This window comes from Amphiura filiformis, chromosome 2 (genome assembly GCF_039555335.1).
Source record: "Amphiura filiformis chromosome 2, Afil_fr2py, whole genome shotgun sequence".
Taxonomy (NCBI): domain Eukaryota; kingdom Metazoa; phylum Echinodermata; class Ophiuroidea; order Amphilepidida; family Amphiuridae; genus Amphiura; species Amphiura filiformis.
Genome location: NC_092629.1, coordinates 35,095,521 through 35,167,609, shown reverse-complemented (window position 1 = coordinate 35,167,609; position 72,089 = coordinate 35,095,521). Strand labels below are relative to the sequence as shown.

Here is a 72,089-nt window from a genome sequence, read left to right as displayed (position 1 = left end):
AAACTTCCTTCACCCAATGGAATTTGGGGAGCTGAATACTATAGATCATTGGTGGATGTTACAATCTAATTGCGGATTGCGCCAAGTTCGGCTGCAACCAGCCTAGTTGATGCGATCTGATTGCGATGATTCACCATCATGACCATGGCAGCGAAATTACAGCGCTTTGATCATCTGAGATCTGGAAAAGGGCGCTATTATAAAACACCGAAATTTATTTATTATTTATTTGTTTGTTTTGGTCTTGTCGTTTTTATTGAAAGGAACCGCCCAGACACGCAGATAACCTTGATTGATGATCATAACAACGTGATCCGCTGTAATTACGTGGAGAATATGCACGAATAACGTCAAATAGGTGACAACATTTTCTGTCGCAAAATTAATTTTCACGGACACTAGACATGAAAACAGCAACTAAAGTGACATGATAATATCCGGTAAATTAATGCTCTGCGTGCAAGCTATATGCTTCAACATAAAAAGTCAAAGTTTTGAGATATTTTCTCAAAATATCAAGAGCTATCTTAAGAACCACTGAACCAATACTAGGCTTGTTTGCACTCATTTTAATATATTTTTTTACCTGCTGATTCTAGGTATGGTCATGAAAATGTACAATTCTTAATTTTGTTTTATTTTCAAAAATATGAACTTGTCGTCTGCAGTCTACACCCGAGTGGAGAGAATCAACAACAACTAATGAAAGTAAGAGAAGGTCAGACAAATAAAATAAGATAATTATTATTTATTTTAAATACTAGTATAGCGAATGTTCTACTTGTTTTATATGCGATTTGCCGGGCGATTTGTTTCCAAGTTTTCGTAGACCTAGTACCAAGTACCAAGCTCTATTAAAACAAAAACTAATCCACCCTCGCGAGCCTCCAGTTTAAACTTCTGCAAGGAGATTTTTGGAGGTTACCAATACCAAGTACCAAGACCATATTCTGAAAGTCGCATAGGCGAAGTGCAGTATGAATCAGGCATTTAGGGTGACACTGAACGTGTTTCTCCGGCTCACTTTTGGTCACATTTTGTTTTTAAAAATCAGTTCTAACATTTGTAAAACTCTCAAGATTGGTCATATTTTTAATGATTTATCCCTCACTTTTATACAATTTACAACATATTTTTAACACTTTCGCTGTGATCACGGAATAGGCCTTTAATGTAAATGCACAAATTAGTTTTCTGGCTCTTAGTCCTCAACTCAATATTATGCTCTTTATTGCTGCTTATACTTGCAACGTGATTACTATTTGCTTGGTGACTTAATTGTTTACATTACTGTTGTGCTTCTCAGTCAAACTTTATTACTATTATTAATTCTATCATATTATTTTGTTCATATATTGTAGTCATGTAAAGATGTGATTATGTGAATAAATCTACACTCTAAATTTAAAGGATTTAAAATAAATTCTAAAGGGTCGTGATTAGGGACCAAATCAAGTATTAGATTTAAAATTATTAAATCTTACAGATTTAAAATTAAATCTTTAAAATTTAAAATTAAATCTATAAGATTAATTTTAAATCTTTAAATGAGTTTTTGTACACAGAATTTCAAAGGTCATTCAATGAATGTACAAATGTATTGGGGTTAAAGAACTGTGTCCTGATAGATGCACATCATGTTGTGGATCCTAGTGATACGAAAATTAGTCATTTTGGTCCCCGCTTGTCATATTCCTAATCTGCCGTATGTCAATAATATAGGGCCTAATACCTACCAATTAGCATAATTACCTTATGAATGCAATCTGTTTTAACTCCTTGTACGTGCCAATTAGCGTTTAATCATCTATGATTAGGGCCTAAATGACGGGTCGGAGGGGAACAGCTGGGAGCATGAGCTATAGCAGTATAGGCCTACAGTTCAAATATTGAGACAAATAAAGCTGACACACAAGAGGAATGGTATGGGTTCTATAAAGGAACTCCCAATGCTGATATAAGGCGTGTTTCTGCATCATGTGCATTATTTTTCCGGGGAGTGGGGAAATGGCCAAAACCTTTGTATTTGATAGAATTGTTATTGGGCTTAACTCAAGAACTACACGACCTATTGCAATATAAATGTTATTATTGCATTTCTTGACTTATTTCCTGCATGTAAGATCACTGTATATTGATAAGTAGGGGCCCTATATAGGCCTACGCTACATTTTTTTAAGTTAAATGACTAAAACTGAACAAAAACGGCCCCTGCTCTAGCTGCCATCCCAACTTGCCTTGAAATATCCATGTTATCAGGGATTAATATTGTGCTTCAATGGAAAAAGTTCAAGTTTTGAAATATTTTCTCAAAATATCAAGAGCTATCTTAAGAACTACTGAATCAATACTAGGCTTATTTGTACTCATTTTAATGCATTTTTCATGCTGATTCCAAATATGGTCATGAAAATTTACATTACTGAAATTTCTGAATTTCTTAAATTTTTTTTTTTTTTTTCGTCTGCAGTCGACACCCGCGTGAAGAGAGTTAAGATATCCCTGTAAAATTAATGCAAACTTTCATGTGACATGGGCATGTGAAAGTATCGTAATTTTTTTATTAGTCTCATAAAATGTAGGTATTGAAAAAGATTCGTTCCAAAACTTAATAAGCAAGAATGCCGCGAATAAAATAAGCTAAAACAGTATGCAAAGCCAAGTCACGATTTTGGAAAAAAGTTTTTACTAAAAGAATACCGATCCTAATTTCTGAAAATCCAGAAACACTTTGGTTTCAGTCCCTTTTTTCAAACGATATGAGGCCAAACAAACACTTTTTTGCCCTAATAAAATCTAACAGATCTAGGTGATAAAAAACAAAAAAGACATACAAAATATTTTGGAACCTTAAAGTTACATGTCTTCACTTGTGAGCGATGGGAAAATGGTTTAGGTTCATGTCATAGGTTTAATTTCCTTATAATTTCTGCTCTCCCAAATAAAAATGATATATCTGCACACAAAAAATCACAAAATAATGGGTCTGCTGTGTTTTTACCTGGAAGACAAATGGTTTGGAATCGGTATGTCGTATCTACTATAATGTAGGCCCCTATACATATAATATGTCATGAGCCCCCGCAGGAAAAGATCCTGGACACGCCGGTACATGCAGCAAAAGTATACAAAAAGTCCCCAAATATAAGAATTTGTGAGCGTAGCGAGCAAATAAATCAGGGATTTTACGTTTTTTGGTCAAAAAGGTCCACATTTTTGGGAAAAAGTCCGCTTTTCACAAAATCGGCCCCCCCCCGGAAAAAAAGTCCACACATGATTATCAAAATCAGCACCCTCCAAAAAAAAAAAATCCTGCGTACATGTACGGGCCTGCATAGCAGTTATACATGTTATAGGGACGCACCATTGGACTATAGGGGGGGGGGGGCTGGAACTTGAGATCAGGGATTTATTCCAAAAACTTCCAGTTTCCTCGATCCCCCAAGTCAAAATTTATGGTGCGGCTTGAAATGTGGGGGGAAATCCTGCCAAAATGGTTAACAAGTGACTGAAATGAACAAAAAATTTGTCATTTTGCCGAAAGGTAGGGGGGGGGGTGACACGTTCCCCTGGGATTGACGTCCATGCGTCCCTTACAGCATTTTGTATTAGGAGGCAGATGTTTTTATTCCGTCCATCCCAAAGTAATATGCTGTATCCACAAGTAAACAACATATCAGATACTACATTATGAAGGAGATATCCGCCACCCCTCTTTTTGTTTTTGCCGCCCCTTCTTCTTCTGCCGCCCCTTCGTTTTTGCCGGCCCCTACTTTGACCCCGGGGGCGCCCCCAAAGCCCCCCAAAAATACGCGCATGGATAGGCCTATACCAAAGAAAGAAAGAACGACAGAACAGAATTACATGCAATAAAAACAACCCAGAATAATCCCTCCTCGCAAGAAAAATAATGTTGCTTAAAAATGTTTTGGACTTATATCAATTTCAAGAATAATCTTTAACATGTTTATATATATTTGTAACAATTTATTGGATTAAAAAGGTAAAAAGAAATTAAAGCCTATGAGCTCATAAGCATAAGTAAAAGATAAAATATATTTAAAAATATTTAAAACAAAACAGACCAAAAAGAAACTCCAAGAATGAAAGCACGATTAACTTGTATATACATTGCATATAGACCTATATGAGACGAAATTAAATGAAACGATATTGAATTTCAATGACAAATGACGAATTTGCTTTGGCGGTAGGGATCGCTACGTATTTTCAGACGAATTTGACCTGCAATTTGATGAAAATCAATGACACAAACACGAAATATAATGCTACAAAGTTGAAATCTAATGGCACAATAGTGAAATTGAACTGGAGTTTCTGGTTCGAAGATTTTTCGGGACGAAATTGAAATGTCTTTTGTACGAAAATCAATGACACAAGTGCGAAATACTCTGGGAAAACCTATATCATGATCAGTATTAAGTCTCTCCACGCGGGTGTCGACTGCAGACCACAAGTTTAATAGTTTAGTTTAATTTTTTTAATTCAAAAATTTCAGAACTATACATTTTCATTACCATATTTGGAATCAGCATGAAAATTGCATCAAAATGAGTACACACAAGCCTACTGTCTGTTCAATTAGCTTAGATTCTCGTATTTTTAAGATATTTGAGAAAATAAAGAATTTTGGTCAAAGTCATCAAAGAAAAGTATTAGCACAGCCTTAGACCCAATGTGATTTTAACTTTTCAAATTCCAAAGTTCAATTTAAACCCCCATTTCTTTTCAATTTTGCCTCATTTTAGGCAGTTACTTGGGTCCACCAAAAGGGTTCGCGACCTTTTCACAAATCGAGTGGGACGGTCCATTCTCAACTTAGGGCATAGACCCTATCCAATTTAGCAAAACAATCTGTCTACCAATCTGTCCATCATTTCCATAACATAGTAATACCGTTCCGGTTATTGGGTAGGCGACAATGGTTCACCGGTTTTTGTTGCACGAAATTATATGCGCGATTACGTTTTATGCATAACATTATGCTGAGCATTATTTTTTTCCTAAATAATGACATTAAAATTATGGATTTCGTTCTTATTTCAACTGGTTTACAATGTAAATTGAGTTTTGTTTAACATGTTTAATACCATCATTCCTTTCCAAGAATATCAGCATTCGCTTGACATTTACATATACAGTGACTTTACAAGAACTGTTTTCTGTAACCTCATTGTTTTAAATAATATTTTCTTGTACAACAGTTCTTTTGTTTCCAAATGTCCTTCACATAGTTTGTATTCAACAAACAAAACGAAATAAAAAAATAAATTGTAGTTTTATAATAGGCCTAGCCTACACCTTCACAGACCCATTCACACAATAAATAAATAAATAAATAAATAAATAAATAAATAAATAAATAAATAAATAAATAAATAAATAAATAAACAAACAGTAAGGAATGTATTTATATAAGCTGGGCCTATTCCGGAAACCCTTAGTTCATCTTCACATTTTTATAATAACGTAATGTTTCAACAGTGGGGTTTCAACACAAATTAGGCCTACTGACAAATATAGCTATTTAGCTGGACAATACTTCCTGATGCGGATGGTCGAATAAATACTATCTCAGCGCATCTAATTATTATGACTTTCGTCCCCATTGCACTAAATGGATTGATTCAAAAAAGTTTATGGCACCCGATGTTCTACGGCTTTTTATAAAAATATCGCGGGAAAAGACCAAAATTGAAAAGAAATGGGGTTTCAAATTGAACTTTAGAATTTGAAAAGTATAAATCACGTTGGGTCTAAGGCTGTGCTAACACTTTTCTTTGATGACTTTGACCACAATGTTTTATTTTTTCAAATATCTTAAAAATACAAGAATCTAAGCTAATTGAACAGACAGTAGTATTGACTGAGAGGCTCTTAAAGGGCAGGTCTATTGCAAAAACAAGTTTATCTCTATTCATAGAGAATAATTATTACATTACAAGTTGACACTCGTTGCAATTTTTTATGCGTATTTCTCCTGAAAAAGGAGAAATTGTGTGGGTAAAGTTCAGCCTCGTACGTGTTCTTCCCCCGTTTGAAGCGTACGTGTTCTTCCCCCGTTTGGCTGATGACGTAAGTAAATGAAGCGGACACTATATCATGCTCTCATCATACAATCACAATCACTTTGACAAGTTTGACATTAGCAACAATGAGTTGTACTAATTTATTATTTACCATAACAATGCTGCATAACAATATGCAGACTATTGTTCTCATTTGGGGAACAAAGCGTCACACAGTATTGTTACTATGTGTTTGCTTTGTAATATTTCATCCAACTGAAACTGTAATAACTACCGGTATAGCATTGCAATATAATTGCACAGGGAAATCAGATACATGAGTTTGTGGACTTAACACGGTTTATATGCTAGTCTCAGATTGATCACGCTGAAATTCTAAGCTCAAATTATTTTGATTTTTTAGCCCAAATATTTCTCATGATATTGATATACATATGAATTGTAATATCACAATTTACTAATGTATAAGCGACTGATTTTATCCATATGTTTAAAAACCATTAAATTTGTAATACTTAATTCAGAGTTTTTTCTGTGAACAACAACAGTAGGTCCTATACGTTCTGTGCATTGAGAATGTTTATAGTCCCTTCTCGCAGAGCAGGCACATCTCATTTCATGACGTCAATTTTTTTCTAGGTCAAATCTGTCTCGTTCGAAGGAACTTATCGCTTAAGTTGGTTTTTGCGGAATATCAATTTTAAACGTCTTATTTTCTCAAAAAAAAAGTCATTTTCATTGTCCTCATAATATTACCTTGCCAATGATATGATGTTATCCGAGCAATACCTGACCTTTAAGAAAGCTCTTAATATTTTGAGAAAATATCTCAAAACTTGGGACTTTTTATGCTGACATGGTTGAAGCGTAAGGCTAGCACACAGAGCATTAAACCAAGGTAGCGGACAGTATCTGCCAGCAAAATTATAGCAGATACGGTGTCTCTACTTGGAGGCAAGTTTCGTATACAGAATGATGGAGAGTATCGACCATTGTCGACCTTATCACAAAATTCACTTCCAAATCGGAAATTAGACAATCAATGCTGTGAATGATGAGGTACCAATCGCTGGAGTGATTGCAGGTTGAGTGATTAGGCCTACGGTCTTTATGCATGCTCTTAGAAAAAATAGATTCTAAGTAGGTCTAGAACCTTTTTAAGTTCTATATTAAGCTGTCCTGTCTTTAAATAGTTCTGTAAAGAACTAAAACGGTTCTGCAATGAACAGAAAAAAAAAGACATGAAAAACATATCGAAAGGTTTGGCTTCAAAACGATGCTCTTATAAATGCGTCTTTGCACAGTTTCCACCTCGATAGGCCTACACCTGAGTACACAAATTTGTCCAAGCACGGTGAGTCGAGCAATGTATTGTCTCTACACAGTCTGTTGAGTGCATAGCATCATAAGAGCTGTGTGAGCTTCTAGCTGGTGACTAGTGCAAAATACAGTGGCCTACCGTATATTATATATACGTATATGCCTATAGACAATGATAGAGCATTTAACCGCAACTTGAGTTACTTTATGGAAGACTCAATGTCCAATAATTCGAAAACCAAACTTTTTCGATTGAAAATCCAATGTACCTTTTGCCGGCGAAAAACTTGGTTTTTCAATATCGAAAATTCAAGTTTTTCACTGAAATTGCTCAGTCAATAAACCAAGTTTTCAATTGAAAATCTTGGTTTTTCGATACAGATTGTAAAAACTTTGATTTTCGAATGAAAAACTTGGATTATCGACGCGCAATGCATCCCAGTAATTCGAAAAGCTTGGTTTTACAGATTACAAACTAAATTACAAGGATTTAAAAATAAATCCTTAATGTTGTGATTATAGGGACAATCAATTTTAGATTTAAAATAATATTAATCTTATAGATTTTTATTCTAATCTTAAGAATTAAATTTTAAATCTGTATTAATTTTAAATCTCATAGGGGCCTACTTGATTGGTCCCTAATCACAATCCTTAGGATTTATTTTAAATCCTTGAAATTTAGGATACAATTACCCATTTAGGGTAGGCCTACAATTACCGAATAGGGTGCAACTTGTTAGACTTGAGTCCAGTCCTCAGTTACGGAGTTTAGGGTTAGGGTCTAGGGTTGGGGTACGGCAGTCTTGTAATAAGAATAGCAGAATTGCACCCTATTCGGCAATAATAAGAGTGTAAACTTGGATTTTCAATTGAAAAATTTGGTCGGCGAAAAACTTGGATTTTAGAATTATTGGACATTGAGCTTTCCATAAGCATTTTGACAAAACCAACAAACGTTTTAATAACATTCTGAGATGTGTGTGCTGGGCTAATGCCCCGGATGGATAATCCCCCGGGGGGGGGGCACTCAACACAAATGACCATACGGGTATGCTCCCCCGGAAAGACCCCCTTTTTGGGTCTCGCAGCTCCGAAAGACCCCCTATATTTGACCAAAATAAAGCTCCGAAAGACCCTTGATTTTGATAATTTCAGCTCTAAAATACCCAAAAATTGCTCATTCCTCATATTTCTTGTTTTTTCAGGCGATTTTCAACCAAAAAGCCAAGAAAGACCCTTGATTTTGACTTTTCGCAGCTCCAAAAGACCCCATTTTACTTGTTCACAGCTCGGTTCGCAGCTCCGAAAGACCCCCTTTTACCGGTACGCCGTCAGCTCCCAAAGACCCACCACCTCAAAATTCCGGGGGAGCATACCCACCAAAATTTTTGATGTGCCCCCCCCGGGGATAATCCTCTCTCTTCTTACCTGATTTCGTCGACCAAGCTTAACAAAATCCGCTCGTTCCAAGCAATCTTTCTTCAAGCAAAGTGGCGTAAAAGTCTTAATAAACCAATTGATATTCCTCTGTGCATATGACAGCTTCTGGTCGTCATGCCAACACTCATCATCAAGATCAAACAAAGAACTTTTAGTAGGCCTATCTCTTTTTGATTTTTTTACCGCAACATTTTTCCCGCTACCAACAACGTCGCCATTATCCCATACATCGGTTTGGTCCGAGTTACATTTCTGATATCGGACCGAATTAAAAGAGGATTTAATCAGCGAACGCTGACGTTCTTTATGATGATTCCGTACTTTATTAACACGATTCGGTTTCTCGTGAACACTATCCGTTTTACCATTCGAGCTTAGTGTTTTTTCTATGGAACAATCGCATCCTTCTTCTCCTTTACCATCATCCACAAGTTTCAAATTCACTCCAGAAATAGGTTCTTCACCAGGTTCGTCATCCGTATCACTTTTTTGCTCACAAGCGTGTGACTTGTCACTTTCTTTCATCATTATGACTTCCACGCGGGTGTCGACTGCAGGAGACAAATTTCAATTTTTTTTCAAAATTCGAAAATTTCAAAATTGTACATTTTCATGACCATATTTGGAATCAGCATGAAAAATGCATTAAAATGAGTACAAACAAGCCTAGTATTGACTCAGAGGCTCTTAAGATAGCTCTTGGTTTTTTGAGCAAATATCTCAAAACGTGGACATTTTATGTTGAACCCAATGGTTAGCACGCAGAACATTAACTTAGACACCATAGGTCAGACGAATTTGTTCAGGTTGTTTACACCACCTCTAGCGCGATATTTGAGCGAAATCCAAGCTGAGATATCGGTTTCTAAAATAATGAAATTTTGGCGTAGTAGCCCACTTTAAACGGTTGCTTATTGCTTTTGATACCGTAATAAAATATCACAATGCGTCGTTTGATTCGTGTAGCATGGCTATGATCATAATACTACTAGATCGGCATGAAGCTGTACGAGCTAAAAAAAAAAGGTTTAAAACTGGAAGCGAGATGTACGACGATAAAAAGAGCAGAAAAGTACAATTAACTCCTTAAATTTCCCCTCGGTATCGTTGGCCACTTGCTATTCAGCTGAGACCTGCAACTTTCCTTCTCAACAATAATGTTTGTAGCATGATGATCAAATTCGATATCGGCATTAATATGTTGGTGAAGAAGCTAAAAACAAGAGGCGAGATGTTCGACGAAGCGTGGTAGAAAGAGCAGAAAAGCACATTAACTTCCCTCGGTATCTCAGTTTGCCCACTCACTACTGACAACAACGGAGACCTGCAATTCTCCGTCTCATTAATGTTAATAGCATAATGTTAGTGTCTATTCTGGTTAATGTCTATTCCTATTATAAATTTACATATTTATACAACGCTGCATGGCTAATGTTCAGTCAATTTACCGCTCAATTTTGCTCAATGACATAGCCTTCAAAATCGATAAAAATATGAAAAATATCATATGGGCAGATGGCACGGTGTTAGCCGTATCATAACAACTTATTTCACAAGTGCATGGATAATGCATGTTAATTATCGTATTTAGAAAATAATTGAGTTGGTTTCACAGTTCAGTCGCTTGACATTAGCGACTATCGGCCAGTACTTCTCTTAAGGTGGTACTGCACCCCTTTATAAATTTGTGACCGTTTTTGCATTTTTCTCAAAAAAATAATAACACACTAGTAACAAAAGTTAGGTATATTATACCGGGATATTATAGGGCAAGGAATCCAATTACTTCACTGAAATTTCAGTGATTCAAGACAAGTGGTTCATTATATATGTTAAGAAATGAGGTACATTCTAGCGGTACCCTTTTCTTATCATAAATAACGTATCAAACATGCCCCGTGACGTCATATTGTAGGGAATAAAAGATCCACATCGAGCGTGAAAACAGGCTTCAAAACTTGAAATAAATTATCACGGAACCTCAGTCTCTTTCCTTCGTTTCGTTAATATAAGACGGAGCATCCTTCAACTCAAGCAAGAAGTCCTCGACAAGCCTGAGGAGCCTATGGCAACCGACTGAACCTGTAAACTGAAACTGTCCATTGAGAAATTTTTCAACGGCTCTTTTCAGAGCCATCCATACTTCTAAAAAGAGAATATAATGCTTTGTTTTATACGCTGTTTGCACTTTTTAATACTATTTTCCACCCTTATGATTATTTTAACCTTATTTCCATGATTTAGTTAATACATTTAGGCCTACTATAAATTAGTACTACCTCAGCCGGGACCTCAGCCACTAGAAACCATACATAAACTGTACTTTGCACTGTTTCTTTGCATTCCTGTTGCAAAGGAATGTTTTTTTTTTCACATGATTTTATTCTCACTCTTCACCTATCCCATAATATTTACACAATCCTTATTGGTTGCTATTATACATCTATACTCACATCCCCATGGAAAATGCAATATTTGATACTTTTAACATGTTTAATTTGCATATCGAGTAAATTTTACCATAGCACGGCAGTGCAATTTCACCACACATAACGTACGCTTTCCAGTGCCTGCACTATATATACTACAAATCTCTTTACATCATAACTCGCTTAATTTACGCATTCTACAACACTTTTTCATGATAAAAAAGAATTTGCATATCGAGTAAATTTTAACATAGCACGGCAGTGTAATTTCACCACACATAACGTACGCTTTCCAGTGCTTGCACTATACCAATCTCTTCTCTTTACATTAGGACCCCTACTTGGTTAATTTACGTTTATTCTACAACACGTTTTCATGATAAATAAAAATTCCCTTTAAAAGGGAAAGTCAGCCTCAAAACGTAGAAGAGGTCTGGTAATTAGTTTGGGTCACCGTGAAACGCCTTTTTAGGATCACGCTTCACCACAAAAAGTAAAATAAAATAATTCATACCAATACTAGAAGGCTATAATCTTTTGTGTACACAAAACCGAATCTCCGAATCAAATGCCAGCTCATCGGCTGGCGAAGAGAATCGCCACCACATTTATCTAATTATCATTGGTTTAGGAAGATTTTCAACATGGAGGGGGGGGGGGTTGACCAAACAAAACGTTTTGGTGAGCCATCCTGGTGGGTCCCCGAGTGTCAGGACATTTTGCGAAAAATAGGTTAAAACACCCATTTTTTCTCTGGGAGATTAAGGACATGTATTCCACAGGGGACTTGTAGATTTCAACTGGAATAGCCCAACAAAAATGTTTTTAGTAGGACTGCAAAACACACATGATGACACATCTATATAATAGTGCAGGCCGAGTCAAAAAGAAGTAAACTCATGTTTGGGTGGTATTCAAATGAGTGTAACTTTAGTTTGCTGAAGTTTGCTGTGAGCAATTGCAACAATTCTTTTTTTTTATTTAGACGTGTAGAATTGTAGTGTAGAATTCCATATCAAAACCGCTTCTTCAATTGACATTTTCAAGAAACTGCTTAAACAACATCTCTTCAATATTGCTTTCAGTCAGTAACTGTATTCATTTTGCTTGATTTTGGACTTTATCTGATGTTATGATGTTTTTATGTATTATATTATTCTTGTTTTCATCTATTGTTTATGTTTTCATGCGCCTTAGTGCAAATTGTTTTGGTTTTTGGCGCGGTTTAAAATTAGTAGTATAGTAGTAGTAGTAATTCGCTCTTTCCAGTGGTATTGTTATTTTTAGCAGATTTCTTGCAGATCTCGAGTTACAGCCCCTCAAACATGAGTTTACTTCTTTTTGACTCAGCCTGTATAATGAAAATATATTTTGAGATTAATTTGATATTATAGCATATCACTTGGTTTGCTAATGTTGGCACTTATATAAAATTGTCTGATCTTGAGCTATACCAAGTGAAAATATTTATATATTTGGCGTCAAAACTGTTGTTTTTTTTCTTCTTCAAAATGTTGAAGTAGTGAGTTGATTTCCATAAAAAAGTAAATGACATTTTATCAAATATCATAGCATTAAAGGCCCATTCAGTGATTTGCTCATCTGGACGATCGTAAAAATCATCAAAATTCAGATTTTGGTACCTTTGTCATTGACATCAACTTGGAAGAGCTGAGATGCAAAAGGGCTTACGTCCACCCCTGGCCGAAATTGAGTTATTGGTATAACATTATAGTGTGGGTAAAAATACACAATTTGGTGGTTGTTTGATCTTCGTACCACCTTCCCTTCCGGAGATATGGTATATTTTCCCTTCGGGAAATCTTCGGGAATTTCCGGAAATCTGAACTTAAAATGAATATAACACTTTAGGAAAATAGTTTTATTTTAATTTTTTGATGTTTTATAGTAGCCTTGAATGTTCTTTAACTTTTAAAACCAAAAGGAACTGTTTTTGGGTCACTATGTTTGAAAAAATTAATTTTAATTAACAAAAGTTGTATCTTCGGAAATACTCAAAAAATTTAATTAAAAATTCATAATTAAACAAGTAAATGAGATATTTCAATTTTTCTTTTTGATTTTGAAAGCATTAGTCAAGTTGCATAACACAGTGCAACAAAATGGGCTCATATTTGATTGCAAAGGTGGTTTCTAGAAAACAGCTAAATTAATTGTGCTGCAAAAGGGCTTACATCCACAAAAGGCGTGATATAAAAGAAATAATAAAATAAATAGAAAGGCTTGAAAATTGTACCAAACCTATTCTTTTAGTTTCTATCCATCAACACTTTATCCAAAACCAAAATGAATCAAATCGAACAAGTAATAATTGCACAATTAAAAAAAGCTGTTTTTCTCAAAAAGTCAAAAAGTGGATGTAAGCCCTTTTGCAACTCAGCTCTTAGCCACTCACTCATGTGCTAACATAGCCTGCGAGTGGTTCAGCCGAAAGCGGTGTATTTTTAACACAATAAGACATTTTACAGGAATCTTTAAAGGAATCTGTAATTTAGATACTGACAGTATCTAAATTAGCTACATGTATTTGAATGGTGCTTCAAATTTTGCCAAATTTGTCATTTCAAAAATACCAAATGACAATTTGAATAAGTTATCCTTCACTTTAAAGCAATTTAAAAACAATTTTAATTTTTTCACACTTGCGCTGGGATCACTGAATGGGTCTTTAAATAATTCCGTTTTGATGTGAAATCAAACTATGTACATCAAATGAATGTATTCATTAACAAATTCAAATTTGTTTTGAAGATTGGATTGAAGGTCTATAGCATCATAATTAAAATAATAATAATTTTTCTCTAGGAAAATCCTCAAAATTGCTAATTCAGTTTTTTTGCACCATATCATGGATGTGCTACCATAGCCTGTTAGTGGTTACGCCGAAAGTCATGTATTTAAGGGTAGACAAGGTATTGTTGGTCGAAGAAAAAAAAAAAAAAAATCGATTTTCATTATCTAAATCAATATATTGAAAAATAACACTTTGATGTTTTGCAAAAGTTCATTCTGCAAACCATGTACTTTGAAATCTTGGTTGATTTATTGTTGTGAATGAGTTATGTACGTTTTACAAAAGAGGTGTTGTTTCAGCCAAAAACATGTCAATAACCCGAACTGTACCCATGTATTTTTGCCATCAGACGGGAAAGAAGAAATGAAAAAGGATAGATGAACAAAGAAGTCACTTGGTACCCCCGGGATTCGAACCTCCTCGCATGCCACATGAAGATCACCAGCCTCTAGCCACTAAGGTTACGCTGGCCTGGCCAGCGGTTCCCTGGGTATAGATGACTTGGGCTGATTGCGTCATCACATCACGTGGAATGCATGCACAAGCAGTGGTTTTAATAGTGAGCTTTAGTGAGCTCTGGTTGGGTTAGGTTTAAGGTCATGTCTTCCATAGAGGATTTCCAATACCAATCTCATATTTATGCAGTGCCTATTTATGCAGTGCCCCTTCCATGACTCACAGGGGCATGGAGGGGGTTCACATGCTCCAATCTATATGAACATTTAGAAAATCCCATTGGAAAAGTGCTAAAAAAATGGCTTGTGCCCCCATACCAGGCCAGTTCCCCCCATCATGGTTGGTGCCCCCCTCCCATAATCATGCTACACTGTGTTTGATCTAAATATAAGGAAATCAATTGAAATGCCATTGTATCATGTGCCATAGTTTATTTTGTTTCCCATTTCTTTGCATATATTATAATAAACATCATGAATGATATATACTTTATAAATAACATAATATTACACATACACATACTATTTTGAATTATTATACAATAACTTCACAAAGATTGTAATTCTAGTATTTGATCACAGAATGGATCAAAACCAGAGAACCCAGACTCGACCACCTCTTGATACGTGCATGGGGCAAAAATTAGGGGTATTTGGCTTTGCTCTGAATGCACTCCAGGTGATCATTGTCATGTGAGCGACATCCACAGAATTAGAGAAGGAGACCCGGGACTCCCTATACCGCCACGTACAATCGCGGCGTCAGCTATGGGGAGAAAATTGGGGGTATTCGGGTCCTTGCCGACGGTGCGCGGAGACGAACAAAAACAATTCTGCGTCTCATCTGAAGCGTCTTGGTACTCGCGTGCAGGTCGCATCAAGTGCGTCTCTCAAATGCACCCATCATCCATGTCGCGCTTGCATGACAACAAATGCCTCAAGCGCATTCCGAGGGAAACCGAATACCCCAATTTTTGCTCCATGCCTGTATCAAGATGGCGGTCGAGTCCTGGTTCTCTGGTTTTAATCCTGTGGCGACATCACATTTGAGAGACGCACTTGATACGACCTGCACGCGATACCTAAAAGAACACTTCAGATGAGATGAGATTTCGTTTGTTACCCCCCACATAGCCAGTGGCATGCACAAAGGGCAGGGGGGCCATTCCCCCCTCCACTTTTGTTGGTCATTCGGGGAATTCAGGGGGGAAAAACGTTAAAAACATCAAAATTTGCTCCTAATCAGATTCCATTCGGGGTAACTGAACAACCTGGCCCCCACTTTAAATGTGCTGCGCACGCCACTGCACATAGCTGACAGCGCTATTGTATGTGGCAGTTCTCTGGTTTTAATTCAGTGTATTTGTTACAGATTCTGTATGGTAGAGTTGACCTATGATGTCACATGTGTACATTCAGGGTGACCAGACACTATATAATTTATTTTTCAAACCCAACTTGCAGAACCTTTGTTTTAATTTTGTGATATTATCATATGCAGCTTGATTCACAGGTATGCAAGTTTAATAACATTAGTAGTGGTATTTGCTTTGAAACTAATGTTAATGCTCTTCTTGTTAGCCATAGGCTTCAACATTAAAAAAAAAGTTTTGAGATATATTCTCAAAATATCAAGAGCTATCTTAAGAACCACTGAACCAATACTACGCTTGTTTGTACTCATTTTAATGCATTTTCATGCTGATTCCAAATATGGTCATGAAACTTCACAAATGTATGAATTAAAAGAATATTGAAACGATTTGTGTAATCAACTTCCTCCATATACTATTCGCCCTTTGCACGGATCTACCATCTTGCTACCAAAATGAGGGTATCCCTGCAAACGCATGTGCAAAATGTGCATTTTTGTTTCTCGCATTTTTTAGCAATGCGTCAGAAGGCTTTTGCAACGTGTACGCAGTAATTAAAGTATGCGTTTGACAGGTGTACGCACTCACAACACACAATTTGTGGGTAGAAGCTTGTTTGAGATGATCTTGCGATCCACTAATATGGTCTTCTGCCACGCAGTTTTTATCTTGGACCAACAGAGGGTATCGCCAATGTAAACACATCTACACAGATAAATGGAGGGTTGCCAAACCCGCTATTTGGTAGCCCAATTTCATTAATATACAAAGAACATGTTTACAATTATGACATAAGTATTGTACATATGAACAAGACTATAATATGTATATACTTGCTTGTTCTAGTGAAAGAGATTCAACTTTGAGAGCGCTGGCTCTGCCATGTTTGTGTTCATGCAGAGCATCTCCACATCACATGTGACCGGCAAATTTTAATTACAAAATGCATCCGGAATTTAATGTGTTGTGCTGAAAAAGTGCCAAGTGCAAACGCTTGCAACGCTCACGCTTATAGACACCAATTCCATTCTTTTGCCAATAAATTCCACAGGTTATTTATTTTGGACCTCATGCATGGTAATCCAGTATGGCTAATTTACCATTGCTATTCTAGATCAAGGTCTCTTTTGTTTTAGTACACATGCATGAATCACGCCACTCTATACAAATGACAGGGGGCACTACTTACCACTATATAATTGTTTGGGGCTATTCCAATTGCAGATTTTTGCACAAAAACCATCAGTATGTGGTGTTTTTTAGTTTTTTGTAATTGATACACCCAGCCCCCGCGAGTATTCATGCTTGTTGGTGAACTTTTAAAACACCCCCTTTTGCATCTCATTTCACAAAGTTTTCAGGGGTAAAACACCCCTTTTTTAGCGATTTCACAAATTATTTGCCCTTCGACAATACCCCTATTTTCGCTAAAACACAAACAATATTTCTAATATACCCTTTTATGGCAGAAACACAAAACACTTGGCCCAAACACACAGGATGCGCAGAATGGAAAATTGTGAAACTGCAATATTTTCGTAAAATCACAGGAAATATAATAAAATATTACCTCTTCTCTGGTAAAAGCAAGTAAGAGAAGTGATATTTTGATGAAAATACCCTTTTTTCGATTTCGCAAACACATGGTTTGAAAAAACACCCCGTTTTTTGTGTTTCGCCAATCGCGTTTTTTCATCTGAAAACACCCCATATTTTGTGAAGTTTTCGACGAGCATGAATACCCACGGATGCACGGGGGGATACACTCAACCAGAGGAGACATCTTACCCTTCCCAGAATCCTTTGTAACATGATGCATCACCTCATTACAGCAGATGACACTTGTATTAATTGGTCAAGGTTTTTGCTGTTTTCATGTTTAGAATAGACTGGCTAAACATTTTGCACGATCTAGATGTGCTCTGTTCATTGCGGTACTTTTTGTCACTATCGACCCATGTTGCACTAGATAGCAAATTAGTACAGAAAACTGAAATGGGAGGAATGCATTGTGGGAAGTGAAAGGTATCTTCTCTGACACTCAACAATTAAATGGAATAAAAAAATTGCACTTAAAAAAAACTAATCATAGAAACATAATCAAACATTTTCAGAACTCTCCAACATGCAACGGGGTTGTCCAGCTGAAATCCATACACCCCCTATGGAAGGCATGATCTCAATCTCCCACAGTGAGGGTGAATTTCAAATAGCGTCACTAGTTCAAGTTACTGCATTTGAAGTTTTACACCACCTGTGTAGAAGATTAAGGTCATGTCTTCTATTGGGGTGTAAGGATTTCAACCGTAATAGCCCACGTTGTATATATATGATGTAAGCCAATAAGAAGAAAGTTGTATTGCTCTTAATGCTGGTTTCATACTTTCTGCCGCTTGCTGCTGAGCGGTGTGACTTTTCACCATGCTGGACTTTTCTCAAGCGGAGCTGTATGCCAGTGGCATGACTGATGTTGCCACACATTACCGCTCTGTGCTCATTGGCCAAAAATTGTATCCTATTCTTATATGTCAGAGCAACGGCGCTCCCAAGTTAACTTGAATTCAACTCCCTGCGATCTGCTGCTTTGGGCAAAATGGTGGAGTGATCGATATATCGGCTTGCCGCTGGTCACCGCTAGCGTTTCTGGTGCGACTGTGCAGCGACTCAAAATTGTCATCAGAGTAGCAAAGCGGCACAAAAGTATGAAACTAGCACAAGACTCCAAAATCAGGGTTGGTCTGCATAACTACACGGCAGTTTGAAAATAAAAATTACTAACAAAGAACGAAGAAAACAAAACCAGTAATGATGGATATGATGGTATATACAATATTACATATCACGTACATTTTCCTTGGTGGAATTTCTAATTCTATTGAAATCCATACACCCCCTGCACAGTGACATCGCCCCGATATCTTCATAGTAGAAATCGCAATGGTAGGTTGAATCCACAGCCACACATGGCTATTTTATTCGGACCTTATGAGATGCATATTATTAGCGAAGTGACCTGACTAAGGCTATGACAATAGAGCGGGTAATTGATTTCTCGCTGTGTGAGCAAGCTTGTATACGACATTGCGGTCAATGGTTAATATACTGTCTCCACTTGAGTGAGTGCCGCTATAGCCTGCTGCGCGCTGTAGTCCATAGGCCTACAGGACCAACGCAATATAAAATTGAGAGTTTTGGTCAAATTTTGAGTTCAAAGCGCACGGCCAATTTTCAAAGTGCACGCTAACGACTATAATATCTGTTCAACACGTATTTTCAAGTGTATGAGACCACATCTGGTTTCTTGAGAAAAAATTCATTTACGGAGATATTCATCATTTTCTAACTCAGTATCCAAGATTTTCGTCTGATATCAAAATCGTGCATAGCAATTCACGTGTATCGATCCCGTGTATTCATTTTAATGTCTCTGCTGCACCAAATAATTATTAGCCAGGCGATGTCGGTGTGCCCTGTGGAAGATTTAGCAACAATCTTCCATAGAGGGAGTATAGTTTCAAATAGAATAGACAATTAGATGAAATTCCATTTGAAACACTCACTCCTGTCCTGTATAGCCATAATTGTAGGGTGAATATGGGTTGCATGATAATTAACCCTATTCAATTCCATTTGAAAAAACATAGTCCCCCTGTGGAACATTTGTCCTAAATCTTCCACAGGGGTATGGCAGATTTCAATTCAAATAACAATAGCCCATTGTTCTTTACTATTATGTAGATAACAATATTTTTGTGTGAATATTATTAAACAAATGTTACATGTTACCAACCAGCTAAATTTTTACTTGCATTGAAGAGAAAATTATTATTACGAAGTCACATTTATACTAACTACATACCCGTCTTCTCATATCATGGTAGAGTATTTAGGGAGTTTAGAGCAAGAAAGGCTTATCTGCAATAGCTGCCAGGTGTCATATGTGTACAATTTAGAATGCAGAAATGGCAAAATTGTCTATAGGGCAGCTAATGTAGATAGGCCTTTAACCCTCGATATCAGGGTGTAATGCATGAATGGCCTATCTCCAATAGCTGCCAGGTGTTATATGTGTACAATATAGAATGCAGTAATGGTCAAATTGTCTATAGGGCAGCTATTGCAGATAGGCCTTTCTTACATTAATCCCTTGATTTATAGACCAAGAATAGAGACACCCATGAGGAATGCAAAGGGGAATCGCATCGCTTCAATTATTATAAGACATGACCTTAATCTCTCACACAGGGGATGTAGATTTTAAATGGAGATGCCCATTCAGGTAATCCCCATTTGTAAATTCAAACTCCCTGTGTGGAAGATTAAACTCATGTCTTCCTTTCAACTGACATACCCTTGATGTGTTAAACATGAAACAAACATTCTTGTCTCTTTAATACCCTAACAAATCTCTGCCATATTTTTTTCTGTTGCCTTAAATAATAACAAGAAGTTAATCATACACTAAATTTACGCAGTGCACTTTTTTCAGAAATTAAACATTTTGCATTTTGATTCTATTTTGCATGTCGTCACTGGGCGGGAAAAACCTCATGTGTACTTTTGGCCCTTGAACATGGATAGCGCCTTGTAGGTGTAGACTTTATATTGAATAGTTAGCTTCATCCATGTTCAAGGGCATGTGAGGTTTTTCCCGCCCAGTGACGATGTTTATTCTTGTTACATTATTTCCATATTATCTTCTATGTCATATACAAGCAGGCACTTTTTACTTGGTAATCAACTCATTGTTCAGTTCCTGTAAGCTGCAATGGACTGTAAATTAATTCCATTTGAAATTTGTACACCCCCTATGGAAGACATGACCTTTATCTCCCACACAGGGGGTGTGAATTTCAAATGAGATTACCTCAATGGGCGACTCCATTTGAAACCTACACCCCCTGTGTGGGAGATTACGATCCTATCTTCCATAGGCGTGTATCATAATCACAGAGTACTACAGAGAGCGTACCACCAGTCAAAGTCTCCGCATCATCCGATAATGAGGGCCGATTGTTCCATGAAATGCGACAGGCGAGACTGCTTCGCAATTACCGCATATTTTTATGGTCGATTGCGTAATCGCGAAAGCACGCAATGCTCTAACGCGAAGGCACGCAGCGCTGGCGTGATTGTTTCACATGGCACGATCGAACAATCGGCCCTCATGAATATGCGAGAACTGGTAGCATACAATACACAGGGACTTTGAATGGTGGTACTTTCTCTTTTCTCTCTCCTCTGTGATCATAATGTATTTCAACTGGAATAACCCAACCCATTGCTTGTGCATAACTCCCATATCATAGTACACCCATTACACACACAGTTGCACCATATGCAAGGAGAACCTTGAACTGGCAATAGCCATGAAAGAAAGCATAACTTAGCACATTGTTATGTGACTGGTTCAATTCCCAGTCATGTATGCTGACAGATCAAAGCTCTCCTCGCAATCGCATAAGGCATAGTCACTAGTAGCAGAACCATGCAATGGGCGTACACATACAGAATCAATCCTATAATTAAAGACAGAGATAAAAAGAATTTATCGCGTCTGATGTCACTGTCAATTACGATCTTTGATTGGTTTACACAGGTTAATCAGCGTGTAAAAGGAAGACCGATCTACCTGGTGCTGATCAGAGAAAAGGAATAGCAGCAAATGGCGAAAAATTACGTACTTTTACAAGGCAAAAAGCAGCTTTTCTAAGCATTGTTGACATGGTGCCTTCGGTTAAGAAAGTTTCCTACTATAAAGACCTAACTTTTGAGACGGTTTGCATGTCGAAAGGTGCACAATTAACAATAAGGCGCCCGGTTATAAATCCGCGTTCAGCAAGTCATCATCACGACACTTGTAAACAAACCGTGCTCCAGTTTGATTTGACAGATGACGTCAGACGCGATAAATTCTCTTTATCTTTGTCTTTCATTATAAGTATCATTACTTCCTATCAATAACCTCAAATAGGCAAGCTATGAAAGTCTTGGCCCTTTCATCAAATTACAACACACCATTTCTCACTTTTTATGTATCCATACATACAATGACAATTTATCTGAAAGATCCAGGGATGTCCCACTAAAATGGGTGTCATTTTCCGTCTTCCAGTTCTCAAATTTGTCCGGGAAATTGGCCCAATTTTATCAATCGAGATTTTGGCCAAAATTTTGAAAAACACAACAAAAGAAAAATTATTAAAAATTTGTGTTTTATTTGACCCACAATCTGGACCTCAGGTGTATAAGGGATGGACTCAAAACTCGACCGCAACCACCGGTTCTGCCCGGTTCCGTTCGGTTTCCATTGTTTAGAACAAAAGAAACCGGCGGTCAACTGCCGTCAAATTTTGATTTAATCCCTAAATGGCTTCCATTTTGGCAAAAATGTTGGTAAATAAATACAGGTCTCAGACTTGCAGACAACAAGAGGCATGTCCCCATACTCAAACCAAACTTGAGTTGCACTTCCAATAATATAGGTTTGTTTGTTTAATACTAATCAGTGCAAGACACCCATTCATAATATGTAATTTGTGTATTAATGACAAGGCAATATACATTCATATGTTAGATGTTACATTAATATCGTTAACTTTACTATTGTACAATATCTATATTAGAAAAACAAAGGTACTTTTTAAGGATTATTCAGTGTTTTGTGGAAAAAACAAAACAAAATGTCCATGGGCATATCTACAGACCTTTTCAAACCACATTCAGAAAAAAGTCTGAAATTAATTGGCAACTTCTGTAGATTAAATTCAGACTTCCGCTCTCCCCATGGTTCACTTAGAATTGGGCAGATGAATCATGAAAGTACCCGTCCTTCGGAGGGACATAAAGCTGTCGGTCCCGTGTGCAGAGAGCCACACCTGTACATGTAATTCGCAGCCAGTGTAGAAAAGAGTAGGGTATCAACCCCCTGACTGTTCCCAACGCGTCCCGATGTTCAATTAGACACCAATGGAAATAAGCTTCAATAGAGGCTTTCTTGAGTTATCCAGGGTTGTCAAAACCCGAACAAATGAAATCAAAGAAACCATCAGGATTGAAATCACATGGACTTTGGTAAAATCGACAAATATGAGTTTGAGCTACAATGCAAAAGCGTGCATGAAAGTAAATGATTCAGTATGTAGAGCCAATTGCAAAGTTCAAGCAACTATAACTCCCTGTCTAGACATCATATGATTAATGATAAAGCTCATGACATATAATTTCAAAATATCAAATCAAATAAAACTGACGGGCCCACTTTACGAGATGTTCATATTGGATGATCACATAAGTAAGCTTAACTTTAGTCCTTTTTGTGAAATTTGAAACCGATTTCAGCTCAGAAATACAATTCAACCAAGGATTCTGGAGCACTTATTATGACTTGTTTGCGCAAATCTCAGATATATCTCATGTACAAAGAACCACAAATGATGCTAGACTTGGATCAAGCCTGTGTGTTTACAGCAGTCTAAATTTCCATTTCTCAAAGTAAATCAGCAAGATTCTCAATAAAGAAGTAAAATATGGGTCTAATATTTCCCTTTTCAAACAAAATTTTATGGAAAAGAGTCCTCCTTCCTCTTAAAACAAATAAATGTATTTTCCAGTGCATTACAATCAGTATGTACCCACAGATCCTTGACCCCTGAGTACTACCTGCCGATCTAACATTGCCTCTGATTGGTCAATTACATGGTATCTTCACTTTAATCACCAATCAGAATGGAGCTTTGCAAATAATTCACCCCAATTTTTTTGCATGGTGAAATTATTCTAACAATGTTGCTGATTGGTCCAATTGGTAATGAAAGCTTCCTTTTGGCCAATCGGCAGGTAGTTCTCATCGGGTTAATGCCTAGCTATACCAAATTACTGTTAACCTTTGAGACCAAGTCACAGCTAACAACATGTACAGTGCAAAGGTCATTCATAAATTTCACCTCAGCAGCCAATCAGAGACAAGTGCCATTTCAACACAGTAAATATGTGATGTACGCTTAAAATATGCTCTTGTCAACAGTTCACAGGAAATTTTTTTTTAGTTTATTCAGCTTATTTTTGGTGAAATAAAGTCCCAATTTAAACTTGCTTAAATTCACATTAGTGCATGCACATTGCACATTACGCAACCAGGGCATGTGCTGCACCCAACAGCATGCACAACATTCTATATCAATACAGGATGTATAGGCCCAAGTCTCATTTTTTTCACCAGTTATAAACTGAACAAACTATAGGAACTGCCAATCAAAAAATCCTGGGGCAAATCAGTCCAAATACTAAGGCAGTATGCAAGAATTGCCATTTGTACGTGAACATACATTTTAGGCTAAATATCTCCCAGTTGCCAACAAAAGTGACTTCACTCATTTGGACAGGGAGTATATATGCATGGCACTGCCCTGAATCAACACCCCCTATGGAAGGCATGGCTTTAATCTTACACACAGGGGGTGTGAATTTCAATTGGGATTACCTGGATGGGTGACTCCATTTGAAATCTACAACCCCCTGTTTAGAAGATTAAGGTCATGTCTTCCACAGGGTGTATGGATTTCTAATGGAATGGCCGATTACAACTATACCTTTCACACCTTTTGTTAGTTACATACAAGCGCCCTCATCAACTCATAGGTCTGTTTTGAGCAACGACATCAAGGACTGTTTTAGTCACCGAGTAGACATCAGGATGGAGTTCATGGCTGGATACGAGACTTGTCAGGATGTCAACACCGCCCTCGTTGACCAACATTGGACAATACCGACTTGCTGTAAGAGGAATAATGAAAATGTTAAATGTACAGGCCATTCTGTAAGTAGTGCATAATAATAAAGAAGCAGTAATGTTTACTTCAAATACCATAAAATTCCATCTACAAGCATATAGACGAATCCAACAAGCCAAGTCATAGTCAGGATTTGGTCGGCCATATTTGGTTCTCCGCATGCACCAAACAGGTGTTGTGAGTGCCCAATTGGGTGGATTAAACCCGCTTAAAATTTGATGTTAGATTCTTTTGTGTTGTAAACTGTCATCATTCTTTTGTCTACGTGTAACACGGGTGATAGAATGCAGTTTTAAATACCATTCAAGGCCGCATCATTTCACAATTTAGGTGAGATAGTTGGGTCCCAGTCGCGGCTATGGCTGCCATTGAGGAGTAGGAATGCGTGAAATTGGATTCGTCTATAAGCTTCTAACTGGTTTTTGATGAAGATACGAAAGGCAGACAAGCGCCACAAAACCATTATTTGGAGTTTGAGCATTTATATTAACGATACATGCGGCTGTACAAACATGTTTGTGGAGGGTGTCTGGCTGCCTGATGTCTGACTGATACATGTCTGTCCACGCCCCTCCCCAACCATTCCACCATTACCCAAGTCACTTACGATTCTTAGTGCAAACATGTTGCATCGCCCACACAGACCATAGCTGTACCTCGGCTATTGTACTATCTAGCAGTGGAAAGAACGGACTGAATGAACGGTAGGCAACCATCTCTCCCGCTGGGTTCTTCCAGTTCAATATACTCTTGTGCTGAAATCAAAGGAAAGACGGAGAAAAACTAAATGCAAGAGTTGAAATAGTTGGTCGATTATAATCACACAAAGACAACCCTACTTCTTCAGAAAAATAGAGCACTCATTTTTTTGGAATTAAAGAAATTGATATATGTTTTGCCTAAAGATACATAGCTAGATCTGAATCCTTTAGCTAGTTCTAACTGGTAAAAAAGTGCAGTGATTTATAGTGCGCTACACACAGGCGCAATGCCTAGACGTTGATCCACAAGCCTCAGCACACTTCACAGGTTGTCACTGAACAATATGGTCGCACATCATTCCATAAACCATTTAACAACAATTCAGGGACTTTGCTGCTTCAAGAGCGCACACCCTAGACATTCCACAAATAACCTTCGCTACCAGGATCAGCTCCCTGAATTTAGTACTTGTTACAACAAGACAATTAGCAGTAAGTTCCTTATGCAGGGGAATTTCAAGGTAACTCAATATTTCCACGCGAGCGTAATAGAAACTGCCAGGATTCGAACCTGCAACCTCTCACACAATAGTCAAACGCCTTATCGATTGAGCTAATTTGACTGCTAATAAAAGTCAAATTTTAATGTTTTTGCTATTTGAGGGAAAATGAGCTAAAACGTGTAATTTTGCATGTTTTCTTACTGTAATCACAAAATTACTAAATTACTAATCACTAAAGCCCCCGCCATAAACACCCACCCCCACACATGCATGACAAGCTTGACACATACCAGGGCATCTTGAAACTCCCGTCTGAGTTCATGCGGTAGTTTCCACGTTTGCGGTCCATCGTTGAGTAGGTGTGCTATGATGCCGGCAGCAAAATAACTAACTTCTATCTGCTCGTTGTCTAGCAGTTTTCTACACATAAGAAAAGAGGTAAGATGGTTAACTACATGAGAACTACCTGCCTATTGATCAAAAAGAAGTTTTCATTTGGACCAATCAGCAACATTGTTAAAATAATTTCCCCACACAAAAAAATTGAGGTGAATTATTTGCAAAGCTCCATACTGAATGGTGATTAAAGTGAAAATATCATGTAATTGACCAATCAGAGGCAATGTTAGATCAGCAGGTAGTGCTCAGGGGGTTAATGTTCTGCGTGCCGGCAATAGGCTGCAACATAAAAAGTTGAGTTCTGAGATATCTTCTCAAAATATTAAGAGCTATTTTAAGAACCACTGAACCAATACTAGGCTTGTTTGTACTCATTTTAATGCCTTTTTCATGCTGTATCCAAATATGGTCATGAAAATTTACCATTCTGAAATTTTTGATTGAATTTTGAAAATTGAAAATTGTCATCTGCAGTCGACACCCACATGGAGAGCTATTAAAATTCACAAAAGTCTACTGTAAAATGTAAATGCAAATTGAGTTTTGTGTTTGCAATGGATTTTGGTCCTAGATTTTGTTTCCCATAATGCAATGCAATCTGTTAACCCCAATATCACTTACTATTTTGTTATTATTATAGACTATGCTATAGTCGGAATTTTTCTCATTTTTTTTCTTACTTTTTCCTTTCTGTCTTTTTTTATTCTTTCCCCCAGCAGGAATTTAAAATATAGGGACACTACAAACCATGCAGCCCCTGCTGCAAAATTACAAAGGGCGAAAGCCCGAGAACCGCGACCCTCGAGGAAAATGTAGACAACAATGTGGTTTGTGGTTGACAATAATAGCTGTTATATAATGAGGTTTGGCATTCCAATTTAAAATACTGTACAACCAGTAGCCTACTCCCTATTCCAGAAAAATACAGAATTTTTTTGAATAAAAAAAAATATTATCCTGTTTTGCCACATGAAACAAAGCTAAATCCTAATCCTTAAGTCCTAACTAGTGATAAAAGTCAAATTTTAATATTTAGGCAATTTTTGGAAATAAGGGCCAAAAACATGCGTTTTTAGGGTGTTTTTCGTACGCTGTGACAATCAAGCCCAAAGACTTGAACTAAGACTAATTTCAGTTTATGCATTCTAAATTTTGGAAAAGACATGTTTCATTCTTATAACCAACCATTTATTAAAGTAACACACAAAAAAGTGATAAAATTAGAGCAAAATTTCGGCATATACTCAAGATGTTCCAAGTCTGTGATTTTTATGACTCGGTTGTCAGAAAACATGCCGAAAATGCATGTTTTTGGCTGTTTTCAAGAAATTTGTAAAATAGTGAAGTTTTTCTTTTATCTCCAGTTTGGACTAAATGAATGATTGGGATCAAGGTATGTTTCATTTGCCAGAACTTGATAATAATTTTTTAATCCTAAAAAATTAGTTGTATATTTTTCTGGAATAGGGATGTGATGTGAACAAGTAACAGCAAATTGAATCAAAGGAACTAATTCTGTAAGATGCAAAATATGGGTTTTTTCACTAACACTAAATCTTGAATTAAGTGGGCGACGGAGTAGTCTATTATAAATATTAAATTGGCATACTTACCTACAATGATATGTGAAATCTGGTCTTAATAAGGTATCCCTAAGCTCTTTCACTTCAGCTATATTATTCTGTAAAATCAAACAAAATGTTTATAAATATCTTCTTTAATTCAATCAATTAACACCACTTATAAACTGGCAACAAATTAGATGGGTGTTGTATCTGCATGCTAAGAACTATTCTTTAGTGTAATTTTGGGTGGACCTTGTTTTACTACAGGGAAGGGTCTGAAATTCTTAATCAAATTAGCTGGTTGACACTTGCTGAAATAAGAAACATCCATTTGGCAGAGTTTATGTTCAGGGCTACAAACAACTCACTTTCTGATAATATTTGCATGTAATTTGAGAAAAAAAGAATATAATTCTAATCTCAGGAGTAATCCAAATAATGTTGATGTTCCTTTTTCAGTCTTTTATACAGGGGTGTTCATCTTTGGAATGATCTCTCAGCAGAAACACAGTCGTGTGATAGATCTGCTGCGTTCAGGAGATTGCTGTACAATGATTATGAATTGAACTTTGCCTAAATTTTGCTTTTGGTTATTACCTGGCAAATTATACTTGTTTTGTATGTTTAATTTATATTTTATCACTTTGTCATTTATAATTTTTATACTGGTTTTGTATTTTTAATTTACATTTTAATATCCTTAAGGCTAAGTAAAAAAATAAAACATGTTTCACGTCCGGGTTTTGAAAAAAAAAAAGGAGGAAGAGGGGCTTTTTATTTTCTATTTTTTATCGCAAAATTGGTGTAAATACCCATACTTAGAGAGCTGTTTTAGCGTACAATCCGTTTTTGCCTAGTTGTTGTTCTGAGAGTTACACCCCCTCTAATGATCACAAAACCTTCCTAAAATGTTTCTTGTATCTTAACAAGGCTATAGAAAGCATCCCAACTTCCTTGACATATTTTTTGAAAAGTTATAACTGAATTTCAAAAAATAAAAATTTATTTCAGAAAACCTCAAAAAAGGAAGCGGGAGGGGACGTGAAACATGTTTATTTTTTTATTTGGCCTAATAATGTACTGTATTGTGATTATGTAACATGTAAAATTTTTGCAGCAACACGGCCCCAGGGAAGACCAGCTCAAGGGCTGATCTGGGCTTTCCTGGGCGTAAATAAAATCGAAATTTAATTGAAATGAAATCAATTTAAAAAAAATTATTACACAACTTTATAAACCATTGGAAAGAAAAATTGCTTGTGATTGATATACTTACAATAAGTCCCAGTACTTTGGTTTGCAGTGGCGGCTCATCTGGGAAGAGCTGAAACACAAATTATTTATATATCTTTATGTTCTGTTCAAGGTAAATTAAAGTTATTTTATATTCAACACTGGAAAATAAATATCAGTCAAAAGTTAATCAATGGAGATACACGGAGCTTCGCATTACTGCAGTTTCTTTTATTAAATCATCAGATATAAAGGTATCTTTATATCTGTGTGAATCCACATCAAACTGATACATATGTCGGCTGCTAGATGTGTCTCATTTTACATAATAGCTAGGAATAAATACCAGACTCATCTCAGATGGAGGTCAATTCTCAAATTATTAAACAGTGGAAATCTCCAACAAAAACAAGCTTTAAAATGATGTATCACTTGTTATAATTGCTTGGGAAAAAGCCTATTTTGCTCTAGAAATTCTTTTTTTCTTTTGATTTTGTCTTAGAAACAGATCATCAACCACTGCTATGTGTGAAGCGTTCCAAAGTTGCAAATGGTCGGATAATGCGCTGGGCATTGTCATTGCAATCATATCACTACAGGATTGAGGCAATCAAGGGAAGTGACAACATTGGCGCAGACTACATGAGCAGGATTTCACATGAATAAGGTGATGTGTATTTTTGTGTAGCATTGGAAATTCAAAGGTAGAATTTGTGCAATGTACATTGGAGAAGGTAAGAGTCATGTGAAAAGTAATTTTGAGTATATATCTTCTTGGTGAAGACAGGTCACAGTTACAACTGTAAATCCGCTTAAGGTTAAGTGGTAGATGGTAAGTTGTGAAAATGTAAATCCACTTATTTTTAAGTGGTGATTGTGTGTTATATGGAAATTGTGTAGCCACAATTTGTTTGAGGGGGGACGTAAATGTCATAATTGGAGTTGATCCCTTAAAATAAAAGTGGATTGTTTTCTGGGTAATTCGCCTTAATGTCATGATCCCTTAAATCTAGTTGCAGGTAAACTTGTGCACTGAAGCTTGCAATCTAGATGTGGTGTGTGTATTGTATGTAGTGGTCAGACCTGGATCCTAGGTCAGTCCATTTCTTTTGTGGACAATTCTTTAGGTATTGTCAATATTCAGATTTTTGTGTGTGTCATGTAAATTAGTCTTTGGCTTGGTGGATGCATGTTCACAGAAATTCTGGGCATTCAATTTTAACATCCGATTGAGATAAGATCTGCTGCCCATTTCACTGAGGAAGTGAAATGTTGTTTTATTCAGCATGATGGATATTTCTCTATACTAACATCGTATGGCTAAAAAGGCTTTACCAGTTTGCGATGCTTCATACAGAAAGATATACCAGGTCTTATGGAAGCTAGAATCAGCAATAGAAGCTAATTTGTGCCTTATGTTTGAGTCGGGTTTGGCGAAGTTTAAAATGGTCGTTGTGGTTGAAGCTGACACTTTAACTTTTCCAACTTTGTGAGAACCATGCTGGTTTAAGACATTGTTCGTCCGTACATGGGTGTGTATACTCTACTCTTGGACTTGGACGTTGGGAACTGTTGTTTTAAATCGACATTCTGCATTCCATGTAATTAACCGTTGGTTGAACTAGGCGTGGCTACGTGTGTGGCATCATTGAGAATGGATTCAACGCACTGTATAACTGACCACGTTGTGATGGAACTCTAGTCATGTAACGACGTTTAAAACGTATCCTTTCCAAGTGCACTTGGTATATTTTTTATATCGCGAATGATTAAATTGAGTATACTCATTATTTAGGTTCATCTTGACTAGTCATTATAATTGATATATTTAATCGTTATTGCCATTGTGATATTTTTTATTTTTTTCATGCGTATAAGAGAAATGTATTTATTTATAATCCTTTTGTTGCGTGACATTATTCCGTCTCTTTGTTGTTCACATTATTTGCTGCGTGGCTTTAGCTTAGCGTCGGTTGGGAATTTCAGTCCAATCCTGACATCCTGACAATATCTCTGAATAAGCACTGGTGACTTTACACTGGGTTCAGTGTGGGTGGTCACATTTTTAATAGATATCCAAATCTAAGCAGCACTCCAATCTTTCATTACAGCACAGGTGATCTCTCAGCCTAAAGGCAACATCAAAAGAATTTTAGATAGTGTATTCAGAACTCGTCATCAAGTTCACGGTCACTGACACCGAGAATGTGCAGGGAGCAGTGTGGCACACTGCTGAAGGTCTCTGCCATTGGTGCGAGAGGTTCCGGGTTCAATTCCCTGCAGGACAAAAAAAGATCTGCTTTCCCCGTGTCCCATCTGGTAAAGGGGGCAGATGATCCATGATAAAATATCTCTTACAGTCGGTTCCGATCAGGGTAATAACCCGGATTGTTGGCTACACTTGTTACAAGTGACTACCTTCACAAGGTCACTTGTGCCTGGCTGAAGTTTCATCTACATTATATCCTAGCTTTCAGCTGTTAACTTATATGCTTGACATAAAAAAAAAGATTGTCACAGATTAACCCCTGAGCACTACCTGCCGATCTAACATTGCCTCTGATTGGTCAATTACGTGATATCTTCACTTTAATCACCAATCAGAATAGTGCTTTGCAAATAATTCACCCCAATTTTTTTGCATGGTGAAATTATTCTATCAATGTTGCTGATTGGTCCAATTGATAATGAAAACTTCTTTTTGACCAATAGGCAGGTACTTCTCACAGGGTTAAAGTTGTTCAACAGTTGCAACCTACCGATAGTATTTGTATGAAGAGATCCAATCCACCCTCATTGAGGAATATGGCACATGTGGATGGCGATTCATCTGTTAGATTCCACAACGCACTCAGTGTAAACTTGAGGGTAATATCCACTACCTGGGTGTCAGCCTTCTGCTTCACAATGGACAGCAGTTTCTGTAAATCAAGGATATAAAGTGAACAGGGTTGACATACTTAAAAAAATATGGAAACATGAAAGTTGAAGCATCATATTTATTATATTTATTTATGCTTGGGTAATAATATAAATCTCTTTTGGAACTTTGTAATGAACTCATTTCTGAAATAAATTTTTATATATCCAGTTTTAAATTTAAAATACAAATGTTTACAACAGATGTGGATTTGAATTTGAATAATATCACAACCACAAGTGGTTGCCTGAAAGAGATCAGCTGCAGTCTTCAGTTGCTGACTAATAATGACTACTAAAAACTGACTAATGACTACATATTAGGCCTACCAGTATAATGCATTTAGTACCCAGCATTGTGGTCTGTTCAGTGGATATCTTCGCTTCTAGGATGGAACATATTGTTAGGACATTCTCGTCATCAATGGGTCGACTAATATGGACCACAAAAACTGACTAATGACTACGTATTAGACCTACCTGCATATTGCGTTTAGTACCCAGCATTGTGGTCTGTTCAGTGGATATCTTCGCTGCTAGGATGGAATGTATTGCTACGGACATCCTCGTCATCGATGGGTTGACTAATAATGACTACAAAAACTGACTAATGACTACGTATTAGACCTACCTGCATATTGCGTTTAGTACCCAGCATTGTGGTCTGTTCAGTGGATATCTTCGCTGCTAGGATGGAACAAATAGCTACGGACATCCTTGTCGTTGATGGGTTGACTAATATTGACTACTAAAACTGACTAATGACTACGTATTAGACCTACCTGCATATTGCGTTTAGTACCCAGCATTGTGGTCTGTTCAGTGGATATCTTCGCTGCTAGGATGGAATGTATTGCTACGGACATCCTCGTCATCGATGGGTTGACTAATAATGACTACAAAAACTGACTAATGACTACGTATTAGACCTACCTGCATATTGCGTTTAGTACCCAGCATTGTGGTCTGTTCAGTGGATATCTTCGCTGCTAGGATGGAACAAATTGCAACGGACATCCTCGTCATTGACGGGTCGTCAAATATAAACAAGCAGTCCATCACCATCTTGGAAGCTCTGTAACGATCAAAATTCTGAAGCAAAAAACACAAATATTATATTTAAATTGCTTTGTAAATGTAACTGTAATGGCACCAAGATGCAAGTCTGAGGTACATGGTGTTCTTCAACGCACTTTGCGTACCCTTTCAAATCCAAAGCACCCAACAGCAGGTGGGGTTCCTTTTGGATACAAAATTTTAATATTTTTCGTAATTCTTTTTTTTAATCAACCACAAATGATTGTATCATTTGGCTCTAGGTCCAGTTTGGGAAACTGGCATTTCTGTCCCAAAGAAACTTAAATTTTTGCATGATGTGTGCATCATTTATGAACTGGCATGATGTTTATAAGAAATATTCTGAGTACAAAATAGAGGCCAGTAAAATTTACCTGCTGACCTGCTGAAAATTTAAGACAACTGCACATGATACACACAGAAATTTTCAATTTGACACAAAATTCACTTGGACAAGTGAAAAAAAACATGTAAAGCCCTAAATTTTGAAGAAAAAAGGGAATTATAGGACATTTTGTAACAATATAAGAAAAATAGGTAAAAAAACACCAATCCAGGAAGCGTTTACTGTATTTGACCCTCTCTTTAGACGGAACCAAAGATGTACCGGTGGGGAGATTTAATTTGTTCAATCAATTCATGATCGTGTATTGAAAATCACTGTTTTGTAAAATTCTGTATAGCACACTAACAAGTAATTGATGGAACCCCCGACTTTGGGACACCGCGGTTTTACGTCGAGGACACCGCAGTAATGGCCTAGTCAGATTGGTGTATCGGGCCGCTTGAAGCCTGAGTATACCCACTTGCCCACCATGAATACAATTTTCAACTTACCACATCCTGTAGGATTCTATCACTGCATAAGGTCAACAGTGCATTCTTTTGAAGCTGTAAGGCAAAGATGAGAAATTATTTAGGTGTGTTATACTGCACTAGCTTTTAGAGAAGAATGCCACTCTCTTGCTCTGATCAACATGCCCCCTGAGGGACATAAGAACTTAAGAAGAGCTTTTGTGCTCCCTTCATGAGCGCTGCTTTGCACAGAAAGAAGCTTTTACTTTGTACCTCCTTTGATGCTTAATCTACCAATCAAAACAAACACCGGTCTGTTGCTTCGATTGAATCAGCCAATCTGAACCCTACTTCTGTGTTTACGCTTTGTACGCACCATGGACGAAAAAGACAGCAGACCACGTACAAGCAGTCAAAGTCTCAGCACCGCCCGATAATGAGGGCCGATTGTTCCAGGAAATGCGTCAGGCAAAACTACTCCGCACTTACTGCATATTTTACGGTCTATTGCGTAATCGCAAAGGCATGCAACGCTGACACTGTATGATCGAACAATCAGCCCTCATGAATATGCGAGAATTCACAGCATACAATGCACAGGGACTTTGACTGTTGATACATGGTCTGTAGTAGTCTGTGGTACACACATCAACACCAAGAAAGTCACCATACTTTTCTAGTTCTAAGCTAGTGTAATATTAATATTAAGTTACATGTGAATGCAAGTATAACAGAGATGGGCCAAACTAATGACCGACTGACCCTACCCGTAGAATAAGTTGTTATATTTCTTTACCTTGGGTTTCGTTGTATCAACTCGCTTAGATTGGACACAACCATCTCCCCCTCCCCCAATTCTTGGCCCTACCCCATAATAATAATTAGAATGTTACTAATACATGTATATACCTGTTGTTGACTTGGGAAAGACTCCATGGCTTTGAGAGTGAGTTGTACCATCATGCTGAGGTCGGATACATGAACCTCATCCCCTAGGCTATGCTTGGTTAAGTTGTACAGGCAAGCACTATGGAAAACAATTTGCATAAAGATTAATACCAATACAATTATATGTTTGAACTCATCACAAAACCCAATAATAGCCAGTCTGTAAGGGAGGACAGCTTTTATGGTCTACTTAGCTCAGCAATGCTTTGCTGTCTTCGATAGCGCATTGTATCGGAGAGGTACCTGGATTTTATCAAAGCCCAAACCCATTAAAGCCTGTAGCAAACTCTCTCAGGCTCCACTCAATTGTTCACTGCGCTCCGATACCACGCTTTGACCAAAATATCGATCAAATCAATTTTACGACCATGCTTGAATTAACAACCCCTTGAAACCTAATTACACCACTTTATGTAAACATAAACTTGCACACATTATTGACTTTCTATTGACCGCAGACACAACCCCAGACACGCTTATTTAATGACCACTTGAGTAGTTGATGAGTGGGTCGTTATGTACTTACTGAACACAAAGGAAATTGATTTTATCATCGATCGTGTTCATAATCCTGCTGCTCTGCTGAACGCTCCGATAGATATCAGCAAACTCGTATACTGTTCGCTTGTTCCTATCGAACGCGCTGGCGTACATGAACCATTATCGAAGACAGCAAAGCATTGCTGAGCTAAGTAGACCATAAAAGCTGTCCTCCCTAAATAGGTATGTGTACACAGGCTGTATCAAAATGGCCCGCAAAATGGTTGTTAAATTAAAAGTAAAAATTTCAAAAAATCCAATTTCACATACCTATGCACATGGGTCTCTGAGACAAACCTGCTGTCCTTAGTTGTGATATTTATTGAAAAGCCAGCTCCTTCCAAATGCAACATTGGATTCTCTTGGAATGACTAGAATTTATGATCCGTGGGTGGATCTTGTGTTGCATGTACATAATCACTGGAAACGTTTCGATATAGCATGTATGTATGTGTTGGTGTATGGGTATGTTGGTGTGTGAGTGAGGGGGTAGGTTTCTGTATGTATAGATACATATTTCTTCTTCTTGTTGCATTTTATCCATCAAGTTTTTGAACTAACATTATCTACATGGGACCATAAGTCCATCACATTATGTGAATATAATGGGCTGAAATCTATACACCCCTATGGAAGGCATGACATTAATCTTCCACACAGGTGTGAATTAAAATGGGGTTACCCAATTACGTGACTCCATTTGAAATCTACAGTCCTTGTGTAGTAGATTAAGGTCATGTCTTGTACAAGGGTGTATGGATTCAAACTGGAACAGCCCAATTCAACATTGAATATCATACCTTGCTGCCATTTGTACTCCTAAATGGTGAGGATGGGCTCTCATCTCTGGCAATATAACCTATACAATACAAAAATGACAAAAATATTGAGAATAATTGAAAATTAGACTTCAACACTACTTGTTTATTTTGCATACTTATTTCCAGGAACTTCCTCGTCATCAGTCAATGTTGTTAGCTCTGATGTTTTTCTTGGAAACTGCTGGCACTATGGACCACAATAGCCTCATCCCAATCGCATAGTCCAATAACCTCAATTACATGATCATAGTGCAACATTTGACCTCAAGTTGCAGAGTATGAGTTTTTGTACCCAAATTCAATGAATGTACAAATGTATTGGGGTTTAAAGAACTGTGCCCCTGATAGATGAACATGTTGTCCAACCTGATCAGATGATGTTATACTAGGTGACGTCACTTTTTGCCTATATGAGACCTGTTCTCACAAAATGTTTTAGTAAGTACTTTAAAGGATTTGAAAGTCCACTTAGTCCCACAGTCAAATACCATGAAATTAAGAATTCCAAAATTTTATTTTTTTATGAGAATGTCATCTTTAAAGGCCTATAACTCAAAAACATGCCTGGCGACTTATTCTGGGTATTGTTGGAGCTGGTCACATATGCTATACAGATATGGCGCACAATTGGGCTACTTGGCCATGCATCACTTGCCGCTACTCAAATAACACTTTATCACACTAGCTCACCTTGACAATATCTGGCCTGGCTTGGTCCAACCCTTGTGTCATTGTAAACAAAGTACATAGTAGTTTGTGTACATAGTGTGCACGGCTCCCGTAACGTCGTAACGCCTCTAGTACTTGAGACTCTGTAGCATGACCTGATACCTGAAAACGTACGACAAAATGATGAATGCTGGCAGACTGTGGCAGTAAATAAAATTACACAAGTGTTTTTGAAAAGCATGAAAGTTTAAAACATAATTAATATTGAATTCACAATCAGGGCATATAATTTACCCTACTTTGATTTCAGTATTAAGTTTAGGGCTTGTAAGGCTAGGGTTGGGGTTAATTTACTGCAAAATTGTTTTCTAAAATCCTCAGTATCTCTTTCCCAATTTCCCAAAACTTCAGTTTTTTTATGAAATAACAAACCTTGAGATCCGATCTATAGTCTTCATGACCTTCATCCACCAAGAAGTCCTCGCCACAGATGTCTTTTGGTTGCTTATTACGATCGGTTCCTTGCGTTAACGTCAACCCCAAGTACATCAGCGACGGATGATTTTTCACAAAAAAATGCAGAGCCGTTTCTTTGAGGTTATCCCGACCCGATATATCCAATGAGATGATATTAGGGAGCGATTCTTGCTTCTCCAAGAGGGCATTCATGTTTGCAGTCTGCGGACTGTCCAACATCGGATGTGCATCTTGCGATATATCGAGTATACGCAGTTCTTTGAGTTCCAATAGGACTGGAATGAGGTCCTTTTCTGGAACTCTGGTCTGGAACATGATGAGAGATTTGAGTTGGTGTTTGCGACGCAGCAGGGGTTGGATGCTATACACAAGGGTACCAGAGATGTCTAGGCTTTCAAGTAATGGTAAGCCCTCTGCAAGATACTCTAGTCCCAGCTGGTTGCTGAATTCTGTGTAACTAACATTCAAATGTCGGAGGGATCGGAGCTGGCGCAGAGAGATCACTATGCAGAACTTGGACTTATCTAAGAAGCATTACACTCACTGGCGTTTAGCGATTTGATGTTTCTCGTGTCCATTCGCCGAGTCGCCCGATTATGTCGTTACGTTCACCCGTCTCACGGCCGCCGCGTCAAGCTCGAAGCTGATGACATGAGAGTGCCTTCAGACCCGAGTTGTCAGCAACGCATTCTTTATGTACGCTCGCCGTAAGCACATCACGCACTGATCGCCGAAGAGGCTCAATAGTTTGTCGTTTAACTGACATCGTTTGCTGACGGTTTGAAGTAACTGTTCAGCTAAGTCACTGTAGAACTTAGCCTCTGGGGATTTGAATGTCAGTTTGAATTCTGGGTATGCGTCACCTTCATTGATATGCTTCGTTTCATTGCATAATTTATGCAAGTTGTCCGCAATGTAGCTAAGACATATCTTTTGTAGGGAGTCGGCAGTGGCCATGTTCTTCCGTGGTTCAAACCTGAAGTGGTTAATAAAACATCAAAAAACGCATTAGCAACTTATCATATTTGAAAAACAAAATGTAGGAAATTATCAAAGTAAAAACAGCAGTACAGTAGCCAAAATCCAAACACCCCTATGGGAGACACAACCTTAATCTTCCACACAGCATGTGCTACGAATAAAATGGCACCACCTAATTTTTTTAATTTTTTTCAAATTACCTAAGTGATCCTAGCACTTCAGAATAGGTCCAGTGGAAGTCGCCGAAAACTTTGACCCGTGAATTCGGACCCAGGTAGGCCAAGAACAGGCAGGAAGTTGGGTACCCGGGAATTGGTGAGAGCCTTACTTGTAGTGGTGCGCATATGTATCGCGTTGTATGCGTAGACTAGTGCGGAATACATGCACGCGCTACCAGTACGCGCAACAGAATATGTGCAGTTGTAAACAAGTTTCTTTCATTTTATAATAAGGGGAGTTTTTATGATGGTAACTTAGTTTTTTTTAATATTTTAAAACTGACTAAGAATGAGAATAAACGCCGCATCCACTACTCAAAATATTGGACCTGCCTGTCGTCTATGGTAGAGGAAAAAAAAAAAAAAAATTCCTATTGTTTATTCTCTAAGTGTACGCAAAAAATCGTCATGTTATGACATGTCATCATGCTGTGTGTTCATCCAATTGGAATTTCCACTACTATAATCAAATGCAGTAAACCTTTGATGAGCGCGACTAACGTGATGTTGCAAATTCGGAGCTGACAACGCGTACGGCACACAGTTCATTCATAAATTTCCACTCGGCAACAGCAGATCGCCTCAGCAGATGTATGCTTAAAATACGCGCTCGTCAAAGGTTTACTGCAAACGATTATGCCCTGACCTGGACAGGACTCCTTAATGGCTTATCTTTAAATCTAAACCAACATTCTAATTCTCTAGTCTCAAGCATATTCTACTAGATACAATCCCATGTCCTTACTATAATTTGCACATGATACACATGACATGTACTGACTTGACACTGATAAATTCCTGTCCTGCATATCAATCATGCAGCAGTGTTCGAAATTTTGGTTGTCTGTTCGCCCGGGACAACCAAAACATGCACCGGACAACCGAAAATAATGCTCTCCAGACAACCAAAGATCTACAGCCAAAAGTCACTTTTTCAGCATGTTAGTTTGCTCAAACCCGACACCTGATGAATTGTTAAATATTTAAGAGTAGGGCCTAATTGTTCATAAATTGACTACACTCACTCCACTTTATTGGTCACATGTAGTTGTTTCAGATTGTGGCAGCTTATAACCAAAAACTTTGGTTGGAGGACAACCAGAAATTACAACCTGGTTGTCCGTGGGACAACCCCTTTTATTTTCTTAATTCGGACACTGCATGCATTGCATGTCAGACAATCAATGTCAATGACAATGTCCTGTGCCCGGACCCCGGTCCTTCCTGTGTACATGATGTACTGTACCGGTACATGTACATACATAATTATTATACATTCACTTCATGATTTGCATCATCATGAATTCATCATCATGTTCTAGTCCGAATAATCAGTCCCAAAACAGAATATTCATTTACTGACAAATCCGTGTTCATCATTCATGTTCATGCAATTCACCCATCCATTTTTATTTAGCATTTAGCAATGCAATTCACGTTCACGAATTTAGGCTTTTTTTAGCACTCCAAATCACACTGTTTATTTCATACTTACAACTGATGATAGATATTCTTCTTTTCTGATAGCACTCTTAAAGAGGACACTTCATGTCACGAGGATAATCTTTGAAATATTCGCAGTAGAAGTAGTCAATATCATTAAATGTCTGATGTCCTAACACGGAAAAGACTGTCAGCTCCTGCTGCCATTTTACTAATGACTACGCAAAAAGGTCAAAGTTCGTTGGACAGCGTATTTTACAAGTCCATGATGCAGTGCGATTTTTATCAATGCCATCGACCTTTTTTGATACAGCCATTTGTGAGGGATATTCGCTACTTGCACGGTTCCGCCATTATGCACTATGTGCGGGAGAGCCTCGAACTGGCAGCATACATGAATGGGAATTGAACTAGTCATAACGTTCTGTGTAAGGTTACATAATTCTTCCTTTCATGTATGCTGCCAGTTCGAGGCTCTCCCGCACATAGTGCATAATGGCGGAACCGTGCAAGTAGCGAATGGACGTGGATTCTCAATGTACGATCGCACACGATCGCACACATAATTGCTCTGCATTATGGGAAAGCTGTGTCATTTTTACACGCCCATTTTTTTGCTGAACGTCACTGATTTAAACGTCAATCAAGGATAAAAGGGATAGTGGTAGAAAGCCTGAAAAAAACCCAAATTGAATGGGAGAGAGCCTGAAAAAAATCCAAATGAAATGAAATGAAATGAAATGAAATGAAATGAAATGAACTGAACTGAAATGAAATGAAATGAAATGAAATGAAATGAAATGAAATGAAATGAAATGAAATGAAATGAAATGAAATGAAATGAAATGAATGAAATGAATGAATTGTTGAATATTGTTGAATGAAATGAAATGAAATGAAATGAAAGGGGATAGAGGTAGCCTGTAGAAATCCTGAAAAAAAACCCCAAATTGAATGGGAGAAACCCGTGGGAGAAAAAAACCCCAAACAAACAAACAAACAAACAAACAAACAAATGAAATGAAATGAAATGAAATGAAATGAAATGAAATGAAATGAAATGAAATGAAATGAAATGGAATGAAATGAAATGAAATGAAATGAAATGAAATGAAATGGAATGGAATGAAATGAAAATAAATGAAATGAAATGAAATGAAATGAAATGAAATGAAATGAAATGAAATGAAATGAAATGAAATGAAATGAAATGAAATGAAAATAAATGAAATGAAATGAAATGAAATGAAATGAAATGAAATGAAATGAAATGAAATGAAATGAAATGAAATGAAATGAATGAAATGAATGAAATGAATGAATTGTTGAATATTGTTGAATGAAATGAAATGAAATGAAATGAAAGGGGATAGAGGTAGCCTGTAGAAATCCTGAAAAAAAAACCCAAATTGAATGGGAGAAACCCGTGGGAGAAAAAAACCCCAAACAAACAAACAAACAAACAAACAAACAAATGAAATGAAATGAAATGAAATGAAATGAAATGAAATGAAATGAAATGAAATGAAATGGAATGAAATGAAATGAAATGGAATGAAATGAAATGAAATGAATGAAATGAAATGAAATGAAATGAAATGAAATGAAATGAAATGAAATGGAATGAAATGAAATGAAAATAAATGAAATGAAATGAAATGAAATGAAATGAAATGAAATGAAATGAAATGTTGAATGAATTGTTGAATGAAATGAAATGAAATGTTGAATGAATTGTTGAATGAAATGAAATGAAATGAAAATAAATGAAGTGAAATGAAATGAAATGAAATGAAATGAAATGAATGAAATGAATGAAATGAATGAAATGAATGAAATGAAATGAAATGAAATGAAATGAAATGAAATGAAATGAAATGAAATGAAATGAAATGAAATGGAATGGAATGGAATGGAATGAAATGAAATGAAATGAAATGAAATGAAATGAAATGAAATGAAATGGAATGGAATGAAATAAAATGAAATGAAATGAATGAAATGAATGAAATGAATGAAATGAATGAAATGAATGAAATGAATGAAATGAATGAAATGAAATTGGGAATCCATAAATTTGGCGTGTGGAATTCATAAAGAAAGAATCCAGTTATGGCAGGGCTGCAGGTCAGGGAAGGCTAGGTAGGCCTAAAGGTTGAATAGGGCCTAGTAGGCCCTATTTGAAGTTCTGGTCTCATAGAGGAAAAAATGGAAACACAAACTCTAGCTTCAATTGAGCTTAAGATGAGGTTGAGGGAAACCGGATTTCACACATGTATATATTTCAGATTTTGATAGGCCTAAGGCCGTATAAAATTAATGTTTTGGTTCTCGTCCCCAGGCCCTCCTTAATTTCTGGATTTGTCAGATTCTTTATTTAAAGGCCCATATAAAATTAACAGATGTGGAAATAGGAGTATAAAGTGACCAGTAGATACCAGTTGTAGTCCTACTTATTCATGGCATATTGGATGGCCTAGGGGAAAGTTAGCCCATATTAGCAAGACTATCCTTGCCTTCAAGGTGAAACAAACCTACTCATGTTACCCTCTGGTCATGGGCTGGCCTGGTGTCAGATCTTACCCAGGGATCGAAAGATGACATTCCAATATATGCCTTTAAGATTTTTCAAAATTTTTAGACTTACATATTAGAGCAGGGGCCGAGGTCACTCACATTAATTTTTTTTTAAAGGGGGGGTGGGCTCCTCTTTTCTCCGAGCACTGTTAGAAAACTATAATAACAATGCCTCGTTGATCCCTCCCACATCAATTCATGAAAATCCTCTGGACGAAAACCAAAACATTAATTTTATATGGCCTAATCAGCAGGAAACCTGGAAATTCAGTAGCTTCCGTTGAACCGATAGTAGGCCGCCCTACCCGGATTTTCTTACTAGCTTTTACTAATGGGGGCCGGGGATGCTAAAAAATGAGTGAAAAATAAACTGAAAATGAAAGAAAGTGAAATTTATTTTTTGTAATAGCTTAATCCTAATAGTTCTAACTGGCAATAAAAGTCAAATTTTAATGTTTTTTGCAATTTGACGGAAGATGGGCCAAAAACATGCAATTTTGCGTGTTTTCTTAAGTATAGGCCTAGTCACGAAAATCTAAAAAGAAGACTTGGAACAAGTTTTATTTAAAATCTTGAGTATATACAATGATGATATACGGTATATAATAGGGTTAGACTAGAGTTAGCTAAAATGTTATATTTTATATTCTGTTAGATAATTGGTAATAAACATTAGAGTTTTCCAAAAGTTAGAAATAATAGTCTTTGTACAAGTCTTTGTGCATTATTGTCACACACAGGACAGCATACGAAAAACGCCAATGTTATGTTTTTTGGCCCTTATTTCCACTTACCAAACATTAAAATTTGACTTTCATTGCAACTAATTAAAGGATTAGGATTTAGCTATGTTTCATTTGGCAAAAGAGGATAAATAATATTTTTTAATCCAAAAAAAGTCACATTTAAAGAAATTCAACATTATAATAAATGAATGAATGAATGAATTGTTGAATTGTTGAGTGAATGAAAATAACTATAGAAGTGATATCATAATGTATCAAATGAAAATAAGTTAAAGACGGCCATCAGTCTAGTATAGTCCAATGGCATTACCAACACTTTGAGGGTGGGGGGGCACACAGTTGATGATATTGTGACTAAAATCGCTATCAGGGAGGGGGCAAAATGAACAAGAGCTAGGGGACTTTTCACAGCCCCCGGCTATGCTACTACTGATGATCATTGTCATTTCGATATCGTGTCAAATGTCATGAGGGGTGGTGCAATGAATTATGTGTACCCCGGGGTGGTGAATTCTCTGCCAAAGTAGCCCCCCCTGGTCGTACCAAAAAATCTTTGCTCCCCCCCCTTTTCACGTGCCAAAAAACCTTTGCACACCCCTTTTGATGTGCCGAAAATCTTTGCCCCCCCTTTATGCAAGATTTTGGGGAATCTTTAGTGGTGCGAGTGCAGTGAGCAGGAAATTTTGCATATTTGAACATGTTCCTAACATTTTCCTACACCTTTTTAGGTCGTAGGCCTAATATAGAAAAGGTGCCCAAAATATATGTGCCAAAAATCGCTTGTCCCCCCAGTCCGACCGAGTCGAGTTGCCAAAATTGCTTGACCCCCCCTTTCGACCTGCCAAAAATGCTTCCCCCTCCAGTCAGTCGTGAGCACGCTCAAACGCTGCTCTGTGTGAAAGTAAATATTCATAACAACCAGTGCGCGTATTGCTCCGTGGCCAATTATGCATACTAATTAGCTCATGACATTCCCCTGTTTGAAGAGCTCCCATTTCTTTGTTTTAACACGAAAAATTACGAAACTTTCAAATTATCATGCCAACCCAATGAACTTGCACGTTGCGAAAAAAGAAGTAGATCCAAGTTTATTTGGATGAATAAATAGCGTGTGTTTTGAACTAGCACATTTCAGTACAAATGTCGGAAAAAACACAGTATTAAATTCCATTTTTCTGCGGTAATTGAAATAACACATTCGTATAATTCAAAAATCTGACCGATACAAAGGTTTTGAATACAAATACCTCGAAAAATCCGTACGAATTGGCGTAAATCGACCAGGAGGTAGACACTTTTTTGGGAAGGTAAAATGGGGTTCGAGAACAATCAGCCCATGACATTTCCCTGTTTGAAGAGCTCTAATTTCTTTATTTTAACACGAAAAATTATCACTCTCTCAAATTAGCATTCCAAACTAGTGAACTTGCATGTCACAAAAAAAAAAGAAGGAAATCAAAGATTATTTAGATGAAAAATAAACGTGTGTTTTGAACTAAACAATTTCAGTAAAAAGTTGGGAAAAAAAGCATCATACTTAAACTTAATTTTGTATTTGTAATTTAAATAACACAATCATAAAAATCACAAATATGAAAGATAAAACGGTTTTGTACACAAATGCCACGAAAATGTTGTACAAATTGACGTAAATCACCATGGAGGTAGACAGTTATCGGCGAAGATTAATGAGCTTTGAAAATATTCAGGTTTTTAAAAACTTTTTGTTTACTTATTTATGCTGTGGCGAACTTAAACGCGTATCACACTGTACACCACTTGCATAGCGCGAGCGTCACGCAAAGTTAACCGCGCGCCGGCGCGGTATTTGTGTTAGGGCGCGTACAACCCGAATGTTGATTGATAGGTGACGCAAAAAATACCACAAGAAAGGCCTGCAATTCAGTAAAATTCGCATTTTTCCATCATTTTTGAAGAACAATTTAGACACTTAATCTAAATAACACATATCTATAAATATACCAAACGAAGCGGAATTATGTGAACTACGTGAAAATGAAGTCAAAAAAGTTCATGATTAGGTAAATCGGAGGGGAGGTAGACGAATGTCGCCTAAGGTTTTCAATTTGGAAAAATTGAACAAAAGTTAGTGTCATTTAAATGATCAAAACAACAAAAATAAAGCAAACTTGGTCTCGTTTTTTGTCACAGAATTAAATGTACATGCCTCCTTAGCAATTTTGAAGCAATTTTGAAATGTTTTCGGAAAACAGATGACAGTATAAACCTTATCTTTCAGGTCAGCCAGTGCTGAGCGTGTTTTTATCTAAATTATTGTACACGGATTGCGAGCGAGAAACCATGAGATTCTTCGAGATCCTCATTTCACAACTAGCCGATTCAGCTCATAGGGTATATTGCTGATCCATTAATTATCCTTTTCTGGTGCATTGTGGGATAGAAAAGGGAGCAAATTAGCGATCGATTTGAGCCCTTTTCTATCCCACAATGCACCAGAAAAGGATAATCAGGGGATCAGCAATATACCCTATTAGCGACCGTGCTCACGACTGACTGCCTCCTTTTGGCCTGCTTTGCCCCCCCATATAATTCAACACCCCAGGGGTACATCCTGGGTGCACATAATTATTGCACAGCACTACCCCTGCTGCAGAGTCTGAGATGATGAAGGTCAATGTCATCTGTCCGGATGTGTTTTTAAAAGACAGTTCTTGTTTGCAATTTTGTAAACAAATCCAACCGGAAGTTCGGATCGATTTGGAATTTGTACCGGGGATCGGATAGAGTTTCGAGCTACGCAAGCCAAAACCACGTCATTTAAAACTTCGTGTTCCTTTTCCCAGGCACTTGATCAGGGGGTAAGTTGAATGAATCATCGTCTTAGGAACTTTCTTTAAATACTGGGGAATGATTTTTGCTTGGTGTGATACAGGTTAGGGAGAAATATGGAATAGGAACTTATGCTCTAGCTTACCAGTCCAGACTGCCGAATTCGACTACCATGTATGTATTTACCAATTTTTGTGTAAATATAATAAAATATGATAAAATAGGGCTCATCAATTTTTATGTAGTATATTTTGCAGTGCATAGTGCAATAATCTGGAATATTATTGGGGCTGAGGTGTCCTGCCATGGTGCCATCATAAATCCATAATTAATCACAGTTTGAGTTTATGTACTGTAGACTAGCTCGAGATACTCTAGAGCTAAAATCAGGGTTCGCAGGTTTTTGCCGCAGGTGGAAAAAACCGTGGTTTTAACCGCGGTTTTAACCACTTGGCAAAAACAGTTTTTGCCGGCAAAAACTAAAAAAGTGATTTATAGTTCAGTTTTTTCATCTCAAAACAAATAATTAAGTTACAAAAATAAGTTCCCGCGTGTAACAAGGCCAGATAAGCAATATATTAAGAAATTAAAGGCATGCGTTTTCATTGCTCAAGTGCAGTTAACCGAAATGTGGCATGTATCAAATTCAAAACTTTTTCATTTTAAGGACTTAATGAGACAAAAAATATGTTGAATGATTCGTTAAAAGTTGTGTGTTACTGTTTAAGATGAGCTTTCTGTGTCACTTTTTAATATTTGAGTGACTATATGTGAGTTTTTGCCAGTTTTTGCCATTTTTGCCGGTTTAAACCAGGCAAAAACTGGCAAAAACAGTTTTTGCCAGGTTTTTGCCACTTTGCCGGCAAAAACAGGTTATTGCCGGCAAAAACCAAACCCTGGCTAAAATACAGGTTTACATTTACTATCTTACATTATCTTGCTGTATTTCAGCTAGAGCTCCAAACGACAAGCTTCCGGGTTTTTTGGAGAACAATACTGTTACGTAAGATGAAGAAGAAACCCGCCTCGCAGCCCGCCCCACTCATTATATCATGGTACTTATTGCAATATGCATCCACACATTACGTAATCAACACAAAGCTTTTGTGAGGATTAGTGAGTGGATAAGAAATTGACAGTGGCGGATACGAAGGACACCGCGATGCCAACGCCGCGCCTTAGGCGCACAATTGGGCTACTTGGCGACCACTTGCCGCTACTCAAAAAAGCATGCCGCTACTTGCCTAAAATTGGGCTACTTTTGCCAGTCTCAGGCCGCGGCACTAATTTGATGTATTTTCCTTTCAATTTAGCCGATTTATAAAGGTTTTGAGTCTCTAAAGCTCCAAATTGAAATTACAATGGGTTTTGTGACCATTTATTGATCGATCAGTAACTTCCCAGCAAGTACCGGAAGTTTTAAAGTCAAGTGCTTTTCCGCCTAATTGGGTGTTTTGCGTTCTAAAATCGGGTAAATCCGCCCAAATATTCGGTATTGGGCGCTTTTTTGGAAACTTAAAAATTGGGCTACTTGAGATTCCTTTACCGCGGCCTGGCGAGTCAATGCGCCGCGCCTTGGTGCTGAAAAGTTTCAATGGCAACACTGAGGACACGCCGATTGTTAGTTGTCCATCATGAATTGCCGCAACGTATTAATATTTTACTGCATGGCATTCCGCAAACACCAAGAAAAATTATGCCGTATTTTTCCAAAGATCATCTCATATGAAGTAAGCTGAATGCGATCTGTACTTTTGTAACATTCCGATCGCTTTTGATCACCTATTATCGGTAATTTGCTTGAAAACACGTGAGTTCATGTTGTGTAAACATAATTAGCATAGACACAAATGAAATTACGATGCAATACAATGCAATTTGAATGCGCAGCAGATCTATAGAAATAACTTTGCCCGGTTTTATGCAGAATTAGACCCTGTCTGCTGTAGACTGTAGACTAGTAGTCATGGTAGTGTAGTTTAAGTTATCACTCTAAGTTTACAATATTACATGTTTAAGTTCAGCACTTTCAGACACTCACACTGCTCTACGAGCTCATTATTTACGTCTTAAGCTGGTTTCATACTTTCTGCCGCTTGATCATGCCGCTTGCACTTGTTAGCAAGCGAAGCGGCACACCACTTAGTGGCAGCGGCCTGACTCTGAAAGCCACTTTTGCTGCACCAGCACCACTCCAAAATCGTATTTAGTTCTCATACGTCAGAGCGGCACCGCTCCAAGCTGATTTGAATTCAACTCCCAGCGGTGCTGCCGCGGCGGCAAAGCAGCGGAGTGATTGATATTAATTATTATACATTATATATTATAGGGGCAATACTGCACTGGAAATTTTATTTCGCCACAGACAACAGTTGTGGAAAAAATGAGGGAAACCAATATTTGATCAATTTAAATCAATAACTACTTGCCTTGAGTTGCTGACTGTAGTTGTAGTCCTTGCCCTATGTATACATATCTTACTTGTCACCAATGCAATGCGCTATAATTTTTTAGAAAAATGCAAAAATAGGCACAAAATTGGCCATGGGTGTAGTACCCCCTTAATGAAGAGTACTATTCCGTTAAAAAGATATCAGTATGATAACAGTGAATGTCTGTGCTGACGAAACGAAGTTGTACATGTATGTGGACAACTATATGGCGCCCTAGCTGATATACACCAAGAAGATAGTAAATTTAGTAAATGTAAACCTGTTTTTAGTAGTACCCCTGGTAAGTAGTTTTCTGGGTCTCGGTTTGGATGAGATGTGATGTGTGGGCAGGGGTAGCATTAAGGGGGTACTACACCCCTGCCAAATTTTGTGCCTATTTTTGCATTTTTCTCAGAAATTATAGCGCATTGGGGACAAGTAAGATATGTATATTATAGGGGCAAGGACTACAACTACTGCACTGGAAATTTTATTTCAGCACAGACAATAGTTGTGGCGTTACAGTCAAAAATGAGGGAAAACCAATATTTGATCAATAAATCAATAACTACTTGCTTTGAGTTGCTGAATTGTCAGTACAGTAGTTGTAGTCCTTGCCCCTATAATATACATATCTTACTTGTCACCAATGTGCTATAATTTTTGAGAAAAATGCAAAAATAGGCACAAAATTGGCGAGGGGTGTAGTACCCCCTTAAGGCCCGAAAGTTGGGGGTTGTTTTCCTGTGTTTTTCACCCCGAGCTTGCAGAAAATCCAAATACATGGGGTGAAAATTAAATCTCGGGGGTGAAAAATATTTTGCAGTGTAGTCAGGGGTAGGAGTAAGGTCCAAAAGTAGAGGGCAGAGTTCACCCCCAACCTTGCACATATTCCCAATAATATTTTTTTTAATTTAGGGGGTCATTGTGTGTGGGGCTGATGTCATGAGTCTTATTTGCTTTTATGGCAATCTGATTTTTGTGTCTGTTCCAGGTAAAGTTTGAAACTCCATACAAAGCATGAGTCTATAAAACGCAGTCGGAAATCTACTGACGAGATTTTTCAGGTTTTGAAGAAACTCCATACAAAGCTTTTATTTACGAAGCACAAAGCAGCAAAACTGGATATAAAATCTTATCTTATCTTAGAGAATTTTGAGGAAATTGATTTACCTTTCCAGCTATTGGGAGGGTGGGAGGGATTTTTTGGTCCATCATGATTGAAGGAACAATTGCAAGTGCATCACTAGGATAACTATATGTGGGAATGAATATAAAACGGAAGACCTGACTGCTAAAGTGACAGCTGAATCTAGGCAGGAAAGCTGGGCTTGTTGCTATAACAACACAACAACTGCTAAATTTAAGCTGAATTGACCTGGAGGCCAAAAAACTTTTAAGTGGACTTGACAGAGGCTCAAGTGGGAATGAGAGGATAAGCCTATACATGCCTGTACACATAGATGCACATGATAACCTATGCTCCCCTGATGCAGAAACAATCTGGTTTTTAAAAGATTTTCAACTTTTAAAAACGGAATTGTTAAAACGAATTAGTGATGATATCTTTATTGTATGTATTATACAGCTCAAGCTTACCACCATGAACTCAGGTCAAAGGTCAGCACAGAAGTTCCGCTGCAAAAGGGAACAAGCAACTATTGGCTGCTTTGTATGTTCTTACTCTTTGTGTCACATGGACTGCTTGTGTGGGGTCATGACCCTTTTCTGAGTGATGACGAGCCAGAGATCAGAGAAAATGATGACGACTTCATTGATTTTACGGATATGGTGAACTATGACCCTGTGACTAAGACGATGATGAATAAGAAGGAAAAACAACCAATTGAGGTGAGACTTTGTAAAAAAAATTATGGCTTTTTAACAACACCATATTTTTCTGACATGCTTTGTTTTAAGATATAAATGTGTTTTAATTAAAGCAATAATGTGTGATTTGCCTTAAAATATATGTCCTCTTTAAATTTCAGGTGGAACAAATGAGGTCAAACAAAAGAAATCCCAAAATATTTCAGGGGCTGTGCTATAATTATGAGCCCGGGGGGGGGGTAAATTTCTGAACAGCCTGCCAAAAATTGCTTGCCCCCCTCACAGGGTCTAAAGGTCAAATCACAGGGGTGCCAAGTAACTTTTTTGTTCATATTCTCTCCTTTTTTGTTCCTTGTTTCCTTTGATAGCCAAAAGCCACTTTTAGCGTTAGAGTTAGACCCTCACCACACGGGTGTCGACTACAGAATACAGATGGCATGAGTTCCAAATATTCTTTAAAATTTCAACAATTTTCAGAATTGTACATTTTCATGCCAATAATTTGGAATCAGGATGGAAATGCATTTTAAAAATGAGTACTTGGGTTTCAAACAAATCAGCCCTGGCCAATTCCATTTGAAAAACATCCTCCCCCTGTGGAAGGCTTTTCTTAAAAATCTTCCACTTGGATTTGCAGACTTCAAATGAAATAACCCATTCCTAAAATTGTCCATTATTTTTATTTGTATATCATAGATGAAGTGCGCGTGTGATTGCGACGAATACCAGAAGGCAATAGACACATGTAGATCTGATCTTGAGATTTGTGGCAAAGAAAAAGCAACGCCCCCACCACCACCTCCGGGAGATAATGGCTCCAAGGAAGCTTGCTCGGGTGAAGAGATGTTCTTCAAGCGCTTCACTAGGCATATAGTGGATAAATTGGCAGAAAAGGTAGGATAATATCAAAATAATTAAATTAAATTTATTACACCTCATAAATCTTTATGAACTAATCATGCCAATTCCTATCACAAGTGCTATCCTATAAATTCATCCCCAGAGTCACAGTGAGGTGTAATGAAACAAATACTACATGGTTTATATCTGTTAAATTGCATTTGGGCACATTTTTTTCCCTTGGTACTGGTTACATGGGCCTATCACCCTCACCCTTCGGGGTCGGGTGATAGGCCTGTAGCCAGTGACCTCAGCAAAAAATTGTGTGGCCTTTTGTATAACATTGCTTACATTATTTTGAATGTATAGAGGGCAGGGGGAAAATTGCCCACCCCCTGCCCTCAGAAATTTTCAAGGGATAAAATGGGGATGGCAACGTCAAGAAAATGGGACAAAAATTTGACAAATCGGACGAACATGTGACAAATAAATGGTGACGGAAATATATGGCAAATGGGGATTGGGGATGGAAATTGACAAAATTTTGGAACTGAACTTTTGCTTTGCCCTCCCCCCACACACACACTAAAAGGATGGCTATGCTGCTAAGTACATGTAGCAGCAGAGAATGGGAAGCATTGGTGGGGCTGGCTTGGGGGGGGGGTTGGAAAGTGAATGAGGTTCAAGTCTCTCAGTTGCAAGGGGTGCCCAAAGTGGGTTGTTGTCTGTGAAACCTGTTTTGTTAATTTGCATTAAAATAAGCAACAAGCCTTTGATTGTTATTTCTTATTTGCATATATGCATGCCTGTTTTCAGCCACATTTTATACAGAAAAATTCTGTCTCGGTTATTTATCGGCAGTGCCTGATATTGTTATTTTTCCTCTTCGATATATGTAGGCAGATGAAGAAGGCAATATAGATGCAAAGATTACTGTCAATCTGAGTCCCTCATCCTGGAGAATCCTGCGCGACTTTGTCTACAATAAGAAAGGTCGCACAGCAGAAGTGTATGACGAATTGACAGAGATGATATTCTATGTAGACCATGTGAATGTGACAACATTTGCTATGTGGATGGAAGAGACACTACAGATGGATAGATCTGTGGTTCTAGTGGTAAGTTACTGTGAATTCATGTACCATGACTCCATGAGAATATATTGTCCTTTGAAGAGGATACCAAACCATCATTTATGTGGACCATGTGAATGTGACAACATTTGCTATGTGGATGGAAGAGACACTACAGATGGATAGATCTGTGGTTCTAGTGGTAAGTTTAGAAAACTGTAAATTCATGTACCATGAGAATATATTGTCCTTTGGAGGGGACACCAAACCATCATTTATGTGGAACCATACACTGTTGGCAGGGCACCCTTTTTAAAGGGTGCCACTTGGAAATTTGGAAAATCCTTAAAAGGGTGGGGTTTAAACTTTGTTGGTAAAAAGGGTGGATTGATATAAAGGGTGGGAGTAAAATAAAAAGGGTGGGAGTGCCAGCTTACAATATAATTATTTTCATTGAATGATAAAATCATCCTAGAATAAGTGCCAAACCACAAGAATAAGTGCCAAACCACTGCCAGCAAACCATATCGCAAGATAAAATTCCATTTGATGCATGTTTACATCCACTAGGCTATCGTGTGATGATAGGTGCAGAATTCGGTGTACTTGATATACTTCGAACCAAACTGCCTGTGACTTCATCAATGTATACAAATAGGGGGAAAAAGTGGTGGGGGTCAGGAATTTTCAGTATAAAGGGTGCCTCAGCAAAAAGCATGGGGTCAGAAATTTTCAATATAAAGGGTGCCTCAATAAAAAGGGTGGGTGTAAAACAAAAAGGGTGGGGGTCAAACCCCACTGCCAAGTATGCCATGTGAATGTGACAACATTTGCTATGTGGATGGAAGAGACACTACAGATGGATAGGTATGTGGTTCTAGTGGTAAGTTTATGTACCATGAGAATATATTGTCCTTTGGAAGGGACACACCAATGTGAATGTGACAACATTTTGCTATGTGGATAAGAGACACTGCAGATGGAAAGGTCTGTGGGTCTAGTGGTAAGTGTAGAAAACTGAAAATTCATGTACCATGAGAATAGGTTGTCCTTTGGAGGGGACACCAAACCATCATTTATGTAGACCGTGTGAATGTGACCACATTTGCTATGTGGATGGAAGAGACACTACAGATGGATAGATCTGTGGTTCTAGTGGTAAGTTTATGTACCATGAGAATATATTGTCCTCATATATTACCATCATTTATGTAGACCATGTGAATATGACAACATATGCTATATGGATGGAAGAGACTCGACTGATGGATAGGTCTGTGGTTTTTAGTGGTAAGTTTATGTACCATGAGAATATATTGTCCTTTGGAGGGGATGCCAAACCATCATTTATGTGGACCATGTGAATGTGACGACATTTGCTATGTAGATGGAAGAGACACTACAGATGGATAGGTCTGTGGTTCTAGTGGTAAGTTTATGTACCATGAGAATATATTGTCCTTTGGAGGGGACACCAAACCATTATTTATGTAGACCATGTGAAAGAGAGCAAGGTTAGAAATCATCATATGTATGGCCTTCCAGTTCTTGGAATCAAATAAATCGATTAAAAAAATAAATAAAAATAAAACAAAATTGCCAACCCTGAATATAAGTCAGACAACCCAATTATGGGCTGTTGTTATCGAGTTGTCCTTCCAGACAGAATATAGCTTTTCATTACAAAACATGGCCAGGACCTTGTAGTAACTTAACCCTAACTTGACAATCATAGTTAATCCTTTCCCATACATGTATGAAAGAGACTCTCAAGTGGCAAGTAGTGGTCAAGATTTGAGATATCTTTTCAAAATATCAAGAGCTATCTAAAGAACCACTGAACCAATATTAGGCTTGTTTGTACTTTTAATGCATTTTGCATGCTGATTCCAAATATGGTCATGAAAATGTACAATTCTTAAATTTTTGAATAAAAACAAAATTTGTGATTTTTTTATTCTAGATCTTTTACTTGATGTTATTTGTTATCGTGTTTGTGGCATTTGAGACCCGTACCACAATGAGTTGGCTACAGCAGCTGTGGACTGTCATTATTGTCTTCATAATAATCAGCATATTCTGGAATTGGCTGTTTTTGTATAAGGTAAGTTCAAAAATTGACCTTTTCGGTAAATCCCATAAGCCTTTGCGAGTACACCTAAGAACTCGTCAGTCTGCGTCACGCCGCTCCGCGCCGATGCGCATATCGTTTATCGAACATCGTTGCTGCGCATTGCAAGTCGGCGTGACGTCAAATGACGAGTTCTCAGGTGTACTCGCAAAGGCTTATGGGATTTACTGAAAAGGTCAATTGACAAAAATGGCTATTCAATTTAAAATGGACACTATCCCTGTGTGGAAGATTTTGGAAATATCTGTCACAGAATTCTGTATAGAATTTCAGATGGAATGAGCACATTAGACAGCTCCATTTGAATTTCATACACCCTCTGAGAAATATTCAACCTGAATCTTCCTCTGATGGAGAGTGCGTTTCTAATGGAGCTGCTCATTTGAAATTCATACTCCCCCTGTGGAAGATATTTCCAAAATCTTCTACAGGGGTAGTGTGGATTTTAAATGGAATAGCCCAATGTCATAGTTTAAATGTGTTTTATGCATTATGTTTCTTTTTGTTCATCAGTCACTTAGTTAGTTGTGCCGAGCTTGGAAAAGTGTTTTCCCCCAAACTGGTATAGTAGTGATGTGAAGTAGTGGCAATTGAATTCCATCTTTGCAAAAATATGCTAATTATATAGCTTATTTGCATAAATAAAAACTTTTGAGCATGTTTGGGGGGACAAGAAATTTTTGGCAAGCAGAAAGGAGCGGGAGGGGCCAGCAATTTTGGAAAGCGAATGGGGGGAGTAATACAGAAACACTTAAATATGCAAATTTTCGTGCTCACTGTGCTTGTAAAATGTATCTAGACCATTTAAGGTTTGCAAATTAGGATCCAAACAATTTGGCATGTGCAAAGGAGGGGGGGAGGGCAAAGATTTTTGGCAGGCTGAAAGGGGGCAAGCAATTTTTGGCAAACCATTTGGAAATTTGACCCCCCGGGTTCATGATTATTACACAGCCCCTAACTTGTTGTGTGGGATTTGGTACTCCTACCACACAACAAGTCTGTTTTACCTTACAAGCGGTTTGTGGTGTACATCAGTCACATTTGTCAATAACAATGTTGATAAAAAATAACACAGGGTACATGCATGGTGCAATATTTGCTCCTGAACGTAATTTTGCTTTTACCAGTTTTTGTTTGTTTTCACCCCTCACAGAAAGAAGTAGCTAAACGCATGTCACAGATGAATCAAGAACCACCGGAACACTGCCTAACGGGTAAAATGCATCTCTGGGATTCATTCTCTGAAGCTATGAGGAGCCGATTTACATTTAGTCAGGACCCATGCAAACTTTACAATGAGCAGATTCTTGTAGATCCTCTCTATGAAGTCCCTCCAACTAAGGTAAGTTTGCTTATAGAACAACCCAAAAGATTGACAAAGTCCTGTAGATGAAATTAGTTTTGTAAAGCTAACCCAACATGTATAACAAGTTGGAAGTGGGTTTACCTTATTAACATCACTGTTTTATGTGATTAAATAACATAATGGTGAACATGGCCCTTTTGGTTAAGGCAAATTTTAACGTACAAATAGAGAGCTCCCTCCTCTGAAATTCCCAACAAGAATTCAGGGTCCATGCCCTTACTTGTTGGTGTGATTTGATTTGTAGGTAGGGCAATTTTAGTTTCTGCTAAAAATTCCAGTCATGTCAAGGGAGCCCATATGCGCTATTAGCGGAACCTGTACAGTATACTTGTATAAGGAATGCCTTCAAACCCAACTGGCAGCACCTTGTTTGGAATAATAAAATGGAGCTAAATTGCCAGTTCTGCTAGGGTACCAGCAGGGTTGGCACAATTTGGATCGATTGATTTTAAAATCACGATTTAAATCAAATGATTTTTTTTAATCACTGATTTAAATCAACTTTTTAATTTTTTTACCATTTTTGATAATTTTAAGTTAATTTTTTGCTTAAATTGACTGTTTTGCATCATTCCTATTGCTTCTATCACTTCTACAACAATGGATACAATTAAAATATCTCTATGATGTCATTATTTCTTTCTATTGCTAAAAATTCATCTTTTTCCCAAGATTTTATCAATTTTTTTCTTTGAATTTTTCACATGTAAACACATGTTTTGATTTTTTGCAAATACCTGATAGGATTGTACATATGTCTAGCACTCCACTGGTCTCTTTTTGACTTTATCATGAGGTATAGCAGTTGTTGGAATAAAAATAATTGATTTAAATTTTTTTTAAATTAATTAAAAAAATATCGCCAAACCCTGGGTACCAGTGATCAACTTTCAACCCCTCCCTATTATGCTCTATCTATACACCACTGATGAAACCTCTCTCATTTTTTTCCCAGGCAATAGCTCACACTTTTGCCAATCTCTTCCTGGAACCTGCCAAGCATCTGGGTAAAGCAGTGGCAGAATTCAACCATGAACTCTTCGCCAATCTCCCACTCCAAGCATGGATTCCTGCACTTCTCTCAGTGTATGGTTCAATTTTAGTGGTAGTCATTGTATGCATGCGATGTACATGGAGTTACACACGAGAACCAAGGGTGATCTACCAACAGTTGCCGGCACCAGTGATACAGCAGTTGCCGGCTCCAGTGATACAGCAAGTGCCAGCGGTGCATGATGGTGGGCCGCTACCAGGGTTACCGGCAAGGGAACTGGAAGCTAGAATTGAAGAAGTGCCCGTTCAGGTACGTTTGTGTATGACATACCCAAGCAAAGTAAGATTTGGATGAAGTTAATGCTCCGTGTGCTTCAACATAAAAAGTCCAAGTTTTGAGGTATTTTCTCAAAATATCAAGAACTATCTTAAAAACCACTGAACCAATACTAGGCTTGTTTGTACTCATTTTCATGCATTTTGCATGCTGATTCCAAATATGGTTATGAAAATTTACAATTATGAAATTTTGAATTTAAAAACAATTGAAACTTGTAGTCTTCACAGTCGACACCCGTGTGGAGAGAGTTCAGAAAGCTTTATCGATTTTAAAATGATACTAAACCCTGGGTAGGCATGGTCTTACATGTAGCTAGGATTTGACAAATTCCTTATTTTTACCAACACTGCCTGTCCAAATTTTGACCCAAAAAACATAAACCAGACCTCTGCCCCTTATAGGGGTTCAGTCAGTTTAAATAGCTATTGCTATAGACTTGCTTTATTAGTCTGGTCTTGTTTTGAGTTCACAACTTATTCAAGTATTATTTTTAGAATTTAGTATATGTCACAGGAATTAATGACAGGTGGGCAGGTGGCTAGCTAACACCCTGTGGGTATAGGTGTTCCAATATCAAATAATTCACATACCACAATGTTATGTCACTTGAATTATTATTGTCCGATTTCATCACAGAAAGGTTTTACCCACACTCCCCATCTGTGAAGTTAAATGCTGGTATTGCAATCCGTTTTGTAAAGAGAGCCAAAAATGTGCATTGAAAGCCCCCATAGAGGGGTGTGTTGTGATGTGATGTGATCAACGAATTAAAGCTTATGATGGAAATTGATCATAAGAGACCTAAAAAAACAACAAGGTTTTTTTTATTATTATTCATTATGTGGACAGTGAAATTTCATATTGCACTGGTCCAAGGTGTTGCATAAAACACCCTTTCATTATTATTGAAGAGATTCATCAGGAATAAGTTTTCATAGTATAAGTCCAAGAAAAAACGCACATTTTTCATACAGTTTCGGCAATCCAATCTGTTGCTTTTCTCAATGGTGTCTGCCAATTGATCCTGTGTTGGATGGTATGACGTCATCAGAATATGATGACACCTTCTGGATCAATTGGTCGTAGACATGACTCAGTTTCTAGGCCCCTCATCGCCGTTCATTAGGCAGAACATGCTAGTAAAGAAAACCATGTCATAAACTGGGACAGTCCAAAAATCCTAGCTATGGATGACACCAGAAACACCAGATGGATAATGGAGTATCTGGATCCTGAGAAAATCACAGCCAAGTATGAAAGAGAACCTAATAGATGGCGACGAGGGGACCTACCAACTGAGTCACTTCTATGACCAATTGATCCAGATAAGAGGGCATCGATATCAGTCATACTATCCAACAAAGGATCGATTGGCTGACACCATTAAGAAAGGCAACAGAATGGATTGCTGAAACTGTATGGAAAATGTTTTTTCTTGGAATACAATGAAACTTTGAAACCCTTTCATTATATCTGAAAGTAGTTAGAAATCATGTGAGATTGTTAAAAATACAAATCTTTACAAGAGTTATCAAGATTTTTGTAAAATGCCAGTTCTGTTCCAAGTGAATCTAGAATGTGTGATAAGAATCTGCCACTACAAAATTCAACAAGGCGTTACGCTCTCAACTTGAGATGACTAGAGACAATTTGATTTTTGTACTTTGAATACTGACGAAATAAGTACTTTTCGCAGAACTTAATTCAAATTTTTTTCTTCTATTCTTTCTTTTCAAATTTCTGTAAATCCCCACAGCCGCCAATACCGGAACCTCAGCTGCCTCATATAAGACCCTCCCAGCAACAAGCACCAATAGGTCAAGACGTACGCCGGCGCCCTCAAAAGCATTCCAGCTCCCGCACCAGGAGAACATCGGATCGTCAGGATGCGAAGGAATCCACTAGCAGCAGCAGCAGCAGCAGCCAAAAAGAACCAGAAGCATCAGTCATCCGTGACACTAGTAAATCTCACGATATCAGTCTACCGACCGACAGCACCGATTCGGAAGATTTTGACGTGCTGCGAAGAGACGAAGAAAGATCTCGCAGACGTCCACGCAAGAGATCCGTTTCGCCGCCTAAACTATCCACAAAGTTCGCCTCCGATCAAGACACACTTCCAGACACATCAAGAATATCAGAAAGTGGTAGTCCAATGGGGCATCCTGAATCAGAGTTGTCTAGCATGGAACCGAGTAGCCTCATGCAGAGCCTGAATGCCTCTACTGTACTAGTGGCTTCTACAAGACATGTACCACCACCAACAAGTCTAGGTGACATGGGGGAAGCACAACAGCACCACGATGGAGGCCATTCCTCAGAGAGTTCCTTGACAATGGCTTCAAGCCCCCAGCAGTGTAATACGCCCTCTAGCGTTTCGGTAATAGGAGACGAAGCGAGTATAGGTAGTAGTGACGATGGTGGTCATGATGTTAAGCCGGCATTGGACACTGTTAGGTTAAGTGTGAGCGGGGAGTTACCACCGGAGGTTCTTGGAGCAGACGGGGGAGGGAGTGGTAGGGAGGGTAGTAATGAGGATGATGACTTTGAGGTGCTTCATAAAGAGCAAGTTTCAGAGCCTCAATAATGATGAGGCTGTGAAAGTATTAAAGAGGTTTAGTGCATGTTAGGAGGTAGGGGAGTGAATGCATCCAAGGAGGTTATTATTAGAGAATCCAGATTTTGTTTGTAACTGTATAGACTTTTAAGCCTGGCTCAGGGACAGAATTTCGTTTCAGTGTGAGAATCAATCTTGATTCTTGCAGAATTAATTTGTGGGAATCATTTGATTCTTGTAAATCAACTTCTGTGTAAACTACAAAAGTTTGCGAGAATCAACTTTGATTCATGCAAATCTGTTTACAAGAATCTTTGCGAGAATCTATTCTCGGATTCTCGCCGAAATTCTGACCCTGCTGGCTTGAGCATTTTGTTTGAGCCTGGTCCCATCAGGACCCAAGTGTGTTGCCATATAGAGCAACCTTTTATATAAACAAACAAATAAACCCCCATATGAAAAACACCACCTGAATCTTCCACACAGGAGTGTGAATTTCAAATGGGAATGCCTGAATGAGTGACTATTTGAAATCTACACACCCCTGTGTGGGAGATTGAAGGCATGTCCTCCACATGGGGTGTATAAATTTCAACTGGAATAGCCCATTGTCAACATAGTGAGTAAAGACACACTTTTGTAACACCTCCTTGAGTGTGACACACATACACTGTAAAAGTGGACATTTTTGCAATTTAATTTTTTCGAACTTTGCCATTGTTAAATTGTTTCAATTGTTTTCAAATTTGCCATTCTACGCTTTCTTACAATTGCGCTAATACATGTATATATCTGCTCATTGTTATTTTTGCAGTAGTTGCTTGGAATGTGAAAAGAGCGAAAAAATAAATGTAGCGCAAAAATTTCCACTTTTAGAGTACACCAAACTACACCTATTTGCAAAGACCTATTGCCCTGCTCGATTTGGCACAATTTATGGAGTGAACATGAAGTCGGGTTCTGATTGGCTAATTGAATCACGTCACCATCACATCAGCAGCACCCTCATTCGCTAATCAATCTATGTAGCATTTTGTGACACAGGCGTGATTTTACGCAATCGGTTGGCCAGTACGATAGGTCTTTGCAAAATAGTAGAAGAAATTGAATTGTTTACATTTTGTTACTCAGCATGTCGAGTTGATAAACATTCTAATATAGTGAGTTTAGGGGAAATCCAGCGGCAATAGCCCATAGCACAAAATAATGCTGTCCCATCACACTCCCATGATGCATTTGTGAATAGTCTGCTATATGGCATGATTCTCTACTGTTCAGTGTTCGATTTACTTGGACGTGTAGCAGAGCAAAATGCTCTGTTTTGGTCAACCTGTGGTACAAATTTCAGCTTGTATAGCAAATTGTTACACTGTAAACACAGGCTAATATCATAAGAACATCACCTTAACTATGCTTTCGCTATAAATTGCTACACAAATTAAGTAAATTGAACCCTGCTGCTGTTGGCATAGCATCATGGGGCACAGGTGGCACATGCCTTCCCATGATGCATTGCTGAAAATTTTGCTGTCATAACCTTGTGTGTTATGCAGTGGTTTATAGAGACACTACATAATGCATGATGGGATGGCTGAGAGAGAATTCCCCTTGTTTGCTTGCCAGTGGCATAGTCCATAGCAGAAAATAATGCATTCCCATAATGCATTGGAGAATATTGTGCTGTATCAAAACTAAAATACGTCTGACGTCATTTGTCAATCAAACTCGAGCACGGTTTGTTTACAAGTGTTTGTTCATGATGATGAGGTGCTGAACGTGGCGGTAAAAAAGGTCGCCTTATTGTTAATTTTGCACCTTCAAACATACAAACCATCTCAAAAGTTAGGTCTTTATAGTAGGAAACTTTCTTTCCCAAAGGCACCATGTCAACAATGAACAATGCACAAAGTTGCTTTTTGCCTTGTAAAAGTACATAATTTTTCGCTATTCAGTGTCTGCTATTCCTTTTCTCTGCACCAGATAAATCGACCTTCCTTTTATGCGCTAATTAAACAATCATGGATCATAGGGAATTTGATTGACAGTGACGTCGGACCCATTTTAGTCTTTTTATCTCTGGTGCTAAAATTGCGCATTATGGGTAGGTGTGATTCACTGCTGTGGGCATAAGGGTAGTGTCATGTGGCACAGGTGGCACATGCTGCTGCCCCAATCTGAATGAACTGAGCGAAGAGGTGCCCTGACGTGTGTACCCCAACCCACTCCTCCCCGCCATCATTAATCTGTTGGTACTATTCCAGTTGAACTCCTTACACCCCTATGGAAGACATGACCTTAAATCTCTCCCCCAGGAAGTGTAAATTTCAAATAGGAAATACCTGAATGGGCGACTCTATTTGAAATCTACACCCCCTGTGTGGGAGATTAAGATCATGTCTTCCATAGGGGGTGTATGGATTTCAACTGGAATAACCCATGTATTGGTGGAATGACATGCCTGATTGTTGAATTGTCTGAAATTGTTGTAAATAGGATACATTCATTAGGTGAAGGAAAAAAACACTGTTCTACGGGCCCGAGGATACCCGATCGACCTAGGTTTTCTGTGTTAGACCAACTTACTTACAATATCTGTCCTCCTGTAGAACAGGGTTTTTTTCAGTCGCCATTAGGCCATGGATTAAAGAGCTGGAAACATAATTCATTTTTCTTATTTTATTTTCAATCTTTATGTGCGCTGGCCGCTCTGGGGCTAATTGATTGTTTATCAGTTTTTGGAAGCAATTGAATCATTTTTGGAAGTTGCAACCTTTTTAACAAGAATTTTTAGGCCATTGGTACATTTGCAACTCTGCAACTCGTCCTTCATCATGAAAAGATGACTACACTACTGTTGCTTGCTTGCAATGCAGAAGCATCTGGCTAGGCTCAAACCACTGCAACAAAATTAACACAATTTTGTCATGGTTGTATTCCCAGCTGGATTAATTAAGCTTTCATCAAAACCACTCCATATGCTTGTAGACAAGGTTTTACGGTATGATACATGCAGATCACATGACCATATTTGGCTATTCCAGCTGAAATCCATACACCCCCTATGGAAGACATGTCCTTAATGCTCCACACAGGGAGTGTGAATTGCCTGAATGGGTGACTCCATTTGAAATCCACACTCCCTGTGCAGGAGATTAAGGACATGTCTTCCATAGGGGTGTATGGACTTCAGCTTGAATAGCCTAGTGCCCTGAAAAGGCATCATAAGTTTTCTTTGTTTATCTCATACAATTCAATGTGAAGAAACCTTTTTGAACCGACCGTCTTTTTTGAGCTTTTGCATGATGAAAAATGGTCTCCAAAGGTCAAATTTTTGGGGATTCTAAAACCAAATGGATCTTTGTTGCAAGTCGGATCTTAAAGGGGCATTTCGTGATCCACAGCCTCATCCCCCACTTTTCTCAAAAAAGTTGAGATTTTTATATCACTGGAAACCTCTGGCTACATAATGTTTATGTACAAAATATTTTTTGCAGATTAATTCGTTTTGCAAAGATATCGTGAAATTTGAATTTTGTTCTGGTGCACCAGAATGAAATTACAACGCATTGTCTATGGAGCAGTGTAATACACATAATCATGCATAACTCGCGAACGCAAAATCGGAATCAACTGAAATTTTGGGAATAGTTTTTTTTCATGGATATCTAATGAAAAATGACATAAATAGAGGATGCTAGGATCACGAAATACTCCTTTAAGTTGTTGTTGTAAAGGCTTGATATTCTTAATAATTTTATTAATTGAAAAATGGGGAAAGGAGCAGTTTGTACAATAAAATAATTACAGTTGGTATTAGTTTAGAAATTGTAATGGATACGGGATGTTGCTGTTTAAAGGGGCATTTTGTGATCCACAGCCTCATCACCCACTTTTCTAATATAAAGTTGAGATTTTTGTACCACTGGAAACATCTGGCTACATAATGTTTATGTACAAAAAATATTGGTATTTCGTTCTGGTTATTAAAGCAGAATTAAATTACAACACATTGTCTATGGAGCAGTGTAATATACTATGTGTATATAGCTCGCAAACGCAAAATTGGAACCAACTGAAATTTTGGGAATAAGCTTTTTTGGATGATATCTGCTGAAAAATGTCATAAAAAGAGGATTCTAGGATCACAAAATACTCCTTTAAATCATCTGAAATAATAACAGTTTATCTGTTAGTACAGTGTGTGTGTTTATAGGACTTTGTAAAAAAAGTTTAGTTTATAGATTTGTTATGTTTTGTTATTATTTTTCTGAACCAACCAAGCCAAAGCATCAATTGCAAAGTATCCTAGAAATTGAAAGATTTCAGCAATTCGCTGTCGTAGTGCACATTAGGATATGACCGTTGCTAGATCAACTGGATCACGCTTTCTTTGTTACAAACCACTGGTCGAAATGATCACAACACAGAGCCTATGGCATATCAAAATTCGGAACAGGTGTATGAGCCCAGGATTGGAGCAGTAACCAATGGTTACTAACATGCACTACGACAGCAAATAATGCTCTTGGCAGTGGCAAGGCATGGCATTCCCCGGCCATTTCCCCCCCTCCCTAACCTTCCCCCTATATATAGTTTTACATTGATCTTCCACAACTGGAGTGAGTATTTCAAATTGAAATTTATAGCGAAGTGTCTATTCTATTGAAACCTGTAGTCCTTCTGTGGAAGAATAATGCTAAATCTTCCACAGGGGTAGGGATTTCAAATCATGAAATAGCCCATTACATCCCTATGGATGTTTCTAACTCATACTTCTTAAGGTGGTACTACACCCCTTGATAAATTTGTGCATTTTTCCTCAAAAAATAATAATACACTGGTAACAACAGTTATGCATATTATTATAGGGCAAGGAATCCAGTTACTATACTGGAATTTCAGTGACTCAAGACAAGCGGTATGTTATTTATGATAAGAAAAGAGGTACCACTATAGTGTACCTCATTTCTTAACATATATAATGAACCACTTGTCTTGAATCACTGAAATTTCAGTGAAGTAATTGGATTCGTTGCAACTATAATATACATAACTTTTGTTACCAGTGTGTAGTTATTTTTTGAGAAAAATGCAAAATTAGTCACAAAATTTATCAGAGGGTGTAGTACCAACTTAATGTGCCCCTTTCAGTGCATTTTTAGAATGCAATCTTTACTCATATTTTTTGTGCATGTTTTGCATGTAAAAATTTTAATATCTATTTGACTTTTATAACAGCAAAATTGTCAGCGCTCTCTTGAAATGACTAATTTCTGTAGTAATTGTTTTTAAAGCCTCAATGTACGATCTTTTTAAATTTTTAAATTTTTCTTTTTTTCGTCCAAAATGATAAAATAGTTAATATGCAATCATTATGAAAGTTCCCAATACATTTGGATGCGAAAAACATTGGAAATTTGCAACATCATAAACTTCACCTCTATCACTCGAAATATCTCGCACTTTTTGGATTAGGACGGCGAAAGTGCGACCTCAGAGTTGGTCTCCTCTACAGCCAGTTTGGTTACGCTACCCTCCATGTGTTGAGGAGCGTAACCAAACTGGCTTCAAGAGAGACTACAATTTAGATCGTTCTGATATATTATCATAATCTGAAAAATTATGATAATATATCGGACCAACAGAAAATCATCCCGTTTTACTCCAAATAGGGCGAATTTGACAGTTTGCTCATAGATTTAAGTTGAAACATGTGTAAGTATTACAAATATGCCAAAAAATCGGTTTTGAAAAAAAATAAAGGTATATTCTGAAAAAAGATTGTACATTAAGGCTTTAAATAATCTGTAAGAATAGCAGATGCATAATTACAATGTTTGTTTTTAAAAATGTTTTTGTACATTGTTCATTGGAATTTGCTATTCCAGAAATTAATGATACCCTCCATATAGGCAAACAGATTTTAATTTTTACAAAAAATATTGGGAATTTTCAGGGCAAAATTTTGCCTGAAAAAATTGGGAATTCTGAACAGTGCTTTAAAAATTGGGATTTCCCAGCAACTCTGCAAAAAGATAACATTTTTTCAGGGGGATCCATTGCTCGTTTTTCTTGGGAATTCTCACTGTAAAAACTGACCATTTTTCTTTGGATTCCCATGTCTTCTAGGGGGGTACCATTATTTTCTGGAATAGCCCATTCAAGAAGCTTGAGTTGTGTATAATGTGTTTAGCCATTGTCAAACCAATAAGTGCAATGTATTATAAAATTACCGCTTATTCTAATATAAAACAATAATTTAAAATTTGCTCATTAATTTTTTTTACTGAAATAGCAAAAGGAAACCACGTTTAGATCTGCAAATTTGGATATCTTTTTGTCTTATAACCATGGTGACTCATTAAATGAAAAGAGATGCAGATTTAAAGCCACGATGTGTGATTTGCATAAAAAATAGATCCCTATTTAAATGTTAGTTTTCCCTGATCATATTGTCCCCTTTTAATTTAGAGCCAAACAAATGAGGTAAAACAAAGAAATTTGCAATTTCATTCCAGCTCCTACAATGCGTGTATTAACTCACGGATCGTATTATTATCATGATTATTGGCGGAGCTACACGCAGCTGGGATGTACAAACGTAAGACGGATATATACACAGTTTATACGTCAAGACATAAGACGAATAGCGATATACATCACTGATTCAATGATACACATGCACACAGTGTGTTTAGCCATCACTTGTTCAGTGAACGCAGAATAAAACCGCACATCTCTGGATTTATTATAAAAACTTAAATTTTACTGTAATTAAAGCACTTCAGGCTTAGTCTTTCACATGGTATTTTAGTACACCACTGGGCATTAGAATCACACAAAAAGTAGAAATTCAAGAAAAATTGAGGGCATTGCTGTGGAGATTATGGCTTTAACAGGGGTGTAGCAAGCGGATGAACAGGGATGACGAAGTCCAGGAGCCCATATGGCAACTCATTCTGGGTTATTTAGACAAATGAGTGGGAACAAAACTGGATTTCTTTTTGCTGTTTCTGTTTTAATATTTGATGATAAGGATAATTCACTGAGCAGAGTGCATTAGTCAAGATAATCGCTTGCGAGACCGTAGAGTTATTGCATTTAGCTTGAGAGCCGTTGGCTCAAAGCTAAATGCAATAATCTATGTCAATCTTTCTTGACGAATGCACTTCTGCAAGTAATTATCCTCATACACTTCAAGGGCATCACTTATAATAAAAGAAACACATTAAAATATGATTAATATTAATTTTTTTTAGTCTAAAAAAATAATTAAAACATGTATTAAAAACACTGGTCAATAACCTGTCTCCACTAGTCAGGTTGATGGCTGCTTATATAACTGTTAATCGGCCTAATGGTGTTACATTGAGCGTGTTTAGAGTGGCTGTATACGGAAAGATTATCCTTATCATTGCAATTGATTTCGCAGTACTTTTACGCTTATATATACGCTAAATAATAGCTAAACTGGTTAACTATAAACACGCTCATTGCGTACCCCAGAATCTACTCCCCTAAAACAAATTGATCAATTGCTGATTGATACCGTAATAATAACAATGATTTTACAGGTGCGATTGAAAATACATTGACCCAGCTTTATGTCAAATTTCTATAGAATTACGATCCAGGTGTTTAGTTCAAATCATCTTCTAGCTGATGCATGGAGTAATACATCAATTACCTTTTGAATTATAAAGACACGTAATTTAAATATCAAAGCAGTGGCAATTTGGCAGAATGCGCTCCTCGCCTCACCTCATTCAACTACTTGTGCCCCGAGAGGAAACATCTTCAACACAAACCTTTGCATTTGCACAAACCATGGAAGTTACCAATGATTTAGGCCTATCACTGTCTTCGATGTACAAAGTAAATTATAGTACCAATTGTTTCCGACATATCTGGACATATGACTGGATAATATCAGCGAATATGGTGGTTGAGGATGGAAATACAACAAGAAGGAAACCAGAAATAACGATGTCTCGTGATCAAGATCGCTCGACGAAAAGGTAAGAATCACTTTATTAAAGTTTTTAAAAACATTAGGCCTTGCAATTCATTAACGCCATGCCGTGATACCGAAAACTGACGAATTTCACGGAATCGGAGGTAGAAAACGGAAAACAGAGTTTCATAAATAAAATTGAAATAATTGACAAAAGTGAATAAAATATTAAGAAAAATAAAAAAAATGTGTCTGTTGTTGTTTTCAATCAAACAAACGTGTAAAAAGTGCGTATAACTTCTTAAAACGACAAAACATGGTAAAACGGACAAAACACGATAAGTCATATAAGAAAACGGCAAAAACGTGGAAAGTGACATAGACAAACCGCAATTTCGAAAGTAGAACACAGCAAACTACAAGGTTTATATTCAATACATGCATGTAATTTATTTCGGCTGATCACACAACAAAATTTATGATTTCAAGATGTAGGCTTATACGTGTAATATAAACTGGGATATTAATATCAGCAAAAGCTCTGTTTTTCTCATTACTATGATTACCCGGGTAGGCCTATTAACATAACGGTCGCGACGTGTTTCGTTTCATAAGTAGGCCTATAATATCCAAAAGAATTGATCAAAAGTGGTAACCACCACCACCACCACCTAAAGTAATATCCTCCAATTGGGTAAAACTAAAGCAATACACCTCAAAAATGGGAACAGAGTAATTCAATTGTAAGCCTAAAAGTAAGAGAAAAGAAAAGTTTTAAAAAAACGAAAGTAAACGGAATAATGACACAATCTTACCACACAAATTCGAACAAATATTGTATCAATAATTATGATACTAAGACACAATTAACTTTTTACAAAGACACCCAATTTTAATTGGTCAGTTGAAAACGTGATCAAAGACATGACAGAACAGTCTTGTTATAGGCCTATCGTCGGACCTTCTAAAATACAACTTCTTTCTCGCTGTTGTGTCGATGAATCTCTTTTAACTGTTTGGACTTAAATTCGGTGAAATTGAACAACACATAATTTAAAGCCATATTATAACATTTGCTGAGGAGGACGCCCTCACTGAATTTTTTTTAATTCATTTTTTTCCACGATTAAATTGTACTTTATTAAACCAATATAGCCTGCAAAAATCAAGACTCTAGGTGCTGTTGTTTTGTCAAAATCAGAGATTTTGAATAAAAGGCTGATTCAGCCCTTTATTATTACGATGGAATTATTAGTCGAACGTACACGATGTTCATAACACACAGTACGTCGCGGCGTGCGCGACGGTGATATACACAACAAAGGGTCGTACCACAACATGGCCGAAGGAGTGGTACGTATTGGCGACATGTGCGCTGGTAGTAAATTCCAATTTTCTTTGCTTTGCCGTAGTTGTCAAGTTCGGCTCAAAAATGAAAGGGGATATATCTGACAGTAAAAGCTAACATTTTATGGCAAAGAAATGCTAATCTATTTTGTTTGAAAATGTTATAATATTGCTTTAATAGAATTGACGCTAACAAAAAGTGTTGAAATGTGAAAGCATGTTAGCTCATAAGATGTAGACACAATTTTCTTTCATGACATTTTAAACATGTTTAAAGAATAATAATACTTCAAGATTAATAACATCAGTTTGAAAAAGGCTTATCGACCGCAAGCCGAAAGGTCATGTAAGTGAACAAATTTTGTTGTTGCGAGAAATAGTCAAAAATTTAACATGCATGCCAAACAAATTGAGCGTAGAAAGCAAGGTCCAAATAATTTAAAGTATAGGCTTATAAAATGAAGTCTAAATAAGCATTAATTTCCAAAGTGAGGGTATACACACATCTTGCATTTAAGGGATCTGGAATGAGCGTTTTGACACTATTTTTTGTGGGACATAAGAGCACATCAGACATATCGAATTGCATTCTGAATACGAAGAATGTCTTTCTGATCTCAATAATTTTCATTTTTTGAAATTCACGATATGGTACAAATTTTATGACAAATTATTAAAATTTGATATTTTTCACATTTTTGATATATAACAGTCCTCGAAGTAAATTTGATAAATCTAATGATATATTCTAGTGTATGTAGCTGGGAGGAAAAGTCGACGATCAATTGAAAATTTTGACCTTTCATATCGAAGATATGGATTTTTTCCCCAAAAGACCAATTTTTTTCCCTGTTTTAGGAAAAATCCATATCTTCAATACGAAAGGTCAAAATTTTTAATTGATCGTCGGCTTTTCATCCCACCTACATACACTTTAAGTATAAATCATCAGATTTATAAAGTTTACTTCGAGTACTGTTAAATATCAAAAATATCAATTTTTAATCATTTGCCATAAAATTTGTATTACATTGCAAATTTCAAAAAATCTAAATTATTTGATATCAGAAGGACATTCTTCGTATTCTGAATGCAATTCGATATGTCTGATGTGCTCTAATGTCACACAATAAATACTGTCCAAAGGTTCATACCCCACCCCTTAAATACAACTTACAATAATATCTGAAGGTTATTGACGTCATAATTCGATAATATGTATGTTTACTTCGAGTGATGTATTCATCTGTTGTTGGCAATTGATTTTCTTCAAGTAGTTTAACATGTTTAATCTATTGTTTATTATCTATTGTTGTTCTGTGTATTGTTATTTACTTATCAATCACTTGGTGTTTCTAGAGGTTTGCTTGAGGTTATAAAAGGTCAGCGTGCACGTATTATCTAGATTCTTTTGTTTAGCGTGCACGTTATCTAGATTCTTTTGTTTAGCGTGCAGGTTTATATAATTTGTGCACGCTGACTTCAGATAACCTCGCTGAAGACTGATTCGTAAAATAAAATGCACTGGACAACAATGGATAATAAACAATAGAGTGATGCACTAGAAGTGTATGCATAGATAATGAGTTATTATCTTGTAATGAAGGGATTATTTACATTATGTGATGTGTTTATTTTTACATATTAAAAAATTAGATTAATTATCTAAAAGTTTTTTTGCTGATTTTTCTTTCATAATATATTTATAGAATCAGAAAGTGTATATGTGACCGTCCATCACAAATCGCTTGTAAAGTCGGCAAATTGTATTCTGAGCTACAGTGCAAAATGTGCATAAAGGTTATATTCATATGTACCTCGAGTTGGTGCGACATGTTTCTCATTTTGCTAGTGCGGTCAACCATCTTTTTAGCTAATCATTAACCTATTGTTGAAGAGGATAATAAGCTTCTACCTACATAGGATTCATAAATAGCTCTTGTCTTTGTTTGCCTTGGCTAAATCCTATTCAAGTTGTGGGATAACCAACAATTAACAATGAGAGGGCATTCCTGAACCTCGATGACTTAAGGATGATTTGAAGTGACCGCCAATTATGACTGTTTGATATTTATTACCAGCAATGTGGAAAAATAGACATGTAGCACCGAAATAAGGTACCTTTTGCTGAAGAAGCAAAGTTCAACAAACCATGTAACTCCGCTTCTGGATATCTTTTGAAGTCAAATGATATATCATTTTCAAACTTATGATATTTTTTTTCTAAACATGAAATTTTGGAGCATTATCTTGTTTACTATCCTAGTAATAACTATAGAATACCCTCCAAGCCCAGAGAAGGTATCTTACACTTCCCATAATGCATTTCTCCCATTTAACTTTTCTGTACTGACTTGCTATCTAGTGCAACATGGGTTGATAGTGTTAATGTACCTCAATGGGCAGAGCACATTCAGATCTTGCAAAATATGTTTATTTCTTGACTATCGCCCCATGTTTTGCCAGTCTATTCTCAAAAAGGGGACCTGTACAAATGTAATGGAAGTGTCATTTGATTGAAAGAGGTTATATTTCATGTAGGTTGCAAAGGATCCTGGGAAGGGTTAGATACCTTCTCTCCTCCATACCTTCAATCCCATACATTACTCGGTGGTCTTCGATAGTGGGCCCAACAAATAACAAATGATCCTTCACACAGCTCAAAGAGTTAGCCATGATTTGCTATGGATAAGTTCTGTAGGCCATAGGGCCTAGTACTTCAGCAATTTTTGGAACTGGCCGGTGACTTTATTATTATTATTATTATTATTATTATTATTATGTCTTTATTGGGCATACGTATTATCGTGTGTCAACCAGTAATGAAGTTTCTGCATACTTCACCTTTGGCCCAAGTATGATGTAAAATTGGATTGATTGAGCCCATATTTATTGGTCGAGTTATGAGTTTAAAAATATTGGACGAGACGAAGTTGAATATTTTAAAACTCAAAGCGAGACCAATAAATATTGGGCGCAAGACATCCAAATTTATCATTTATGTTTTGGATGTTGGATCCAATATTTTCACGCACTTGGATTCATCAAAACATAATAATGCTTGCAATAGGATTCAAACTGTTCATCTGAGAGCATCAAAACTTAACCAAATTTGTCACATAAACA

General features: G+C 37.3%; 2 protein-coding genes across 2 annotated transcripts; one reads left to right on the top strand and one right to left on the bottom strand.

Moving 5' to 3' along the window:
• Nucleotides 1-23,040: 23,040 nt before the first annotated feature.
• On the bottom strand, nt 23,041-40,192 carry LOC140146134 (protein zyg-11 homolog B-like). Its single transcript, XM_072167893.1, is given in 16 exon segments — nt 23,041-24,660; nt 25,285-25,432; nt 26,172-26,301; nt 27,894-27,961; nt 29,122-29,169; nt 31,838-31,999; nt 32,931-33,089; nt 33,912-33,965; nt 34,779-34,896; nt 36,158-36,216; nt 36,869-37,009; nt 37,280-37,855; nt 37,858-37,892; nt 37,895-37,996; nt 37,999-38,300; nt 40,019-40,192. Coding segments are annotated over 15 exon segments (2,229 nt in total). The 5' UTR covers nt 38,282-38,300; nt 40,019-40,192; the 3' UTR covers nt 23,041-24,514.
• A 5,839-nt stretch (nt 40,193-46,031) lies between these two features.
• LOC140140255 (uncharacterized) lies at nt 46,032-65,085 on the top strand. The gene is made up of 10 exons (XM_072162047.1): nt 46,032-46,129; nt 50,121-50,383; nt 51,059-51,256; nt 52,102-52,340; nt 52,378-52,477; nt 53,320-53,433; nt 54,239-54,379; nt 55,560-55,748; nt 56,728-57,075; nt 58,862-65,085. Exons 2-10 carry the CDS (start codon nt 50,207-50,209, stop codon nt 59,690-59,692), a joined length of 2,337 nt encoding a protein of 778 aa, XP_072018148.1. The 5' UTR covers nt 46,032-46,129; nt 50,121-50,206; the 3' UTR covers nt 59,693-65,085.
• Nucleotides 65,086-72,089: the final 7,004 nt, after the last annotated feature.

Coding starts and splice junctions, on each gene's coding strand:
- LOC140140255 (XM_072162047.1), top strand. CDS start 50,207: ATGTTCTTACTCTTTGTGTCACATGGACTGCTTGTGTGGGGTCATGAC. Junction 52,341..52,377: donor GTAAGTTACTGTGAATTCAT/GTACCATGACTC, acceptor TGTCCTTTGAAG/AGGATACCAAACCATCATTT. Junction 57,076..58,861: donor TTGAAGAAGTGCCCGTTCAG/GTACGTTTGTGT, acceptor AAATCCCCACAG/CCGCCAATACCGGAACCTCA.